The 72089-nt window shown below is 45.2% G+C and overlaps 1 protein-coding gene across 1 annotated transcript; it reads right to left on the bottom strand.

The window, feature by feature from the left end:
- Nucleotides 1–15127: 15127 nt before the first annotated feature.
- On the bottom strand, nucleotides 15128–47939 carry KRCC1 (lysine rich coiled-coil 1). Its single transcript, XM_069744939.1, has 7 exons — nucleotides 47739–47939; nucleotides 24322–24428; nucleotides 21949–22050; nucleotides 19278–19461; nucleotides 18051–18308; nucleotides 17306–17399; nucleotides 15128–16448 (listed from the first exon to the last, which is right to left on the bottom strand). The coding sequence occupies exons 1-7, from the start codon at nucleotides 47866–47868 to the stop codon at nucleotides 15710–15712; spliced, it is 1614 nt and encodes a 537-aa protein (XP_069601040.1). The 5' UTR covers nucleotides 47869–47939; the 3' UTR covers nucleotides 15128–15709.
- Between the last annotated feature and the right edge of the window lie 24150 nt (nucleotides 47940–72089).

The following is a 72089-nucleotide window of genomic DNA, read 5'->3' on the forward strand; positions in this document are numbered from 1 at the left end:
GTTGTGTGGTTGGTGATTTCTCCATGGTCTTCTTGCTTCTTTTGGTCACATGCTTCCACTCATCTGCTTTTGGAGGTTCTCTGACACTTTTTGCACCTTCTGTGACCAGTAGAGATGCTTCTGTTCTGTCTAGAAAGTCTTCATTCTCTTTGATGAGTTTCAAAGTTGCTATTCTTTCTTCCAGACTCCGCACCTTTTCTTCTAAAAGGGCCACTAGTCTACACTTCTGACAGGTGAAATTGGATTCTTCTTCTGGTCGATCTGTGAACATGTAGCACATGCTGCAGCTCACCATGTAGGTTGTCACATCTGCCATGTTGCTCCTAGATCCTGCTGACTTGCTGTGTGTTTTCCTTCTTGTGTAATCTACTCAGCCAAGCTCTCTTGCAATAATGTCCTACAGGCAAAAATAGCTTAGGGAGACTTCGCTTCTCCCAGAAGGCACCTGGAATATGCAAATTAGCCTCCTGAAGCTTGAATCCCTGGTTTGGTGATGCTTTCGAAGCAGCTGGTCCCGGCTGTACCCAACGATCTTCTAGCTTAGGGAGACTTCGCTTCTCCCAGAAGGCACCTGGAATATGCAAATTAGCCTCCTGAAGCTTGAATCCCTGGTTTGGTGATGCTTTCGAAGCAGCTGGTCCCGGCTGTACCCAACGATCTTCTAGCTTAGGGAGACTTCGCTTCTCCCAGAAGGCACCTGGAATATGCAAATTAGCCTCCTGAAGCTTGAATCCCTGGTTTGGTGATGCTTTCGAAGCAGCTGGTCCCGGCTGTACCCAACGATCTTCTAGCTTAGGGAGACTTCGCTTCTCCCAGAAGGCACCTGGAATATGCAAATTAGCCTCCTGAAGCTTGAATCCCTGGTTTGGTGATGCTTTCGAAGCAGCTGGTCCCGGCTGTACCCAACGATCTTCTAGCTTAGGGAGACTTCGCTTCTCCCAGAAGGCACCTGGAATATGCAAATTAGCCTCCTGAAGCTTGAATCCCTGGTTTGGTGATGCTTTCGAAGCAGCTGGTCCCGGCTGTACCCAACGATCTTCTAGCTTAGGGAGACTTCGCTTCTCCCAGAAGGCACCTGGAATATGCAAATTAGCCTCCTGAAGCTTGAATCCCTGGTTTGGTGATGCTTTCGAAGCAGCTGGTCCCGGCTGTACCCAACGATCTTCTAGCTTAGGGAGACTTCGCTTCTCCCAGAAGGCACCTGGAATATGCAAATTAGCCTCCTGAAGCTTGAATCCCTGGTTTGGTGATGCTTTCGAAGCAGCTGGTCCCGGCTGTACCCAACGATCTTCTAGCTTAGGGAGACTTCGCTTCTCCCAGAAGGCACCTGGAATATGCAAATTAGCCTCCTGAAGCTTGAATCCCTGGTTTGGTGATGCTTTCGAAGCAGCTGGTCCCGGCTGTACCCAACGATCTTCTAGCTTAGGGAGACTTCGCTTCTCCCAGAAGGCACCTGGAATATGCAAATTAGCCTCCTGAAGCTTGAATCCCTGGTTTGGTGATGCTTTCGAAGCAGCTGGTCCCGGCTGTACCCAACGATCTTCTAGCTTAGGGAGACTTCGCTTCTCCCAGAAGGCACCTGGAATATGCAAATTAGCCTCCTGAAGCTTGAATCCCTGGTTTGGTGATGCTTTCGAAGCAGCTGGTCCCGGCTGTACCCAACGATCTTCTAGCTTAGGGAGACTTCGCTTCTCCCAGAAGGCACCTGGAATATGCAAATTAGCCTCCTGAAGCTGGAATCCCTGGTTTGGTGATGCTTTCGAAGCAGCTGGTCCCGGCTGTACCCAACGATCTTCTAGCTTAGGGAGACTTCGCTTCTCCCAGAAGGCACCTGGAATATGCAAATTAGCCTCCTGAAGCTTGAATCCCTGGTTTGGTGATGCTTTCGAAGCAGCTGGTCCCGGCTGTACCCAACGATCTTCTAGCTTAGGGAGACTTCGCTTCTCCCAGAAGGCACCTGGAATATGCAAATTAGCCTCCTGAAGCTTGAATCCCTGGTTTGGTGATGCTTTCGAAGCAGCTGGTCCCGGCTGTACCCAACGATCTTCTAGCTTAGGGAGACTTCGCTTCTCCCAGAAGGCACCTGGAATATGCATATTAGCCTCCTGAAGCTTGAATCCCTGGTTTGGTGATGCTTTCGAAGCAGCTGGTCCCGGCTGTACCCAACGATCTTCTAGCTTAGGGAGACTTCGCTTCTCCCAGAAGGCACCTGGAATATGCAAATTAGCCTCCTGAAGCTTGAATCCCTGGTTCTTGAATCAGAACTCTTTAAAGTATGCACACGTTGCAGATTTGCCTGTGGAATTTTCTGCGCAGATTCTGCATCTCTTGGCAGAAAACGCAGGTAAAAATCCAAGCAAATTTGATGCGTATTTGATGCTTTTTTTTGCATTTTTTTAAGCTAAATCAACATTTGTTATTTAAGAAAACAAAAAATTGTGATGCCATTTCTAGCCCAACCTCTTCATTTATATATTTATATTGAAGAATAATGTTTACTCACACAGATAGATAATAGATCTCTAGCTAGATAGATCTATAGATAGATGATCAGATAATAGATCTATAGATAGATAATAGAGAGATCTATAGATAGGTAATAGATAGATATATAGATAGATCTATAGATAATAGATAGATCTAGAGATATTTCTTTTGATAGATCCATCGATCTATTATCTATAGACCTATCTATAGATATATCTATGTACAGATATATCTATCCATCGATATATCTATCTACAGTATGTATAGATAGATACATCGATAGATAGATGGATAGATAGTACCAAGCCCGATGTTTAGCAATAAACATAATAAAATGGTACATAAAGAGTTAAATAAAGACACACAAAATCTGCGTTAGGCTGAGGTCACACTTGTGAGAAACTCGCATGAGTCTCTCTCGCATCAATACCCGGCACTGCCACTGGCACTTGGGACCAGAGCGCTCAGCTGCATAGAAATATATGCAGCCGCACATTCCGGCCCCGAGTGTCGGCAGCAGTGCCGGGTATTGAGGTGCGACACTCGTGCGAGTTTCTCGTGTTACCTAGGCTCTGAATGCAATATTAAAAAAAAAATGGTTCCCACGCAATTTTCTGTGCCAGAGAGGGAAAGCCAGCAACTGGGGGACGATGTTTATAGCCTGGGATGGGGTTAATACCCATGGATCTTCCCAGGCTATGGATATCAGCCCGCAGCTGTATACTTAGCCTTTACCGGCTATTAAAATAGGGCGACCCCCCAAAAAAATGACTTGGGATCCCCATATAATTAATAGCCAGAAAAGGCTATATGCAGACAGCTGCTGATATTCATAGCCTAGGAAGGGACTATGGATACTGCCCTCCCGGCTACAAACACCAGCACACAGCTGCCCAGAAATGGCGCATCTGTAAGATGCGCCAATTCCGGCACTTAGCCTCTCTCTTCCCACTGTCCTGTAGCAGTGGCATATGGGGTAATAGTTGGGGTTGATGCTACCTTTGAATTGTAAGGTGACATCAAGCCGACTTAGTTATGGAGAGGTGTCAATAAGATACCTATCCATTACTAATCCTATAGATGTTAAAGGGTTAAATAAAGACACAGCCAGAATAAAGTATTTTAATGAAATAAAACAACACAGTTTTGCCATCTTTATTGTTTTGCCAATCCATGCGTCGCCCTCGAGCACCTGCAAAAAAAAGAAAAAATAATAAACCAACAGTAAACTCCCTGCTGTCAGCAAGGATTTGGATTTCTCGATCACAGAGTGAATTATCTATCTATACGATAGACTACTTGCTAGAGATGGGTTGCACTTTACCAAGACTGAAAAACACATATTTGGAAGTCGCCTTGCTGCACTCATCAGGGTAGCTTTATACCAGAACATTGTGGGAAGTGAAGCAAAACACAAGGAAAAGCCATACAGCGAATAATTATTATTGAGAACTCTGCTATTAGACGTGGAAAGGAAGAACAGAGACAAAAATATCAGAATAATAAAAATATTGGAGAAAGAGAAACCGATCACAAACCAAGATGTTTCTATACAAATGCACAGGGCAACAAACAAGGAAAATTGGAGCTACTAACGCAGGAAAAAAGATATGATGTTATTGGCATCACCGAAACTTGGTGGGATGATACACATGACTGAACATGAGTCAACAGTGTGATACAGTAGCAAAATAGGCAAACAAAATTCTGTGTTGCAGTAACAGAAGCATAGAGTCTAGATCAAGTGAAGTAATTATGCCCCTCTACTCTTCTTTGGTCAGACCTCATCTGGAATATCTGGAATACTGTGTTCAGTTCAGTTCTGGACACATTTAAAAAAAAAAACTATGAACATATGAACAAACTGGAGCAAGTTCAGAGAAGAGTGACAAGAATGGTGACCAATCTGCTTTAGAAATGTTTAGCTTGCAAAAGAGAAGACTGAGAAGAAACTTAACAACTGTCTACAATCTGAAGGGCTGTCACATTGTAGAGGGATCAGCTTTATTCTCATTTGCACAAAGAAAGACTAGAAGCAATGGGATGAAACTGAATGGGAGGAGAGACTGATTAGATATTAGAAAAAACTTTTGGACCATGAGGGTGATCAACGAGTGGAACAAGATGCCACAAGAGGTGGCGAGTGTTCCTTCAACGGAAGTCTTCAGAGGCTGGACAGACATCTGTCTGGGATGATTTAGAGAATCCTGCATTGAGTAGGGGCTTGGACCAGATGACGCTGGAGGTCTCTTCCAACACCACCATTCTACGATTCTGTGAATGGAAGACAGCTTTCAATACTCAGGACCGTCATTATGAATACCGGAGTTATGGTGTTCGGGCTCAGCAATGCCCCACCTGTCTTCCAAGAATTTGCAAACAATATTTTTTGAGATCTTATCTACACTCTTGTCATGGTCTACCTGGATGATACCTTGATCTTTTCTGCAGACCTGTTCTCTCATAGGCGGAAGTGCTGCAATGACTGAGGAAACCACCTGTATGCTAAATTTGAGAAATGTGTATTTGAATAATCTTCTCTCCCTTTTCTAGGTTATGTCATCTTGGACACAGGCCTGGAGATGGATCAAGAGGGGTCCTTCCATCCTTGAGTGGCGCGTCCTTATGGAGTTAAAAAATATTAAGCGATTCTTGGGATTCGCCAACTACTACCTGCAATTCATTCTGTATTTCTCGTCCCGGACCGCATTGATCTCCGCCATGATCTGTAAGGAAGCCGATCCAAAAGGTATGGACTCTAGAAGCTGAGATCGCTTTTCTCTCCCTAAAGCAGGCCTTCTCCTCCGCTACAGTATAACATTGACCAGACATGAACAGTTCTTTCTAGAGGTAAATGCCTCATATCCCATAGCCTTTTCTTACCCAGAAGTCTTCTACTGGCCATATGGTGACCTGTGGTTTCTTCTCCAATGTCTTCTCTGCCCCAGAGCACAACTACTTGATTGTCGAACGACAATTGTTAGCAATCAAAATGGTGGTACCTTCTTGAGGGAGCAGTCCATCCTGTCATTTATTTATACGGCCCACAAGACCCTGTCCTACCTAAAGTCCGCGCAAAGACTGAACCCACATCAAGCTAAGTGGTCGCTATTTTTTGCCATTTTTTATTTTATTCTGCATTTTCGGACTGCTGACAAAAACACCAAAGCTGATGCACTTTCCAGTTCCTTCCTGCCACCAATCAAGAGGAAGACCCTCAACTCATCATCAAGCCATCCAAGATGGTTATTGTGGTTCTGGTAAACCTGTTCCAAATTCTGCCGAGAAAGATTTTAGTGTAAGAATCAGATAAGAGGCAAGTTATGCAATGCGGGCATTCATCCAAGGTGGCCGGACAAGCTGGGCAAAAAAAGACTTTGCAGCTCATATCTTGGTACTACTGGTGGCCTGTCATGTATAAGGAAATCTTGGAATTTGTTTCTGCTTACCCTTCCTGTGCTCATAAGAAAACTGCTAGGCAACTCCCAGCTGGGCGACTACTACCTCACCCTGTACCCTTAGTAACATAGGAGCATACTGCTAAGGACTTTGTTACAGACCTTCCTATGTATTTGGGCTGTTCTGCCATCTGTAGTGGTGGAACGCTTCTCGAAGATGGCTCATTTCACCCCGTGCCATGCCTGTCTGCTCCAGACCTTGTGGAGAAATTCATTCAGCACATTTTCCGTCTTTATGGATTCCCTTGTTGCATCTTTTCCGACAGTTGTCCATTTCACATCAAGATTCTGTTGGGGTTTATGCAAACTTCTGAACATTGTGCTGGATTTCTCATCTGCATACCATCCTCAATCCAGCTGACAGGTGGAGTCAACCAGATACTGGCCAACTTTCTGAGGCACTTCACTAACGCACATCATGACGATTGAGTCAAACTCTTACAATGAGCAGTTCTTCTATAACAACCACTTGAGTCTTTTGCGAGTTCTCCATTCATTAATGTTTGTGGGCAACTGGCAGGAATTCCTATACCGGTATCAGGTGCATCTGGTGCTCCAGCAATCAATGATCTTACTAGCAATTTCTCAAAGATATGGAAGGGCACTAAGGTCAATGTGGAAAAACTGTCTGTGTGTATGAAGCATGCGGACCAGATGCTTGGATCCTCCTTATCGTCTTGGAGATAAGGTGCAGTTGTCCTCCAAGCACATCTATCTTAAGATCCTGTCCTACAAGTTAGGTCCTAGCTTCATCAGTCCCTTTGAAGTCAAATTAATGCTGTATCTTACAGATTGAACTTGCCAGCCTTCTTATGGATACCCAATTCCTTCCATGTGTCCTTCCTGAGGCCAGTCATCCTAAGTCCCTTCTTCAAGGATCCCGGTGTCACGCCTGCTCTCATCAGCATCGAAGATGTATTTGAAGTGAAGAATATCCTTGCCTCGAAAGTGAGAGGGAGAAAATTTTTCTAATTCAATTGAATAGGAGCCCAAAAACGGTAATTAAACCTACCGATAATTGTATTTCCAGGAATACATCCTGACAGAACACTGGAGGACGTCCTTCTTATTCATCATGGGACAGGAAACATGAGAGGTTAAAATGACCCTCCCCCTACCACCCTTCAGTGCTTTTCAAAGTAACACCTCTAGATGGATGCAAAAATAAGGTTTATTATAACAAATTAACTAGTCATAGAAATGTTACATCACATAAGTATCAAGAACATTCATTAGGGAGGGAACTAATAGTGCTGTCAAGATGGATTCTTGGAAATACAATTACCGGTAGGTCTAATTACCGTTTTCCAGGTCACCACCTGACAGCACACTGGAGACATACCAAAGGAGAATGGTATCTAGCAGAGGTGTCAAACTGCATTCCTCGAGGGATGCAAACAGGTCATGTTTTCTGGATTTCCTTGTGTTGCACAGGTGATAATTTAATCACCTGCACAGAATGACTCCAGCACCTTGTGCAATGCTAAGGAAATCTTGAAAACACGCATGGTTTGAGGCCCTCGAGGAATGCAGTTTGACACCCCTGGTATCTAGGGTGGGACTACTGCTTGAAGTACCCTCCTACCGAAAGCCAACTGAGCAGATACTACATCTAGCTTGTAATGTTTCGAGAAGGTACTAAGGCTGGACCAGGATGCAGCACTGCAGATCTGTTCTGCCGAAGCCCCCCTTTCTCCGCCCACGATGTGGCTATGGCCCTAGATGAATGGGCCCTAAGGTTAACCGGGGAGACTCTCCCCTGTGATTCGTAAGCTAAACTGATTGTAGACCTAATCCACCTCACAATGGTAGCTTTAGATACTTTTTTTCCCCTTATTTGGGCCTCTGAACTGGACAAATAGGTTGTTATCCTGTCTCCAAGGTCTAGATAAATCAAGGTACTTGAGCACTGTTTCCCTAATATCCAAATTATGAAAATATTTTTCCTTCTGATTTTTAGGGAACTGACAAAATGATGGCAAGACGATTTCCTGATTCATATTGGAATTTGAGACAACCTTAGGGGTGAAGGCTGGGTCAAGTCTTAAGACTAGTCTGTCATTGAAAATTTGTAAGTACGAGTTCTGTACTGATAAAGCTTGTAACTCCCCCAACCTTTTTGCTGACGTAATCGGCACTAAGAATGCCGTTTTTAGGGAAAGCTTACTGATATCTATGTCCCCCGCTACATCCCATGGCTGTTTGAATAGAACAGTAAGGACTAGGTTAAGATTCCACGGTGGCACCGATCTCCTAATTAAAGGTTTTAGTCTCTGAACTGCTCTAGAAAAACGACTAATCCAGGGATGAGTAGATAGAAGGAAATCATAGAACACACTTAGGGCTGCTATTTGGACCCTCAACGTACTAGGCCTAAGCCCTTTGTTAAATCCTGACTGCAGAAAATTGAGGATCTTGAGAATATTAGGATGGTCAGTGCCAACTGTCGTCTCCTCACAAAAACTGCAAAATCGTTTCCATATTTTCGTATAGATGGCCGATGTCACCGGTTTTCTACTGGCTTGGAGGGTAGAGATAACGTAATCCGATAGTCCTTTTGTTCTTAGGACCTGCCATTCAGGATCCAGGCTGCCAAACCAAGAGCTTCCGGGTTCTGGTGTAGAACTGGGCCCTTGTGAAGAAGATCCTTTCTTTCCTGTAACAGGAGGGGTTCCTCTTCTGATAACCTCTTTAGTAAAGGGAACCAACTCCTCCTTGGCCAATGAGGTGCAATAAGAATAACTTTGGCCTTGTCTTCGCAGATCTTCCTGAGCGTTTTTGGAATCAGTGCTAACGGAGGGAATGCATACTGTAACCCGTTGCTCCAAGGATGTGAGAAAGCATCGATCCTGCCGGGTTTTCCCACGGGTTCAGAGAGTAGAAAGTTCTGACGTTCGTGTTCCGCTTGGAAGTGAACAGGTCCACCTCCGGCTTCCCCCAGCGATGACAAAGATTGTTGAAGACTTCGTTGTTGAGTTCCCACTCTGTCGGGACCACTGTTCTCCTGCTTAGGAAGTCCGCTAACTGATTTTTGAACCCTTCCAGATATACTGCCGAGATTGACAGTACAGACTTCTCCGCCCATCTGAAGATTTGTTCCGTCAGACCTTGTAATGCCAAATGTCTTGGACCGCCTTGATGGCGAAGGAATGCTACAGTTGTATTGTCCGAAAAGACTTTTACATGTCTGTTCTTTACCTGGGACTGGGCGACCACTAGGACCTTCCAGACTGCATGTAGCTCCCTGTAGTTCGATGATCTCTTGCTGTCTTATTCCCAACATCCCTGGATGTACCTTCCCTGGATGTGGCCTCCCCAGCCTTGCTGGCTTGCGTCTGTTGTAACCAATATACTTGGATTCTGAATCCATGACACCCCAACTTGAAGATTTTTGGGAAGCGTCCACCATTTTAAGGATGTTTTGACCTGAGGAGTCTCAGTTTCTGACTTAGCGAGTTCTGTTTTCTGTTCCAAGACGCAAGGACCTCCTGTTGTAGTTGTCGAGAATGAAATTGGCTCCAACTTACGCAGGGAATGCAGGCTGTCATCAGTCCCAAGACCTTCATTGCGTCTCTGGTAGAATTCCGGCTTCGGGTAAACTGATGGACTTTTGCTATTATGCCCTTTAGCCTGTTCTCTAGAAGGTAAGACATTCTTGCGTCCGAATCCAGTATGACTCCCAAGAATTTTATTTTTGACTTGGGTACCAGATCCGACTTTGTCCAGTTTATGATCCATCCTAGACTTTCCAGTGTAAAGATGAGGGACTGACAGTTGACCCTGAGCTGGACTGTGGAGTCTGCTGCAATTAGAAAATCATCTAAGTAAGGGATTACAATAATGTCCCAACTTCTCAGATAGGCCACGACTTCTATCCTAAGCTTTGTAAAAACTCTGGGAGCAGACGCTAGACCGAAGGGTAGGCAGCGGAATTGTAATGGTGGATTTTCCCCATTTTTACCGCAAACCTTAAGAACTTTTGATGGTCTGGGTGAATTGGCACATGGTAATATGCACTCTTTAGATCCAGAGTACACATTATCACTCCTTTCCCTAGAAGGGGAATAGTTGACCAAATCGACTCCATTTTGAATCTTTTGTATGTTACCCATTTGTTTAAGTGTTTTAAATGTATTATCGTTCTTGACTCTCCCAACGGTTTTAATATTGAGAAGAGATTCGAGTACTGACCTCTGCACTCTTCTTGAGGGGGTACCGGAACAATTGCTGCCTTGTCCAGGAGGTCCTGGATGTCTGACCACATGGGGGATGCTGAATCTAGATGGGAGCTGGAAACCAAGAATCTTTCGGGAGGTAGAGACATAAATTCTATCTTGTACCCCTGTGATACCACCTGTAAGACCCACGGGCTTGTGGTAACTTTCTGCCATCCCACTAGAAATTGTGATAGCTGGCCCCCTACTCTGATGGCGTAATTTTCTCCAGTAGCTAGAACCCAAACCTGCGTAGCTCAAGTCCTTTTTGATAACTCCATCTACCCGGTTTCCCTTTCCCCTGTAATCTGGTTTCTGATTATAACGGGGTCTACGAAATGGCTGAAATCTTTTAGGCTTTTCTTCAGGGAACCCTTTCTTTACATCTGAGGCCTTCTCCAAAATGGTCCGAAGACTGCCCCCTGAAAAGGGTATAGAACAGTTTGTTTTTGTAATGCAAATCTCCTGACCAACTCTTGAGCCAAATAGCTCTCTTGGCTGTATTTGATAGGGATTGACTCCTAGCCGCAAACCTTACTGTTTCTGCAGAAGCATCTGCTAAAAAGGTGGTTGCTAGTTTTAACAGAGGGAGAGATTTTAAGATAGTTTCCCTAGGAGTTTTAGCTGACAATTGATCTTGGAGATCATCAATCCATAGGTGCATGGAGCGAGCGACAGATGTTGGCGCAATATTAGATCTTATGATTGCCGCTGAACTTTCTCAAGCCCTTTTTAAAAGGCCATCTGCCTTCCTATCCATGGGCTCCTTTAAGTTAGAAGAGTCTTCAAAAGGAATTGACGTAGTTTTGGACACTTTAGCCAGCGGATGTCTATTTTAGGAATGTCCATCCATTCCTTGATTTCTTCTGGTTCTAAAGGTAAGCGGAGTCTAAAGTCCTTGGGAATGGTTAGCCTTTTTTCCGCCTCTTCCCATTCCTCTAAAATCATAGAGCGAATATGTGAGTTTACTGGAAAGACCTTAGAAGTCTGGGAACGTCTCAACTTGTACCGAACACATTAGTTGAGGGTCTTCAATTTGCATAGTACGCCTTACTGCTTCTAAAAGTTCCCCTGCGTCGGCAGCAAAAAACAAGTATCTTCTTCCTCTTTCTGGAAACTCTCTACTTTCCTCCTCCGGATCCGAGTCAGAAAAGGACGAGTCCACTGAGGAAACTTCTTCTCTAGGCCTCTTCCTGGATCTTTCAGAAGGTGACGGTTGAGGGGGAACCAAGCCTGACACAGAAGCTTGAATTTTCTCTTATAATGGCTATGAGAGCTATGGCTATATGAGATTAGACGTAAGAGAAGCCTGCTCTTCTCCTACGATCTTGCAGGTGCATGTCTCACATAGGGGTTTCTGCAAAGCTTCCTTCAGCTTGGCCGCACAAATAGGACATTTCCTATTCTTGCTGGGTTTCTTTATAGACTTTTCTGGTGAGGAGACCTAAAAAAAAATATAATTGCCGCTACTAACGTAGAATTTATGCTGCTATATAATTCAAGAGCTATCGCCCTATCACTCACGTGTCCCAGGACCTCCTGCCCTGCATCAGACTTAGATGCGCCCTCCATAGTAGAATGAGGATCGCATGTACCACCGCCCCTCATACCTTTGTTTCCTGATGTGTTGCTCCCGCGCGATCCTGACCGCACCGGAAGTGTTTCTCTATGGAGAAAAGGCACCGCACGCCCCCCTCAGCCGCGAACCGGAAGTGACGCACGGCCGGACTTGAGAGCGGTGCATCGCCAAGAGTTCCCCCGGAAAGGCCGCATGGAGATCCAAGGTCAGCAGAGGCGTTCCGGGCATCGAATACACAGGGGGCGTGACGGAAGGATCGAGAGCCCCCGGGCAGGGGGAAGCGACCCCCGAACCAGGAGCAGCGCTGCACTGGTAGGCAGAGGGACCCTCGGGCGGGTGTCAGCCTGCGGGTGCCTCATGGGGAGAAGCCGAGCCCCCCGATCCACACCTCCCGCACAGAATGGTCAGTCTTCCTCTCGTCCGTTCCTATCCATCATGGGACAGGAAAAACACTGAAGGGTGGTAGGGGGAGGGTCCTTTTAATCTCTCGTTTCCTGTCCCATGACGGATAAGAAGGACGTTCTCCAGTGTGCTGTCAGGTGGTGACCTGGAAAAGAATATTTTTGCTCCACTTCTCCCTCCTCCCTGCAGGGACACCAGAATGTGTACTTACCCGTCTGCGCTACCTGGTGTGTCTGCTTCCAGGACCTATGGGCGGCACGCAGGTCTCTTGGGAGTTGGCTTAGGGCGCACAAGTTCCCCGACTCCTACAGGCTAAGCATGCGCTGCTAAATACGTCCCTAATAGCTGGGATGTGTCTTAGAAACTCAGTCTATGTGTTTCCTGCTAGTTATGAGGTCCTCATGCTTCTGATACGATCCGCTCTGTCCATACTTGTGCCTGTCCACCACGCTGTATCCATACCTGAATCCGCGCAGCCTATGTCTAGTCCGGATACTGATCCATCTGACCTGCACCACTTACCTGCCTAGTCTGAACTTGCACCTGGAACCTGAATCTGTGATCCTGTACTGTGGCAGTCCCATGTTCCTGTCCTGCTTGTGCCATACCATCCCGCTAACCAGTTACTGGCCAGTCCTGATTCCCTGCTTTCCACTGGGAGTCAGCTGTCATGGCTCTGTGGGTCTGTCCTGGAGTAGAACATGGAGCCATGTCTATCCCAAACACCAGGGGCTCTAAGGAAGAGTCAGGTGCTCGATTAGTTACGCCCCTCCTGGCTCTCCTCGGACCATGGCACAGTAGTTGAACAACCACGTGAGTAACAGGCTTACCCATGAACAAAGTACATTGTTATTAATAGATCTTAGCATATTGGAATAACAATGTTATGCAATAACAGTAATATGCATACTGCCCAATTTAAAAAAGTATTAAAAGATAAAAAACCTTGCATAATGCAGATAACGTATGATTAGTGATGAGCAAATATACTCGTTACTCGAGATTTCCCGAGCACGCTCGGGTGACCTCCGAGTATTTTTTAGTGCTCGGAGATTTAGTTTTCATCGCCGCAGCTGAATGATTTACATCTGTTAGCCAACATAAGTTCATGTGGGGGTTGCCTGGTTGCTAGGGAATCCCCACAAGTAATCAAGCTGGCTAAGAGATGTAAATCATTCAGCTGAGATGAGGAAAACAAAATCTCCGAGCACTAAAAAATACTCGGAGGACACCCGAGCGTGCTCGGGAAATCTCGAGTAACGAGTATATTCGCTCATCACTACGTATGATGTCAACAAAATTACCCCTAAACACAGTATTATACCCCCACAGTACCCTTCACATACATGGAATGATGACCCTACTGTACTCCCCAGCAAAGTATGGTGACCCCATCAGAGTACGATTCCCCAACTGTAATTCCCTTAAATTCCTCCATACAGTATAATGAGCACCACATAGTCCTCTATACAGTGTACTGGATCCTGCATTGCCTTCCATATAGTATAATAGTTCCACATAGTGCTCTATACAGTATAATGGCCCCACATAGTTCTCCATACCGTATAATAGCCCTATATAGTCCTCCATACAGTATAATGGCTTCACATAGTCCTCCATAGAGTATAATGACCCCACAAACTTCCTCCATACAGAATAATGGCCCTGCTTGGCACCGCGGGCCAAATATATCCACCTTGCGGGACATTCAAGACTATATACTGTCCATATTTTTAATTTTAAAAACATGCCAGACTGCTTAGTCTATAAGGGATCGTTAACACAAACCAACTGGTGACACTAAATGACCACTGATCTGTAAAAATCTAGTTTTATAGCTGGTTTACACTGGCTGCCCTTGCTACTTAATCGTAATAGATTGCTCAATGTGCATAGGCTGCCATTGTTTTCGGCAGCACATTTCCTGTTTGCACAGGATAATGTGCTGTAGAGAACAATGATTTTTTTTATCAAGATTAAAAAATAATTTCAACAGATGAATAAGCGTTTTGCTCTTTTGTTGGGTGATAAACAGCCTGTTTACATGGCAAGATTATCGTGAAACTAGCGGTTCTTAGGAATGCTTATAACATGATAATCTTTCAGTGTAAATTCCCTTTAAGAATGACACCATATTGTTATAACACAATGAATAAGCCCATTTGTGTGGTAACTCAGCTTTATAGTTTTTATGCTATTTTAGTGCTCCAGTGTAAACTGTGCACATCGGCCAAAGACTGGTGGTCGGTCACCTTGGCAAAAAAAGCAGCAAATAATAAAACCCAAAAGATAAGACAGCAGGAGAATAGGGGCAGGTAGAAAAGGCAAATAAATTGCAGACGGATCCTCAGCGATTAGGTGTAATATCTGATGGGACACAATTTTCTACGGCGCCACCAAAGTGGAAAAATGAAGAATTACATCGATTCCATGAAAATGAATGGGTTATTTGTGTAATGTTGGGTGTTCCAGAGAAACTGGCACTGAATAAAAGACTGTGAGCACATGGAAACGTCAAGTATTACGAGATTAAGTCGCTTCAGGAAAAAGTGGGCGATCTTATCCCGGAAGCGGTAGCTTTGTTACCATCTTTGCTATAATGTCTTTGCTCGATACTTTTAACTTGGCTTCTAAATGAAGAAGACTGAAGAATGAGCATGTTACTTCAAAGTTTCCGAACCCTGAAGCCGATAAAAACGACAAAAAACGGAATATGTGCACAACAAGATCTTTTTGACATTGCTGTGCACTATGTTTGTTTTTTTGTGGCGCTTTTTTTCCAGGCGAAATTTGGCAGAAAAAGACGCCGAGTGCACGTAGCCCAACAGGACATTTAAAAAGGGTTTTGCAAACCAGACAGCTCCTTTCAAAAGTAAGAGGTGGAAGAGATTGGTTGCAATTTTACTGAGTGACCAATCTGAGAAGCCTACACAAAGAGAACAAAGGAGTGCAGATCATTGAGGAATAAAAATAAAAGGAATGCCAAGTAAGGAAATAAAACAACCACTTTATATAGTTTAGGAAAACTCCCTACTTTTTTGTTTCCAGTAATTATTTCACAGGTATCGATTATCCATAACTCACCTGAATTATAAAAGCCATTTAAACAAAAACGACGTTAACTTGCAAAACATAACAAAATCCAATTCAATAAAGTGACAAGGTGAAACTGCAGACGGCTCTAGGTTTACTCATAGAAAACAGTCACTCGTCATCACAAATGTATAAATCTCCTTTTTTTTTGTAGTAGCAGCAGCAGCAGAAGACAGGGTTAGCCTAAACAAAGTGTATCGGAAATATATATATATATTTCGGAAAGAAAAAAAAAAAAAAAAAAAAGAACCGAGCCCTTAAATCTGGACTATATTAGATAAATGAAAAAAAAAAATTAAAAATAAATTAGAATGGTATCTCTATGTGAGAAATCCTCTCTAGATGCCAGGACTCTGGCTACGTCTCCTCGGTGGCCTCCCCCAATGGGGCGTTACGCCTTCATCTCGCCCCATCTTCCTGGACCCATGATTAACCATAGACTCTTAATCCAGTAACTTCTTTTATTCTCTGTGCTGTCAGAACCCCAGTATGGACTCGTCCCACAACATCTCCTCTTCCGTTCTTTGGTCCGCAATCTTTTTAGTCTTTTTGTGTTTCTTGCCCTCTTTGTCAGCGATCTGCTCCTCTTTCTTCTTCTTGTCTTTCCGGTGTTTAGACTTATCCGCTGGACACTCTTCCTCTTTCTTCTCCCGCTCGCGATCTTCTTTTCCGGAGTCGGAATCTTCTATTTTTCGTCTTTTCTTATCGCTGCTGCCGTTTTGTCTTCTGGCTTTGTTGTGGTGAGGTTTCCTGTCTTTGCTTCTGTGTTCTTTTTTGTGTCTTTTCTCCTTTTTGTGGGAATCGTTGCTTTCGTCTGAGGAAGAGTCGTCGTCGCTGGAGTCTGGGCTGGAACGAGGGTGTTTTTTGTGCGGGACGGTTGTTTTGTTGGGGAATTTTGGCATTGGCTTTCCGTGCCAGTAAGGCTTTTCCCAGCTGGGCAAACGAGAGTCAGGTGGATGATGGGGTTTGTATGCAGGGTATGGCTTGGGGTGAGGAAGAGGGGGATATTTGTAAGGGGCAGGGGCACTAGCTTTCGGATGAATCGGTGCAGGTAAGGGCTCTTCTTCCTCACCACTATCAGACAAATCTTGCCTGAACTGAGTTTTTGGTTCCAGTCCTCTCGCTTTCTGTACTTTTATATAATCTGCTAATTCGTCTTGAAAAGACTCATACGTCTTCTTAGTAGTCTTCATTACATTGGCCACGAAAGTCTCTCTGAGGGAACAAAATGACAAATCATTGTACGATGCTGTATGTATATATTTAGGAATAAATATCGCATGCATCCATGGTACGACCATCAGCCCCCTTCCTTAGGCACTGAGTAATAAGCCGTGATCGGCGTCATCACTAATCTCGGCCATTAACTCCACGATGTGCTGATCACAATTGATCATCTGTCGAGAAGCCTGACATTAAGTGTCCAATTTCCCTGCAGCACCACCGCAGGTAAAAGGGAGTATTACACAGTGCCTATATTAATAGGTAGTGTGTGTATTACGGGACAGGAAGCTTTTTTGTGGCCACTCTCCCTCTGGCCATGAGTTGAGGATCCTGAACAGAATCCCCCTCTATTTATTCCGACTGACCTTATATAGTGAACGGTAATGGCTTTTAGAGGGTGGTCCGATGACTTGTGGTTTTCTGTACTGCGGTCAGAAATTGACAATTGCGCTTGTGCCTCTCCATCCTATGTCTATGGGACTAAGAGATACAGCCGCAGCACATTGTTGAATGGAATAGATCAGTAGTGGGACCATCGCTCCTTTCTAATGGAGCACAAGGGACCCCCCTGTCTGTTCATACATTTATTACCTACTCTATCACCTAGATAGCAGAATACATTAGGAGATGTGCGGTATTGGTCACATAGACTGGAGCGGACTCGTTGACTTTTATGAGGAATGTTCCAGGCATGCTCTGTCACCTGCGCAGGGGTGACTGCGCAGGGGGAGGAGAAGGTGAGCTGAATACTATAGATAGGTATGTGGATAAAGGAAAAAAAATACCAAAAATAAACCCCATCCATACAGTCCATTATCAGGAGATGACTCCTGATGAATATTACATACTTGATTTGGTGCTTGTTTCCTTGCATGTGGGACTGTAACATCTCTATGGAGGTGAGGGTAATGCTGCAGATCGGACACACAAATATTCCTTCGCCTGTTGGTGGGAAAGACCATGGGAAACACATTGACACTGAGTAACTCGAAAACAAACTGCAGGAGTTAATTTTTCCAGTTATCCGCAATTCACTGAAAAGGACGTCAAACCTCCCCCCCCCCCAAAAAAAAAAAAAAATCAGGCCGTACTTCCCAATAACCGGTCACAGTACCAATGCAGTGCAGGATGCTGCCGTCCATGATGGGGGGATTCAGCACCCACATGTCTCTGCCTCCTGTAGTATATTGGTCTTGTGACCAGGTAATGGTAATTATGGATTTTTTTTCTGGGATTTCTAGTTATTAACTTAAGCTGGAGGCATATACGACCGATTCAAGCGAACACTGCAGATACAAGGTAAGACCCCGTGCAGAATCCAAGGGGTCCCGCACTAGATATAGAGTTATATCGGCTCTCTTGGAGGGTCTAGTATCCTATAGATCGCCCATCTTACTGCATACAATACTTTATTTCCCCTACAGAAACTGATTGCTTAACAAGAACCCCCCTATGTCTCCTTCTCAACAGGCACAGGGTACGGACACTTTTGTAAGTCGCACTGCTCAATGTTTGTATGGCGCGTGAAGACGCACTCGACATATACAAACTCCTTCCAGACGGTGGAACTACCTGTGCACCATTTGTCCTTACCCCCAGTGTCTATAGGAACCCCAGTCTCCCCCATCTCTTCCATCATTTTTCTGCGGGCCTCGTTGCGGGCGTGCTTTTTCCCGTTGTAGTGCTGCTGGGCCACCAGCGGCTTGTTGAAGGAAGCGCAGCAGAGCTTGCAGTACTTGTTCGGGTCGCTCAGGTCAATGGCGTTATCTCCGCAGGGAGGTTCTGCGCTCACGTCCTGCTGGTTGGATTTCTCTGCCAGAGGAGACAATGTGGCATCGGACTCGGCAACAGCTGCAAACGGGAAAAGCGACAGCTGAGACAACAAATGGCAGCACAGCTGTACAGACAAGACGGGCTGTGTTCCCCCAAAACCAGGACTGCACCAGATGACATCCTTTATTAACGGATGATGCCCACTGCTTTATCAATAAAAAACATACCCGTCAAAGTAATATCATTACCGCCTGCTATTTTCCCCCCTTATGATTATGAAGAAACCAAATGCGTACATGTATTTTCTGCTTTCTTACTTTTGTGCCATAAAATCCATATTTATAAAAACCGTCATAGTTTGTGTCATATTGCGAGAGCTAGAATTTTTATTTATTTTTCTCTATCAAAAGAGTTTACTGCGGGCTGATGTTTTTATTGGATTGGCAAATACCTTCATTGTACACAAATTCTTTCTCCTAGAGGCGAGTGGAGGCAACACCCCGGTCCGGCGGCCACGTTGGTAACCCCAGCGAACAACCTCCAACTTGATGGCATCCTTGGCGCCTCTTCTGACTAGTAGGTTGCCACCATGGTCTAATCAGAAGAGGAGCCGCGAATGATGGCATGGCTCTAGACCGGAGTCGGGTGCGGGCGAACAACGCGGCCACGGGATCGGGATCTTGTGAATAATACCTGTGCAAATTTTTTTCCTGATCTGATAAGTTTGGTACGTAAATCAGTGCATGAAAAATGAAGATCTGGCTGTTTTGCCAGCTCAGACTGGATGCTGTTGTAGCAAACGCTCAGCTGCGAGAAGTCTGTGCTGCTTCAGTGCGTTAACAAGAATATTTTCATTCCCTGACAACAAGCACAGATCTAGACAATGGTAATGAATTTGTTAGGATTCTTCCCTGTAAGCCAAAAATCATCCGATCCTTGATCCTTCAGAGGTTGGACACCACTGGCTGGCCGGTGGAGCGGTACATCTTCACATCAGAGTTACACGTGTCCCTCTGGCAGATATCCGTGCTGCACCCGTGTCCTCACCTGTTTCTGTCTGGGCATTCAGCTCAGAACCCGTCACCAACTCATAGTTTTCTCCGTTCATCTGCCGCAGCTTCTTGGTGTGAATCTTCCCTATGTAATGTGACTGGGCGACGACTGGCGAGCTGAACACCATGTTGCAGAGACTGCAGAACCTGTTCTTGTCCTGAGATGAGTCTTTCTCCACCTAAATGGATCATAATGGGATCATAATGGGGCTGTTACAGTGCACGTGTCACCAAATCTTCTAGTACAAGCTCTATACAGTATTAAACTGATGAGGCCGGTGTACTAACTCTGCCATAATGGCTTCAAGATCCATTTTGAAAGTCTTCCTCCCTGACAATTCATAAGAGCATTTAATAATTGCAATCTGACCTGCATTGTCAATGCAAGTACACCAGCCTCATCAAGTCAAAGAGTTTGTATTGTGAAATTTGGTGACAGATTTGCTTTAAAAATATATATATACAAAAGGAGACAACATGAACAAGGTACCATTGTAATGGTAGAAATAAACACGGCCGTTGTGCCCTGGATATAAAACTTCACCAGAGTCACACATTCATCACTGATCCTGTCTAACTGCAGGGACTCCCATCGTTTGCAAGCACGACATGAAAATATCCATCTCAGTGAATCAACAAAAGTGTCTAATTAGGTGCAGGGGTGATTAAAGCACAACTGATCATCTTGCCTAGTCTTTTTAAAGGACACATAATCTCTGTTATTGGGAAGCAAGTGATAACATGAAGAAAAGTTCCTGAGTCCTCTCCTGGGTCAATAATCAGGGAAGAAATGACAGTAACAGGCTGTGATACATATGATGGGTGAAAACCAAAAGAAAAGTTCCTGAGTCCACTCCTGGGTCAATAATCAGGGAAGAAATGACAGTAACAGGCTGTGATACATACGATGGGTGAAAACAAAGAAAAGTTCCTGAGTGATCTCCTGGGTCAATAATCAGGGAAGAAATGACAGTAACAGGCTGTGATACATACGATGGGTGAAAACATAAAGAAAAGTTCCTGAGTCCTCTCCTGGGTCAATAATCAGGGAAGAAATGACAGTAACAGGCAGTGATACATACGATGGGTGAAAACAATGAAAAGTTCCTGAGTGATCTCCTGGGTCAATAATCAGGGAAGAAATGACAGTAACAGGCTGTGATACATACGATGGGTGAAAACATAAAGAAAAGTTCCTGAGTCCTCTCCTGGGTCAATAATCAGGGAAGAAATGACAGTAACAGGCTGTGATACATACGATGGGTGAAAACATAAAGAAAAGTTCCTGAGTCCTCTCTGGGGTCACTATTCAGGAAACAAATTACAGTAACAAGGTCTGGATACATAAGAAGGGTGATAAAGAAAAGTTCCGTAATCCTCTCCAGGGTCACTTATTCAGGGAGGAAATGAGAGTAACAGGCTATGACATGTAAGAAGGGTGAGAACCAAGAATAGTTCCTTAATTATTAAGGGAAAAAATGACCGTAACAAGCTAAGAAGGGTGCTCACATAAAGAAAAGTTCCTGAGTCATTTGTTAGGGAAGAAATTACAGTAACAAGCTATGACACGTAAGAAGGGTGATAACATATAGAAAGGTTCCTTAATCTTCTCCGGGGTCACTATTAAATGAAGAAATGACCGTACGAAGCTATGATACATAAGAAGGGTGATCACATAAAGAAAAGTTCCTGAGTCACTAGTCAGGGAAGAAATTACAGTAACAAACTATGGGTGATAAAGAAAAGTTCCTTAATCGTCTCAGGGGTCACTCGTAAGAGAAGAAATGACCATAACAAGCTATGATACATAAGAATAGTGATAACATAAATAAAAGTTCCTGAGTCGTCTCCTGGGTCATTGTTCAGGGAAGAAATGAGAGTAACAGGCTGCGAAGCATAAGGAGGGCGATAACGCGAAGAAAAGTTCCTGTACATTCTCCCTGAAGTCTGTCCAGGGGAGATGTGACAGTAACAAGCTGTTTTAGGTAAAAGGAGTGATGACAAAGAAAAGTTCCCGAGTCCTCTCTGAGGTTACTGGAGGCTAGAAGGGAGCGATAACAAGAAGGGTGATAGCATAATGAAAAGCTCATGTTTTCATTTCCCTCCTCAATGGTAACTGGAGTTGTACAGAAGAGAGGTGACTGTACTAGGCTATTATAAACAAAAGAGGTGATAACATGAAGAAGAGCTTCTGCATGGCTCTGCAGCTCATGAATACTCAGGACTCGGCAGCACATTCATTACATTGAGAGCACTCCAGCCTCAGCTCTCACTGCAGCACATGATCAGTGCTTTTATAAAAAAAAAAAACACCACTGCACCCTACAAAAGTGACCAGGCGCTGAAATTGGGGTCTCTGATACTAATTTACCCTTGTCTCCAGGCTGCAGTTTATTTAAAAAAAACAAACCCGAACTTTTCTCACCCATCCCAGGTCCACCGCAGCTCCCGGTGTCTGTTATTGTCTGCAGCGCTGACTTCACGTCGACAGACCTGAAGTATCTGAGCCCGTCGTCACTCCGATTGGCGGCAGCGCTGTCGACGTGACATCAGCACTGCATCCCTTTAACATCTTGCAGTTCTTTCATGTCCATAGTTTATAGGTCAATTCTCTTATAATAATAATTTTAAGAAAAGTTTAGCAAAGCCCGAAGACGAAAACTTACATGAAACTCCACATGATCCACTTTATGCTTCTTCTTGTAAGTCAATTCCTCCAGCTCTTCTTTCAGGAAATAGAGACGGACCTTTTGAGCGTGCCTCTTACCCTGCGGCAGAGAAAACATTCCACGGGGAATTAGTGAGGTTTTTGTCCCATCTTAAAGGGGTGTAAGGCATTCCACGGGGAATTAGTGAGGTTTTTGTCCCATCTTAAAGGGGTGTAAGGCATTCCAAGGGGAATTACTGAGGTTTTTGTCCCATCTTAAAGGGGTGTAAGGCATTCGAAGGGGAATTAGTGAGGTTTTTGTCCCATCTTAAAGGGGTGTAAGGCATTCCAAGGGGAATTAGTGAGGTTTCTGTCCCATCTTAAAGGGGGTGTAAGGCATTCCAAGGGGAATTAGTGAGGTTTCTGTCCCATCTTAAAGGGGTGTAAGGCATTCGAAGGGGAATTAGTGAGGTTTTTGTCCCATCTTAAAGGGGGTATAAGGCATTCCAAGGGGAATTAGTGAGGTTTTTGTCCCATGTTAAAAGGGGTGTAAGGCATTCCAAGGGGAATTAGTGAGGTTTTTGTCCCATCTTAAAGGGGTGTAAGGCATTCAAAGAGGAATTAGTGAGGTTTTTGTCCCATCTTAAAGGGGGTGTAAGGCATTCGAAGGGGAATTAGTGAGGTTTTTGTCCCATCTTAAAAGGGGTGTAAGGCATTCGAAGGGGAATTAGTGAGGTTTTTGTCCCATCTTAAAGGGGGTGTAAGGCATTCGAAGGGGTATTAGTGAGGTTTTTGCCTCATCTTAAAAGGGGTGTAAGGCATTCGAAGGGGAATTAGTGAGGTTTTTGTCCCATCTTAAAGGGGTGTAAGGCATTCGAAGGGGAATTAGTGAGGTTTTTGTCCCATCTTAAAGGGGTGTAAGGCATTCGAAGGGGAATGAATGAGGTTTTTGTTTCATCTTAAAGGGGGTGTAAGGCATTCGAAGGGGTATTAGTGAGGTTTTTGTCCCATCTTAAAAGGGGTGTAAGGCATTCGAAGGGGAATTAGTGAGGTTTTTGTCCCATCTTAAAGGGGTGTAAGGCATTCGAAGGGGTATTAGTGAGGTTTTTGTCCCATCTTAAAGGGGTGTTCCAGACTTACTCTATATCAATATCAGATAGTTGGGGGTCCATCCAACACCCGCTACCCCCTGAACAGTCAGCTGTTTACAGCGCCAGGTGAAGCGCCGTTCCTACTGAAGTGAATAGGGGACGGGCTGCGCGGGGAACGGTACTAAGTGTTGGACCCTCACCGACCACACATTTTAAACATGCCTCTGGTTTGGGTGAATTCAGTGTTTTTTTAATTTTTTTCTTTTCACCTGTGCTTTTCCGTTCCTACAATATGGCCCCCTCTTCCTTTTTGTGCCCTTCATGTAAATATACTATTGATAGCCAAGGGGGCGTGACCCGCAAGAAGACATGGAAAATCACACTGCTGTGATAAAAAAAAAATATATATTTTTATAAAAGGTACAAAAATGAAAAAGTGAGAAGACGGATACAAAAAGTTAGATTCAGGGGCATCAGAAGTATTTACACGTAGTTATGGCAAGTGCCAGGTCCTCTTTAAAGGGGTGTTCCCATCTGGAAAAATGATGGCATAAAGCTGGGATATGCCGTCAGTGATTAGCTGGGGGGCATCTTCTGAAGCCCCCCACAGATCCTGAGAATGTGGGGGACGCAGAGCTGTTTTGCTGATGCAACCCTTTTACAGATCATCCCGGGACAATGCCAGGGAGCTGCAGCACAGCCTGTATGCGCAGCACCGCGGCCCCCTCATTCTCAGGATCGGGGGCGGAGGTCACTACCAGGAAACTGGAAAGGGAGGCCAAATGTGCCAACTGGATTAGTGAGGTGGAGTTTGGGGTGTGCAATATTTACTATTTGATTGGAGAAGGACACGCTGTTGCAACTACCGGACGAAGCGCTAATCTGACTACTAGGGTGAGAAGGGGGGATAAAACCTACAGTGGCCTGTAAGGCCAAACTCAAAGCTGATTGGAAAGCATTTTCTGGGAGAAAATAAAATCTGTAATTTTTTTTTTTTTTTTGAATGATCAATTATTATTCTACAATTGTGTTCATTAGAGTGTGGGGCTGGACTATAAGATACACTAAATTATTAAATCTCCCTTGTAAGGGCAGAGACACTATATCAAAGCCCATAAAACATTACCGCAAAATCTGCTTTGTATTTATATTTTTTTTTTCATGTATTTTATTAGACCCTTGATTTTTGGGTGCCAAATTTAAGGAATTTTGCCACATTTACAGCATGCATTATAATCCAAAGCCAATAATAACATGGCAGACTCGAAAGCCCAGAAAACGTTCGATTGTATAGACCGTACCTCGTAATGGGCGTTTCTGTGGGCTTCAAATTGTAAGACCGCCCCGCACACCCGACAGAAGGTGTCTGTAAAAAGTTCCCTTTTAGTTTTTTCATCCAGTTCTATTTCTGTGAAAAGAGAATTAAAAAAAAAAACATTCGGCAAATTAGATAGATCAAAGGTAACATGTCCTCCCTACTCTTCATTATATATCACTTCTTTGCAGGTCTGGTTGCCATGTGAAATGGACAACGGCTTCTTCCCCCCCCCCCCCCCCCGTCAGACATGTCACCTATGTGCTGTCATTCGGGTTCCCATCAATGAAGAATTAAAGAAAAAAACAGATCTTATCACATGAGTCTACTTCTTTCTCCACTTATGAGCCACCTTTCTTCCCCCCTGAAGTCATCAGCCAATCTAAAACACAGCTAAAAATCCTTAAGAGACCGGGTGGACCTTCCCATACTGAGGGATCAGATTACACACTGACCATATAAGACTATGGAGGGAGGATGGGGGTCGCAGCTGAGACACAAGACAGTGCTGCAGCTTTCTAGTCAGGGTAACATCTCAGACTCACTGCTCGGTGCTGCTGTATAATGTCCTCTGTTTCGGACCAGGAGCTACATAAAGACAGGAGAGCAGGAATCCCTATAAAGACAGGAGAGCAGGAATCCCTATAAAGACAGGAGAGCAGGAATCCCTATAAAGACAGGAGAGCAGGAATCCCTATAAAGACAGGAGAGCAGGAATCCCTATAAAGACAGGAGAGCTGGAATCCCTATAAAGACAGGAGAGCAGGAATCCCTATAGAGACAGGAGAGCTGGAATCCCTATAAAGACAGGAGAGCAGGAATCCCTATAAAGACAGGAGAGCAGGAATCCCTATAGAGACAGGAGAGCAGGAATCCCTATAAAGACAGGAGAGCAGGAATCCCTATAAAGACAGGAGAGAAGGAATCCCTATAAAGACAGGAGAGCAGGAATCCCTATAAAGACAGGGGAGCAGGAATCCCTATAAAGACAGGAGAGCAGGAATCCCTATAAAGACAGGGGAGCAGGAATCCCTATAGAGACAGGAGAGCAGGAATCCCTATAAAGACAGGGGAGCAGGAATCCCTATAAAGACAGGAGAGCAGGAATCCCTATAAAGACAGGGGAGCAGGAATCCCTATAGAGACAGGAGAGCAGGAATCCCTATAAAGACAGGAGAGCAGGAATACCTATAAAGACAGGAGAGCAGGAATCCCTATAAAGACAGGAGTGCATGAATCCCTATAAAGACAGGAGAGCAGGAATCCCTATAAAGACAGGGGAGCAGGAATCCCTATAAAGTCAGGAGAGCAGGAATCCCTATAAAGACAGGGGAGCAGGAATCCCTATAAAGACAGGGGAGCAGGAATCCCTATAAAGTCAGGAGAGCAGGAATCCCTATGTAGACAGGAGAGCAGGAATCCCAATAAAGACAGAAGAGCAGGAATCCCTATAAAGACAGGAGAGCAGGAATCCCTGGCATTCTGTGTGCTGATCATGGGAGACACCAGCAGCTGTCCAATACCTACCAGCTGAGACACAACTGAAAATAGGCGGTAAAGTCTACGAGGGGAAACCCGGTGATAAATGCAGGATACAAGTTATATAACGGCCCGAAATAGTGTTGTTCCTCATGTACACACACATATTATTCTGAAGAGTCACCTAAAACTATGGGTAGATGTGCAGTACCAAGCACCGGCCACAACAAGTAGACGGCCAGCTCTGCAAGTGAGCACCTCCGACTGGTGGGGGCAGCCGATAACAGCTGATCGGCGGGGGTGCTGGGTGTCAGACCTCAACCGATCAATGATGACCTATCCCAAGGATAGGCCACTATTGGAAAATTAGTGGACAACCTCTTTAAAAAATTGTAATGGGGAGCTAAAGGGTTGGTCCCCTTGCACCAATCTCATTTTGCCAGCTCACGTCTAGAAAACAAACAAACTGAGCTTTACTTGACCAATGCTGCCTGCTGTCTGGCTGCAGTGGTGAGGTCAAGTTGACAACGCTGCAGCTAATCACTGAGCTCAATGGCACGTACCATATACGTCAGCAGAGACGAGATAAGCGATTGGTTGCAGCTAAACCACAGAGATGGGCAGGAACACAACCCTGGACCTGGGGAGGGTCAGTTTGTTGAAAGGGCACAATTGCCTCTCTAGGTAGTAAGTATATTTGCTGTAACTTATTTCCTATCTTTTTCCATCATCGAAAATGGAACTCTGACCTCATTCACATGTCCGTGAAACATGGTCTGAGCACGGACCGTGATAATTGGATCTTACGTGGATCTCCTGACCTGAACTAATATTCTCTGGTGCCTATACTCTGCACAATATGAGGCAGGCAGTGGGTTGTCTGAAGTCTTTGGTGCCTATAGCTCTACACGATGTATGAGGCAGGCAAATTGTTGTCAGAGGTCCCTAATGCCTAAAGCTCTGCAAGACATAAGAGGCAGGCAGTGGGTTGTCAGAAGTCTCCGATGCCTATAGCTCTGCACAACGTAAGAGGCAGGCAGTGGGTTGTCAAAGTCTCCGATGCCTATAGCTCTGCACAACGTACGAGGCAGGCAGTGGGTTGTCAGAAGTCTTTGGTGCCTATAGCTCTGCACGATGTATGAGGCAAGCAGTGTTGTCAGAGCTCCCTGATGCTTATAGCTCTGCAAGATACAAGAGGCAGGCAGAGGCTTATCGAAGTCTCCAGTGCCTATAACTCTGCAATACATAAGAGGCAGGCAAAGGGTTGTCAGAAGTCTCCCGATGCTTATAGCTCTGCACAACGTACGAGGCAGGAAGAGTGTTGTCAGAAGTCTCTGGTGCCTGTAACTCTGCAATACATAAGAGGCAGGCAGAGGATTGTCAGTAGTCTCTGATGCCTATAGCTCTGCACAATGCACTAGGCATGCAGAGGGTTCTCCGAAGTCTCCAGTGCCTACAAGGCTTCTTTCACACTTGCGTCGGTACGGGTCCATTGCTAAGCGTCGGCGCAACATACCGACGCACGTTGTGAAAATTTGGCACGACGTGGGCAGCGGATGCAGTTTTTCAATGCATCTGCTGCCCATTCTAAAGTCTGGGGAGGAGGGGGCGGAGTCCCGGCCGCGCATGCACGGTAGGAAATAGCGGACGCGACGTACGAAAAAACATTCTCTTGAACGTTTTTTCGTGCCGACGGTCCGCCAAAACACGACGCATCCAGTGCACGATGGACGCGTCGTATGGCCATACATCGCGATCCGTCGGCAATACAAGTCTATGGGCAAAAAACGCATCCTGCGGGCACATTTGCAGGATCCGTTTTTTCCCCAAAATGACGCATTGCGACGGACGTCACACGATGCAAGTGTGAAAGAACCCTAACTCTGCAATACATAAGAGGCAGGCAAAGGGTTGTCAGAAGTCTCCGAGGCCTATAGCTCTGCACAACGTACGAGGCAGGAAGTGTTGTCAGAAGTCTCTGGTGCCTGTAACTCTGCATGACATACAAGGCAGCAGAGGGTGGTCAGTAGTCTCCGATGCCTATAACTCTGCAATACATAAGAGGCAGGCAGAGGATTGTCAGTAGTCTCCGATGCCTATAGCTCTGCACAATGTACTAGGCAGGCAGAGGGTTCTCCGAAGTCTCCGGTGCCTAAAGCTCTGCAAGACAAATGATGCAGGCAGAAGATTGTCAGAAGACTATGCTGCCATCCATACTCAGCTGTTGTAGCCTTTTTACGTTTGCAGTCTACTCCCATGAGAGATTCTTGGTTCCCCAGGTACAGCAGACTCTAGAAAAACTGCAGGTTAGATTGTAACTCATAGCAGCATGAGTCTGGAGACAACTACTTTCACATAATGCTGCATAGTCATATGAGACCTGTGTGCCATGGTGCCATGCACGGTGGCTTGTCACATGCGCAGGCGATCGTGGGGCTATGACCTTGGTCTAGAGTCAAGTCAGTGTTCAGAGTCCTGCAAACCGAATGCTACCTGCCAACATTCGTGGCTCTTTACATCAGTCGGACTGGTTTCAGCATGACGCGGCGATATCACACCAAACCGACCAATCGAAAGAGTTGCCACGAATGTTGGCAGGTAGGAGGCGTCTGGTGACCACCAAATACGGACCGGGATAATGCAAATTTAATTATGCATCTCTATTAATTAGCCAAACCACAGCACATATTGTTGAGTAAACCCCCAAAATTACAAAGAAAAATTACATGGACTTGTATAAAAATGCTTTGAATGCTGTAATGAATTTGTTGCAAAAACAAAAATGTCTAAAAACCAAACTTTTACTCCAAAAAAACACCAAAAACTGGGAGGTACACAAATCATTAAACAATGTATTTAACTCAATTGTCTAGATTATCCAAAAATCTCACATGTAGATATTTTTTATGCATGAAAAATGCTTGATTTGGTCAGAAGGCAGGAGCAGAAATCACGCTGTATGTTTTTTTTTCAACCATTTTTTTTTCTTTTTGTGCCAACCCATTTTGGTGATATAAAATCTCGGAAAGAATTAACATGTTAGGTTGTTTAAAAAAAAACAAAAAAAAACTCATTCACACAAAACGCACCACCGGTGTGAGATTTTAGAAAATTTCACACATCTATGTTGTGGGGTCGCCATCGGCCAAACTTAACTCAACAACGTGGCAGGGACTACCCCTTCAATGCTCCTTAACTAGAACTTTCCATCCTACAAGACACACGAGAGGGACAGGGCCAAACTTCTAGGACACCCACAATGTCATACAAAGAAGGGAAAAAACCATATGAACAGTGAAAAAAAAACAAGTAGAAAATAGACTTTAAAGTACCGTAAGAATCAACGAAGCACTTGGCACAAAAGAGAAAACAGCCATACCCAGAAATCAGACAAAAAAATGTGAAAAAATGCAATAATTAATCGGGCCCTATAATTTTCGGCGACTGCCCTGTAGTTCCTATAGAGGGGACCCGGACTGTATAAAAATGACCAAGCAAAACATAGTACAAGAGGTTTTCAGAATAACTTAAATGCAGTCACTGGATTTAGAATTCGAAGTCCATTTGGGTCCTCGCTAGTAGCCATAAGTGAGCCACGCTGCCGGACTTGGAGTGGCTGTATTAAACAGTCGCCTTTTCATTTAGCTGGATACTGACTAATCCACTAAAGGGTGGATCACATTATAGATCCATGAGTGGTGTAAAGTCGTAATATGGAGGGAGTGTTCTCACCACTCATGTTTTTCCTAAAAAGTTTCACCAAGTCAAGGGTAAGGCCGATGGATGCTCCATCTCTAGAGATCTTATTAAAGGTAGACAAACTTGACGATTTTGTCCATCTAAATCGTAAGAAATACTTGGCTTGTGTGGTAGATGTTGCGGTGAAATAGAGAATGATGAATTACAGCATGTCCTATCATAGATTGTTAAGGGACAAACTGACATTGGCGGTGCCTTACAGCTACTTAAGGTGCATTTATACTCTGGCCAATAAACCTGTCAGATTCTAAAGGTTTATTGGTCAGACTCGAAAAATATGATCATGTTTCGCCGATATTCAACATCCGGAACACATGCTGGAATTGCCTAATAGGCTATCCCTGTAAGTGTTGCAACTATCGAACAGCCAAGAGATATGCGGGCGTGGGGACTTCTTCAAGCAAGCCGAAGGCTCTTTGTTAGCACCCGAGCACGCTCGAATAACACCGTATCCAGGCACGTTCACTCATCACTTGTAACGACCCAACATTCACGGTAAATGTGTAATCTGAATGGGATGAGCCACAGTAAAATGTGTACAAAACGCTTGTTTATCGTGCATGAAATTGTTTAGGCGAGCGGAAAAAATTCCTGTCCAGTCTTTGAAAACCGTGGAGCTTGTTCGCTCATTCAGTAATTAGACCGGCAAGAAGGTGGAATGGACTGGTCACTACTCAACCATTTACGTCACGATTCTCGTCCTGTATAAACACTTGTCTGACTTTGTTTGCTCGTCGCGAGTTTAAGATCACATCGCCCATCTGATTGTGTAAGTGACCCCTTACTCCCTACTAAGAGCGCATGAATGCTCACCAAATGCCACCTAAAGCGTACGACCACCTTAAATGCCCCCAAAAAGCATCAGAGAAAAGTTGTCTGTAATAGACTATTTGGACCATAACGAACAATTTTTCCTTGCACCCGAAAATCAACTGATGAAAATCCCTTTCGTTCAAAAGACCGATCGCAACAATGCAGTCTGAAATGGTATTGGTCATTGACAAACGACCAACTGTTGGTCGGCCCATATCTAACTCGTGTATGGAGGCCTTGATTGTGAATCGTGTAGGAGAATTCACTATTTTTCCAATTGGTTTTTAAGGTGGCAGCCGGAACATTTACCCCCGACACGAGAAAGACCACAAAATCTTCTGTAGGCACCTCATTTTTGGTGTGTTTTCTACTGATATACAGTGGGGCAAAAAAGTATTTAGTCAGTCAGCAATAGTGCAAGTTCCACCACTTAAAAAGATGAGAGGCGTCTTTAATTTACATCATAGGTAGACCTCAACTATGGGAGACAAACTGAGAAAAAAAAATCCAGAAAATCACATTGTCTGTTTTTTTATCATTTTTTTTGCATATTATGGTGGAAAATAAGTATTTGGTCAGAAACAAACAATCTAGATTTCTGGCTCTCACAGACCTGTAACTTCTTCTTTAAGAGTCTCCTCTTTCCTCCACTCATTACCTGTAGTAATGGCACCTGTTTAAACTTGTTATCAGTATAAATAGACACCTGTGCACACCCTCAAACAGTCTGACTCCAAACTCCACTATGGTGAAGACCAAAGAGCTGTCAAAGGACACCAGAAACAAAATTGTAGCCCTGCACCAGGCTGGGAAGACTGAATTTGCAATAGCCAACCAGCTTGGAGTGAAGAAATCAACAGTGGGAGCAATAATTAGAAAATGGAAGACATACAAGACCACTGATAATCTCCCTCGATCTGGGGCTCCACGCAAAATCCCACCCCGTGGGGTCAGAATGATCACAAGAACGGTGAGCAAAAATCCCAGAACCACGCGGGGGGACCTAGTGAATGAACTGCAGAGAGCTGGGACCAATGTAACAAGGCCTACCATAAGTAACACACTACGCCACCATGGACTCAGATCCTGCAGTGCCAGACGTGTCCCACTGCTTAAGCCAGTACATGTCCGGGCCCGTCTGAAGTTTGCTAGAGAGCATTTGGATGATCCAGAGGAGTTTTGGGAGAATGTCCTATGGTCTGATGAAACCAAACTGGAACTGTTTGGTAGAAACACAACTTGTCGTGTTTGGAGGAAAAAGAATACTGAGTTGCATCCATCAAACACCATACCTACTGTAAAGCATGGTGGTGGAAACATCATGCTTTGGGGCTGTTTCTCTGCAAAGGGGCCAGGACGACTGATCCGAGTACATGAAAGAATGAATGGGGCCATGTATCGTGAGATTTTGAGTGCAAACCTCCTTCCATCAGCAAGGGCATTGAACATGAAACGTGGCTGGGTCTTTCAACATGACAATGATCCAAAGCACACCGCCAGGGCAACGAAGGAGTGGCTTCGTAAGAAGCATTTCAAGGTCCTGGAGTAGCCTAGCCAGTCTCCAGATCTCAACCCTATAGAAAACCTTTGGAGGGAGTTGAAAGTCCGTGTTGCCAAGCGAAAAGCCAAAAACATCACTGCTCTAGAGGAGATCTGCATGGAGGAATGGGCCAACATACCAACAACAGTGTGTGGCAACCTTGTGAAGACTTACAGAAAACGTTTGACCTCTGTCATTGCCAACAAAGGATATATTACAAAGTATTGAGATGAAATTTTGTTTCTGACCAAATACTTATTTTCCACCATAATATGCAAATAAAATGTTAAAAAAACAGACAATGTGATTTTCTGGATTTTTTTTTCTCAGTTTGTCTCCCATAGTTGAGGTCTACCTATGATGTAAATTACAGATGCCTCTCATCTTTTTAAGTGGTGGAACTTGCACTATTGCTGACTGACTAAATACTTTTTTGCCCCACTGTATGCCATGCTTATTCCCAGATGAGTACAAAAGAAAAAAAATCAAGTTGGCTACTATCGTGTTCTAACTGGCTATTCAAGTCTGCAATATTTCACCCATGCCTGGACTTACCGGAGGGAAAGGGAAGTCCACGTTAGTACACCACAGCCCTTATAGGAGTATAAATTAGTAACCGGAAGGACTCATTTAGAAGGTCAATAATTGGCAATGAACGTTCCTAAGAAAGCTTGTTTTCCATCTATCTTCCTGACCAGACTGGCTATTAATCAGTTGACTGATGAGCTAGACGCTCATTTATCAGTTGAATTGATTCATAAACTGGCTTAATAATTGATCTGCTCAGCACTGTGCTGATGATAAAATGATGTTCTATGAGCATAGAATGATCATTTTATTGAAGGACAGTTGGTCTAGCATTGCTTCACGGAAGAACTTCACAATATGGTGACGCCCAACAGTGGAACATATCACTGTGCCATGTGGACTCAACACTTGTTGCAGCTCACATTATCAGTGTAGCACAACCAGCCTGTATAAACGATTCTTGACTTTAAGATCTGTTTGTGGTCATTCATAGGTTCCTTCTAGTGGGTAATAAAACATCAGACTGATGGCCTGACCCTACCACCGATCAGCTCTTACCAGATTCCACAGCCTCAGAAAGTGCAGAGAGTATAGATGCGGAAAAGCACAGCAACGTACATTGCTGCAGAAGGCGTTAACTAAGGATCTGTCACTGAGATCCTTCTGACAGGCCAGTAACTTTAAGGTTCACATTGCGTAAGGGCAATCAGTTAAGCGCATAGCGCTAGCGGATTGCGCTAACGCAATGTATCTATAGGGATCGCGTTTGCCGATCCCGCTAGCGCAGATCCCCGATCTACTCTAGCGAGGAACGGACCTCGGACGCTGCAAGCAGCGTCCGAGGTCCGTCCGAAAATAACAGCACATCGCTAGCGCGTGCCGAAAATGGCATGCGCTAGAGTTCAGATTCACATTGCCATCAATGGGTGCGCTAACGGACCCGTTGCATGGCGCTAATTGCGACAATTTCGCCATGCAACGCAGTCCGTTAGTGTTAACCCATTAACGCAATGTGAACCTCTGTGTTCCTCCTAGCTCGTTTAGGAGCATAGACCACATCATAGTTGAATGTGAAGGCAAGAAACCCAACTGCAAAAATTGTGTTTCTCGTGCCTCTTAGATTTCAATTGCTCAATCCTTTTGTTCTTGGCAAGATAAACCACTGTCAGGTCTTTTGGCATTTTACTCCCCTCTGACTACTTGAAGCACAGTATGTATGTGTGGGCATTTCAAAGAGACAGTAGTCTACCTATGGAAAGTTGGGCAAGCCTAAAGGTCCCCTTATGAGGGCAAATGTTCTGCTTGACCTGAGAAACTATCAGTGATATTGCATGTCGGACAAAGCTCATTTGGCTGCATTTACATGGAGCAATCATCAGCACCATGCACCACAGAAAACAATTTTAGTATTTTGACAAAAAAACAAAATCAAACCACAAATGTTTCCTCACTTAGTTGACGTTCATGTTTTCAAGGGCCAATGCTTTGCCGATCATTGAGCAAAGAAAGAAGACCTCATCAAGAAAGAATTCACCCCTAGCTATAGGATTTCATCCTTCAAAAATGATGTATGATGAGTTGGTTTGGGTTCCGGTTCTCAATATCTGATGGGTAAGTGCACGTTGTGCCCTGTAACCACAGGTTGTAGGTTGTGACCACAGAAGAGGGACAGGGAAATATTCCCAAACTTTCCTCTTGTAAAGCTGTTTTTCTACTAGCGCACAATGTCTATTTTTAAAAAGCCTTTGCCATATCAATACACCTTGTGTAATCCACTGTTAGATTTCTTATCAGCGGGATGCCTTCAGAAGGCAGTGTGATGTGATCTACTACTGACTAGACATGAGCGAATATCTTCGTCTCCCTCCTTGATCGGCAAACTATAGTGCTTACCGAAGAAGCTGAAGCGGGAACCCGGATCGCTCCAGATAAGAAGGTGTTGCAGCCGATTATCATGAGCGCTCCAGATATCCGGGTTCCCGCTGCAGCTTCTTTGGTAAGGCTAGGTTCACATTGCGTTAAAGCAGCTCGTTCAACACATGCGTTAAATGGGTTGCATTAACGCAAGTGCCGAAATGCCATCGCGCTAGCAGAGATAGAGCTAGCAGATGCTCTATCTGCGCTAGCGGTGACGGACCCGGAAACGCTGCAGCCCGCATTCTAGGGTCCCTCACTCAATGACGGCACATCGCTAGCACATGAAATAGGGCTTAATGGCAGTGTTAATGGACTGCGTTATGCCGCGGTGTAACGCAGTCCATCTAACGGACTGCTTAACGTAATATGAACCCAGCCTAAGTGCTATAGCTTGCCGATCAAGAAGGGAGATGAAGATATTCGCTCATCTCTACTCCTGACCAGTCACACTTCCTTCTTTAAAACACTGCTCTGAGCAGAATGTCAAAGGCAGGGGTACTGTATATGAAGGTCACTCAGCCTCACGGCGCTGTCTGGATGGACCACAGAGTATGGAGGGGCTTTCATCAAACACAATAAAGGCGTCCGAACCATGGATTTTGGTGGGACTAGACAACTAACGTATGAGTAAGAGAACTTCCCAACACAGGATGTTGGGGGAAACAGGAATCAGGCACTCATTTCTTTAGTTTTCAGGGGAGATAAGCTGCCATATTAGGAGAAATAGCTATCGGCTGAATGAGCTTTTGGCCAACATATATCTAAAGGCACCCATACATATTTGAGAAACGTTGGCCAAATCCCCATGAGATGCAAAAAGATTACAACAGACGTTTCGCAATAGTTAATGCTTCTTCTAGTCTCCGACACTTGAGGAAGTGTTATATAATGCGAAACAGCCATTGCCATCTTTCTGAACCTTCTCTTCTGGAACTCATTTTTATGTGTCTTGAAAAAGTAAATTGGCGAGTACCACTTTTTCTTTTGGATTAGCATGAACTTATCTGAAACTATATTTCTTGAAGTGTGAGCAACATGGACATCAGTGTTGGCCACCTGTTTATACAGTATTAGGAAGAAAAAAATGGCGTTGTAGCTGACTTTTTTTTTGCTTTCGGACTGCTTCAACATCCAACCATTTTGCTCCCATAGGAGATATGCTGGCAGTGACTTATTTTCCATTCTACTGGAAACACATGCATGCTCACCAGAGCGTGTATTGCTTGGATCATGAGGGATAGCTCCTGAATATATATTGATTGACACCTTTACTGGGTTTAGAAGTGTACGGGTATGTTCACACTGGGCGTTTTTTTATGCTAATTTTCAGCTGCTTTTTACAGCACCAGCAAAGCCTATGAGATTTCAGAAATCTCACGCACACACATTGTTTTTTGTCATCAGGATTCTGTACTTTGTGTTTTTTTGTCATAGAGCATGTCACTTCTTTCAGCGTTTTTGCAGCATTTTTCACCCATTGACTTGAACGGATGGTGAAAAAAAGCTGCAAATACGCAGGTTGACTTTTTTTGCAGCGTATTTGCTGCAGAAAAGTAAAAGACAGCCGGACATGACCTCGCACTCTGCTCTGTTGCCTCTAGATGACAGGCTGCATGATGCGTCCATACAGCCTGTCATCCAGCAGAGGGGACCCGAACCCCATTCACTTGAATGAGGGGCCCGACAATACAGTGTTTGACACGCTGTCATGCAGCAAACGCCGCTTATGATCGGTGATGAAATCATCCCCGCCGGTCAGAGAGCCACGGTTCCCACGCTGTCAAAAGACAACGGGAGCGCTCAGCTCTAATCTGAGGTATACAGTTTACCTCCGGTCACTGGTGTCAGCTGATGGGACTACAGCTCCCATCATCCGACACCTGCTGCCGCTAATAACAATGAAAGCAGGAGCGATTGAAGGGAGTATTCATCAGCCGCTCCTACGCTGTAAATAAATAATTTAAAAAAAACTGAGTGGGTTCCCCCCATATTTTTGATAACAAGCCAGGCAAAATTCACAGCTGTCAGCTTCAGCAAGGCTGGTTATCTAGAGGGGTCCCCACGCCCTCCATTTTTGACAAACAGCCATGCTAAAGCAGACAGCTGGGGGCTGGTATTCTCAGGCTGGTAAGGTGCCATGGATATTGGCCCCCCAGCCTAAAAATAGCAGCCCGCAGCTGCCCAGAAAAGGCGCATCTATTAGATGCGCCAATTCTGGTGCTTTGCCTGGCTTTTCCCACTTGTCCTGTAGCAAGTGGGGTGATAGTTGGGGGGTTGATGTCACCGGATAATACAAAGGTTACATCAACCCCCGGGGTTAATAATGGAGAGGCGTAAATGAGATACCCCAATTACTAACCTCATAGTGACATTGTCAGAAAACACAGACACCCAGAAAAAATTCCTTTAATTGAAAAAATGACTGCTTAAATAATCTCAATTAAACCATACTTACGACCATGGCTAATTCCACCAAAGCCTTCGTTCTCCTGTAATAAACCAAAAATAAAAACAATATCCCTCACCTCTCCATCATTCTGTCCCATGCCGTGATCCACGTCTGGGGGATAATTAGCTTTCAACCTGGGTGGTGCCAAGATGCGACCATCCAGGCTGAGAACCACTGGTGAATGAGATGCTGTGAGCACATTCTCAGTGACTTCACTGAGGCTCCATTCCCAGCTGGGATGAACTGCGGTGACCTTGGTGAGTTCCCTGCTAGCACCGTGAGAAAGTTGCACGGTGCAGAAGCGAGTTCACGACAGTGACATTCTCCCAGTGAACTCACCTCTGCACTGTGCGACTTTCTGACGGCGCTAGCGGGGATCTCACTGACATCACCGCAGTTCATCCTGGCTGGGAACAGAGCCTCAGTTATGTCAGCTCGCAGCATCTCATTCACCAGTGTTTCTTAGCCGGATGGTCGCATCTTGGCACCGTCCAGGTTGAAAACTATTTCTGGCTCAGACATGGATTACGGTGTGAGACAGAAAGACGGAGAGGTGAGGGATACTGTTTTTTATTTTTGGTTTATTACTGGAGAACGAGGGCTTCAGTGGAATTAGGCGAGGTTGTAAGTATGGTTTGAGATTATTAAAGGAGTCTGTGTCCTTTTTCAATTAAAGGACTTTTTACTGGGTCTGTGTTTTATTACAATGTGACTATGGGATTAGTAATGGGGGCGTCTTATTGATGCCTCTCCATTACTAACCTCGGGGCTTGATGTCACCTGACAATACAAAGGTGACATCAACATCCCCAACTATCACCCACTTGCCCTGTAGCGGTGGCAAGTGGGGTGATAGTTGGGGAGGCCAAGTGCCAGAATTGGCACATCTTAGAGTTGCACCTTTTATGGGGCAGCTGAGAGCCCGATGTTTTTAACCTGGGTGGGCAGTATCCATGGCCCCTTCCAAGGCTATTAATATCAGCACACAGCTGTCTGCTTAGCCTTTGCTGGTTATTAATTACAGGAAGACCATACTTTTTTTTAGGGTCCCTCATTTTAATAGCCAGTAAAGGCTAATTATACAGCTGTGAGCTGATATTAATAGCCTGGGAAGCTCCATGGGTATAACTCCCTTCCCAGGCTATAAACATCAGCTCCCAGCTGTATCCTTCCCCTCTGCTGGTTACAAAAACTGTGCAGGAGCCCACAGAATTTGTTTTCCTAAAAATAATATTTTATTAATTAAATACGTGTACAGTAATTTTCACACACACTGTACTAATTGTATTTGTCACAGACATCTGTACATCTACCTATTCTATTTGTATTTACTGTATGTAATCCATCTCTTCTATCCTGTCGGCTCCTGCAGTCATTTTACACTACACGGCAGATGAATTGTCGGCTTTTCTTCTATGTGATATATATATATATATATATGTATGTGTGTGTGTGTGTGTCACTGACCTCTACATAGCTATCTATTCTATGTGTATATATCTATTCTAACCTGTCAGTGTGATTTTACTGTAGCGGCACGTGAATTACTGGCTCTTCAAAGGATCTAGAGGTATGGTTCTACCGGAAGTAGTTTATTTTTCCTCTAGGGGCACTCAACTTTATTGGCATGCACAAAGACACAAGTTAGCCCCCAAAACGCACCAAAACACTCCTTTTTGCAGCAGCTTCTTTCCTGCCAAGAAATCAGGTTTTGCTGTCAGAAAAATAACCCAGTGTGGACATACACCACTAGGGCAAGGTGTATTGAGCTGATCTCAAACTAGTGCATATTTGCTGGAGTAAAGGTGCCTTCACACATAACGATATTGTTAACGATATTGTTGCTTTTTGTGACGTAGCAACGATATCGTTAATAAAATCGTTATGTGTGACAGCGACCAACGATCAGGCCCCTGCTGGGAGATCGTTGGTTGCTGAATAAAGTCCAGAACTTTATTTCGCCGCTGGATCTCCCGTGGACATCGCTGGATCGGCGTGTGTGACACCGATCCAGCGATGTCTTCACTGGTAACCAGGGTAAACATCGGGTAACTAAGCGCAGGGCCGCGCTTAGTAACCCGATGTTTACCCTGGTTACCATCCTAAAAGTAAAAAAAAAAAAAAACACTACATACTTACCTACAGCCGTCTGTCCTCCAGCGCTGTGCTCTGCACTCCTCCTGTACTGGCTGTGAGCGTCGGTCAGCCGGAAAGCAGAGCGGTGACGTCACCGCTCTGCTTTCCGTCCGCTGTGCTCACACAATCAGTACAGGAGGAGTGCAGAGCACAGCGCTGGAGGACAGACGGCTGTAGGTAAGTATGTACTGTTTGTTTTTTTTTACTTTTAGGATGGTAACCAGGGTAAACATCGGGTTACTAAGCGCGGCCCTGCGCTTAGTTACCCGATGTTTACCCTGGTTACCGGCATCGTTGGTCGCTGGAGAGCGGTCTGACAGCTCTCCAGCGACCAAACAGTGACGCTGCAGCGATCCGGATCGTTGTCGGTATCGCTGCAGCGTCGCTTAATGTGAAGGGGCCTTAAGGGTTATTAGTGAACTCTTGCAAGGCAGTGTGCATGCAATGTGCTGGCACAAGGAATGGGGCACTGCACAAGTAGGTATTCTCTGGCCAGTTACTGTCCATGGGAACCATCTTTTGCAGGAGTTCTCCACTAGATATTGATGAGCTATGCTTAGGATAGGTCATCAATATCAGCTCAGTATACATCGTACACATAAAGCAGCCAATCAGTAGTGTGTGCGGGGTTATACAGAGCTCAGCATTCAAGCTCTGCTAGATCTGCAGCAGAGAAAAATGATTCTATCACAGCTGCTGCACTCAGTAAACTAAAGTGACACATCGCTGGAATCAGGGTCTGTGCCCTTACAATATGCTGCTGTCAGATTACATAGCAAAATTCTGCTGACATATTCCCTTTAAAAGAGTTATCTGGTGCTATGAGCGGTGCCTATGATGACGTTATGATGCGGTTCATCCATTTTCAGTTCTGAAACAGGACTTGTCAGGCTATGTGCATAAGCAATCTTCTGGCAGAGTTTTCAGAAACTCCAAGTTTTTCAAGATTTGGAGAAATTCCGCTCAGTTTCTGCTCCAAAAACCTCCCATAAAACTGTGTGCACATACCATCACATGGAAGGCAAAACTAAAATCCTGGCCTACTGATGTGATTCCGAGCTTTGTTCAGTGACCAAGAATGCCCTTGAGGGAGAACATCACGTGTGCTCAAGATATTTGTTTTTGTTGGGGATAACGTGGACTTTTTTTTCTTGGAGGTGGGATTCCACATCTCATATGATGTGATACGTAGACCCCCACCACTTATGCTTCCAACAGGTCTTGTTACACAACATGACTGGCTCATGAGTCTTGGATCACAAAAGAAAAGATAAAAGGCAAAAATATCAAGATATCTAAAAAAAACACCAAATCTCTATCTTTTTATTAGAAGTCAGGCAAAGACCACTTCCAGTTGGAGTTAAGGTGTCTTCTGTGGGGTACAGGGTTATATGTAACACGTCCTATGATTGACATCAACGTAAAGCAAGCACCACAAACAGCAGAAAATAAAACGATGTCATAGCCCACAGTCAAAGAGGAGAGATGGTTTTATTACACCATATATAGATGTGACGGAGGGGGCTCCCCAGACCCAAATTACACAAAACCACTAAAAATTGGATCCGAAGGGCTCCCAAATCACATCATATATGAAAAGAGTAAGCCTATACCATCATTTAACATTAGCGGACTTTGAGGTTGGAGAAAACGTGGGCTGAAGACTCTCCAAGGTCAATGGACGAGATCTCCAAGGAGCTAGGTGTTTAGGCTGGAGCTAGATGACCACTTTTTGATGTCACGTACCAAAGGCCATTCCCATGACTTCAACTTGGACAGAATGTTACGTCTGGCACAACTTGACTCTACAAGTAACCCAAAATGCCAGGACAAGTCTCTGACTCCAGCCGTAAAAACCCAGTACTGACCTCTGATCTCATTTTGGGTACGTGGTGCTGTGAGGGCATCTCCCACCATCTTATAAACAGCTTTACCTTTAGACAAAGGAGACCAGGAAACATCTCGTTTACTTCTATGTCCAGTGATGGCATCTCTATATTATAAACCTACTTACGTGTAGTAGATCTCCCAGAGGAATACTGCACACCAGAGGGGTTTGGAACGGGTAGTGTACAGACACGAGGACCTGGAGGACATGCTACACCCATTGTGTACCTGCCTGATAAATCACCCACCTAGAACATTTATTAATCGGTATATGGGAATTCCCATGATGTTGCTGAACGTGAACGTAGATGAGGAGACCCAGCCCTGATACAACCTACATTACTAGGGAACCCTCGCACTTTCACTCCTACTTTGGCACAGTCGACCATTTCGGTTCCAATCTCCTATGATTCCAAGGTCTAGGATTTCACGTTTCCACTTCAGACCAGCAAGAAACGTCATGGGAGAAGATCGCTGAAGTTGTTCTCCCCGGTCGTATCCTGGTGAATCGACACTGATAATAGGGAATTGCTAATTGCCTTGGCTAATGGGCCAACAGGGAAGCCAAAGGAGACCTGAAATCTCAGTGGTTGCCCTTATCGGAAATTCATAGGGGTTTACACGCGCTGTTATCCATTGCTCATTTGTCTACATTAGATGTATATTGCAAGAACCAGAACGTGGTCACTGACCATCTGCGTGTGGGGCTTCCGGACTCTCTGCTGTCAAATATTGGGGAAAAAAAGGATCAGGCAACTGGATTTTCAAAAGAAGTTGACACTGGACTTTTTTTTTTTTTTTTTTAACTTAACAGCTCAGCTCCTCTAATTGACCACACTCTTGACCACACACTCTTGACCACACACTCTTGACCACACACTCTTGACCACACACTCTTGACCACACACTCTTGACCACACACTCTTGACCACACACTCTTGACCACACACTCTTGACCACACACTCTTGACCACACACTCTTGACCACACACTCTTGACCACACACTCTTGACCGAGATCAAATACTTGTATTTTCCCCCCAAGTCTCAGGGGAATAAAAGCAAAAGCCTGTGATATGTCCAGACAGTTACCGTATATGGAAAATTTGCACCTTTATTACCAGAGACATACCGTAACTTTGGAACTGAGGAGCAAAGAAAAAAATGAAAATCTGTTCCAGAATCATTGGCATCAATTGGAGATGCTCAGCTTAAATTAAAAAAAAATCCAGTGAAAGGTCCACTTTAGTCCCCTATTGTTTTGGAGGAAATAAGCCACCTGCAAGTCTGGTAGTGGCTGACTCTCCTCGGCCCACTGAGTGCTTGGCGTTCATGTAGAGGAGATGGTTTTGGCCGATATCCATCTAATGTGCGTAGCCAGCCTTAGGGCTCATTCACATGTCCATTTTTCACAAATGAGCAGCAAGTTTTTAAATACTCAGAATTTTTTTTTTCTAATTTGCCTGCGGAATTAACTGTGGATTCTTCTCCCTTAAGATTTTTTTCGCTACTACAATATAGTCGTAATGCCTTTTTTTTTTATTTTTTTTTTTTAAGGGAATCTGTCAGCAGGATTTTACACCTCAAACTCTTTAAATGCACACATAGCTCTTTCACAGAGGAGTCCAGCAACACCTTTACATGGTCAGCCCGTTCCTCCGTTACTGAGAAATCAGCATTAGAAGAGATATGCAAATGAGGCTAAAGAACTATGGTAGATCTGAAGCCTCTGTCACTTCAGCTCTATTCCCTGACCAGAGATGCCTCCTCCTGCTTGAAGTCACACAGCATAGAGGCTGTCAGTCAAGCAGGAGGCGGTGGAATAGAGCTGGAGTGACAAAGGCTTCGGATCCACCATAGTTCTTCAGCCTCATTTGCATATCACTTAAAACGCTGATTTCTCAGTAATGGAGGAATGGACTGGCCATGTAAAAATAGCGCTGGACTTGTCTTTGAAAAAGCCACATACGCATATATTTTGGTGGGTGAAATCCTGCCGACAGATTCCCTTTAATCCCTGTGATAGCCGGCAGCCATGTTGGCTCCTACAGAGGATGTCACTCATCTATCCAGACACGTTAATAATTTGCACAGCTCTTTATCGCCAAGTCCGAAAATAAGTGACGACCTCTAGTAGCTGAGATTGCCAGTCAAATATGAAAAAAAAAAACAGTAACAAAATAAGAAACAACTAAATAGAAATTGTGAAAATCTTTGGTAAGTAAACAAGTCAAGGGTTAATATTTCCTGGTGAAGAAATAGATCGAAATGCGCCTAATGTCTGCCCTAAGGGTTGTTGGAAAGCCCAAAGTGAACCGATACTTGGATTCTAATCACACCCTTGTGCACCTACTAGCTGCACTTTCCAACAACGCGCACAATGTGATGTACTGCCCTATAGGAGCGAAATGCTGCAATAAACCAGATATAATGGCAGCCTGTACCCCCCACTGACGGACCCTGAGAAGTCTAACTCGCTGCGATCACCCAACACATGTCTTATTACTGGGGCGATACATTCCTTTAAAGTGGGTTAGAGCGTTGCCGTGCACGCAATCCCCACTAATATACAAAGACTAGCCCCCCTATCCTGTAACTAGCCCAGGTCTGGCTTTGCACCCACATCCTCAGTGTCTGGGGCTAATAATGCAGCACAGTATAAATCTACAGGAGTCACGGCATAACCTTGGGTCACAAAAAAGGAGACGTATCATAACTGGGGCAAAGGAAAGGCATCTGATGGCTGGCAATGGGCAACTAAGGCACGTTTCATTTGCACCAGTTCTGACAGCCCTCCAGTGAGTTTTCTGCATCTCTCCGTTTCGCTTCAATATTTCGCAAAAATCCGTGGCTGGTGTGAGTTCTATTACAGGGTTCATGACACCGGGAGCGGAGACAAACTACGGTACTAGACACAGGTATGGTGCATTGCAGGAAGGCCGCAGTCACTCCACCTTCCACGGATACCGTCTGGCCGCTAGGAGTCTCTCCACCCCGATTGTACAAAACACTTAAAGGGACATCTAATTTTGGCTTCTCAGGAGGAAATTGCTCCCCAGCTACCTGGGTAGTGGCAGTTCGCTCCTGAAGATTTCCAGTACAAACCAATGGCATAGAAAAGCGGATGACACTTGCTGCATCCAGAGATCAGATCTTGCAAGTTCATGCTCCTGGAATAGGAACCTGGCCATTGCGATAGGTGGTGGGTAACCTAGGCAATCAGCAGTAAACACAAATTAGAAAGCCCTCCGTTTTTGAGAACAGAATGGATTTTTAATGAGTGACTGTGGATTTACCATAGATCTCCCAGATATAAATAACCTTTTACATTACAGAGGTTGTCCACTACTTTACCACTGATAGCCAATCCTTAGGAAAGGTCATCAATGTCTGATCAGTCGGGGTCTGACACCCCCGCCGATCAGCTGGACTCCGTCAACAGCTGGAGATGCTCAACTGAGGCGCTGATCCGTCTTCTGATAGTGGCTGTGACCGGGGGAGACTGCACATCCGCCTATTGATCTGAATAGGAGGCGGATGTGCAGCCACGGCCACTATCTGAAGCAGCTCCATATTTGAGGGGTTCTGGCCGCCAGCACTGAGAACAGCTGATCGGGGGGGGGGGGGAGGGGGGGTGCCAGACCCCGACCGATCAGACATTGATGACCCTATCGTAAGGATAGATCATCAATGATAAAGTAATGGACCACCTCATTAAATAGTCTTACATTCCCTGCAGGGTTCTGCTCTATCCGCGACATCCAGACCTCCGATATTTGACCCCAACTGAACTGAGTGGAGTTTTCTAGTTTCGGACAACCCCTGTCCCCCAAAAAAAACAAACAAACAGGAAAACCACCTTTAAAGGAACTCTAGTCAGCCCAGAATGAAGGTTCAATCTAAGTCCAGGGGCTCGGTGCTACTTCCCATTTGCTTGTTTTACCTTTTATCACTATCCTCTACTTTGATTGACAGCTCTGGCTTCATAGAGGCAAGAGATAGAAAATAAGCAGGTGGGAATTGTAGCTATAGGACAGGCCACGTAATGATGCCACGAGCACCTGCATTAATCAGTCTTCTATGCTGACAGAGGCCCTTTAAATGCTACGTTCCCACGATGAGGTTTTGACGCTGTGTATGGTCAAAGAAAAAAAAAAAAACGCAAGTAACCTATTTTTCTTAATGGGGACAGAAAACCTGCATCATCAAACGCTAATCGTGGGAACGGAGCTTAAGGCTATGTGCACACGTAAGAAAAGAGGTGCAGAATTTTCTGCATAAAATCCGCATCTCCTGGCAGAATCCGCAGCCGCGGATTTTGTGCGGTTTTTAACGCATAATTGAAGCGGATTTTGTGCGGTTTTTGCCTCTGCGGATTTTTAACATGGAAGGGTGCAGAAACGCTGCAGATCCGCACAAAAGTGACATGCACTCCTTTGAAATCCGCAGCAATTCCGCACTGATTTTTCTGCACAGCTTTTTTTTTTCCCCATAGAATAACATTATACTGTACATCACAGTGCGGATCTGCAGCGTTTCTGCGCGGAAAAATCCGCATTGTGTGCACATAGCCTAACAAAGCCTGAGTGCATCCCATGCACGTAAACGGGTTTCTGCAAAGCTGCAGCCTCAGATTTCCGTCAGATCGGATACTAACCTATACGGGGAACCTGCAGTATTGGGTGCAGATTTGGGTCGAGATCTGGGGCAGAAATAACCTGCCATCTACATTTCCATGGGTAATGCTAAAGACTTAGGAGAGGGGTTCAAAGTCACCCCAGAAGTTGAGCACAGCAAAAACAGAAAGAGGTTATCCAGGACCAAGGCATTTTTTTTTAATGGGTTATTCCCAAAAATAAAAAGATATCCCCCTATTCAGAGGATAAAAGACACCTTGCTGATCACTGGCGGTCTGAATGCGGAGACCCTCAATAATGCGGCAGTCAGCGCTCTACAGCCTGAGGGACACATACTCAGCCCCCACTCCGCACATTGTCTATGGTATGGGAGGTTGTGAATAAGCAGAGCCTTTACCTCGTGAACACCGAGGGTCCCAGCCGTCATAACCCCAGTGATCAGTACGTTTTCTGTAATACCCCAAGGATAGGGGAGAACTTGTTAATCCTTCCTAACATTAGGATTAGCCAGATTTAATACAAAAACAAAAAAAAAACAAAGCAAAAATCACGGATCTGCCTTTCCCCTTCTTAATGTGAACCCGCCGGCTATCACCCTGCAAAAGTGAAACATGCCTGTCCATCAAGTGATTTAATATATAAGCCAGCAAATAAAATAAATAAAAACCGCCTGGTGGAAAAATGGGACGGGCGGCCGATAACATGTACTGTGTACGGGAGGGGGCAGAACGACGATGATGTATCTAGTCCGTGATTACCGGCCCAAAACCGTCCAGTGTAAACGGGCCATTACACGTCGCTCCACCTCCTCTACTGCCGACATGTCTGATCATGTGGCACACAACGTAGGATTCCCTCTATACCCCAATACCTGTCACAAGGACCCTGGAGAAAACTTTGGTCTAAGGCTATGTGCCCACGTTGCGGATTAGCCTCAGGAATTTTTTGTGCGGATTCTGCATCTCTTGGCAGAAAACACAGGTGCGGATTTGTTGCGTTTTTTTGTGCGGATTTCTATAATGGAATGGGTACAAAAACGCTGCAGATAAGCAAAAAAGAAGCGACATGCTCCTTTTAATCCGCAGCGTTTCCGCACGGAATTTTCCGCACCATTAGCACAGTGGGTTTTTTTTTCTCATTGATTTACATTGTACTGTAAATCACTTGCGGATCTGCAGGAACCGCTGCGGATCCGCAACGTGTGCACGTAGCCTTAAAGTGACCAAAAATATAAAAATTAAATCTTGGTCCCAGACAGCCCCTGTAGAGGAGCGCTCCGACAGCCACATTGCCTCCGTTTTTGGCCATGAATTACCGTAAGGCTGCTTTTACACTTGCCGTGTTTTTGCGGCCCCAATAGATTTCAATGGGGCCGCCAAAAATCGTAGGAGCGCCGTACACCGTATTTACGGCCGTGAAAAAATATCGAGCTTCCTCGATATATTTCACGGCTTACGGACACGGCCCCCATTGTAAATCAATGGAGCCGCAAAAACAATGGAAGGTTGTTTTTGCGGTGCACCTCGACTCCCGGTTTTGCGGACCACCGTTTTTTTTTCTTCCCCCCCCCCCCCGATACTTTTGCTATAGTATTGGGAACCTGAAAAAATGGCGACCCGCAAGTTTTTTGAGGCTCGATATTGCGGCAGACCTTGAAAATTGTGGCGATACGACCCGCAAAAAAGTGTAAAACAAGCCTAATACTAATAATCAGAGGCATACTCGCTTCCCGGCGCCCCTATAAGTGGCATCTGCCCCTTCATAAGTCCGAGCACCGCTGCTGCCTGTAATCGTCTGCAGCGGTCAGGTGACTATTAGAGCGTTTCGCTACGGACGGATCCCGCTGCTGGATCCGTGGGGGCTCCGGAAGGCGAGAACACCTTGCTAACGTCATAAACACGACTGTACTGGCGGCCCGCCCCTTTAAGGCCCAGGTGACCCACAGCCAGGACTCGCCCATGCGTATCACCCGTTAGAGCCACCATAGTGACGTCACGTGACCGCGGAGCATACAAGGATATTACGGTTACCGGTGACCTCCTTACACACAGGCCTGACTTGGCGCGTTCTTTGGCTTCCTGGTCACATTCCCTTTAATCAGCTCCTGGCCCCCCCCAGCAGAGGTGAGCACTACAGGTCCCAGGATGCCTCAGCCCTGCCTGGCACCGAGGAGCCGCAGTCAGGGCAGAGGCCTGTGTGTCCCCACCCTCCTCCTCCGTGGTGTTCGGGGCCTGTCCCTGCGGGGTCACTCACACTCACCTGTGTGGCAGGGGATGGTGGTGTGGGCACTACTACTAATGTCCCCCCCCGCCATGGGCTCGCTACAGGGGCTGCTGCTCTGTGTTATACTCTCCACTAGCTGCGGGATGCTCGCACCCTCCGACGCCATGTTACAGGCACTCTGAGCTCTGCCACTTCCCCCACCCTCCTCCTCGGGACTGACCGCACCGGGGTGTGGACACCTACGTCACGCGTGACGCACACGGCGGTTCTCTGGGGACTTCCCAGCAACCCTTTCGTTTCGAGCCGTGACCGGAAGTGAGTGCACCACGTGACGCTGACGTCACTTCATGTCGGCGGCCATGTTGCTTACTGGCAAAGCACAGTCTAATAATTCACATTTCTCCTCAAAATCCCCCGGAGTGTCCTGTCAGGACCGTCTTTTCCTCTAGGGTCGATTTTTTTCCCCGTATTTTTTCAACATTTTGTGAACTTTTCTATCTCTATTGTTTTATGAAGGTTTTTCGTTGTTGTAGTTTTGAATGTCACAGTATAACTAGAATAATACAAAAAAAAAACCCACAATTCCGGTGTTGTTATGTTGTATTTGCTTTTACACCTCTTTTTGTGACCCAGAAGCCCGATTCCCCAGATTGGGGCGAGTACGACAATACCGGACGTGTGTGTGTGTATATATACTACATGGTGGCCCGATCCTAACGCATCGGGTATTCTAGAATATGCACGTCCACGTAGTATATTGCCCAGCCACGTAATATATTGCCCAGTCACGTAGTATATTGCCCAGCCACGTAGTATATTGCCCAGCCACGTAGTATATTGCCCAGCCACGTAGTATATTGCCCAGCCACGTAGTATATTGCCCAGTCACGTAGTATATTGCCCAGCCACGTAGTATATTGCCCAGCCACGTAGTATATTGCCCAGCCACGTAGTATATTGCCCAGTCACGTAGTATATTGCCCAGTCACGTAGTATATTGCCCAGCCACGTAGTATATTGCCCAGCCACGTAGTATATTGCCCAGCCACGTAGTATATTGCCCAGCCACGTAGTATATTGCCCAGCCACGTAGTATATTGCCCAGTCACGTAGTATATTGCCCAGTCACATAGTATATTGCCCAGCCACGTAGTATATTGCCCAGTCACGTAGTATATTGCCCAGCGATGTAGTATATTGGCCAGTCACGTAGTATATTGCCCAGCCACGTAGTATATTGCCCAGCGATGTAGTATATTGGCCAGTCACGTAGTATAGTGCCCAGCCACGTAGTATATTGCCCAGCCACGTAGTATATTGCCCAGTCACGTAGTATATTGCCCAGCCACGTAGTATATTGCCCAGCCACGTAGTATATTGCCCAGCCACGTAGTATATTGCCCAGCCACGTAGTATATTGGCCAGTCACGTAGTATATTGCCCAGCCACGTAGTATATTGCCCAGCCACGTAGTATATTGCCCAGCCACGTAGTATATTGGCCAGCCACGTAGTATATTGCCCAGTTACGTAGTATATTGCCCAGCCACGTAGTATATTGCCCAGCCACGTAGTATATTGCCCAGCCACGTAGTATATTGCCCAGCCACGTAGTATATTGCCCAGCCACGTAGTATATTGCCCAGCCACGTAGTATATTGCCCAGCCACGTAGTATATTGCCTAGCCACGTAGTATATTGCCCAGCCACGTAGTATATTGCCCAGCCACGTAGTATATTGGCCAGTCACGTAGTATATTGCCCAGCCACGTAGTATATTGCCCAGCCATGTAGTATATTGCCCAGCCACGTAGTATATTGCCCAGTCACGTAGTATATTGCTCAGCCACGTAGTATATTGCCCAGTCACGTAGTATATTGCCCAGCCACATAGTATATTGCCCAGTCACGTAGTATATTGCCCAGCCACGTAGTATATTGCCCAGCCACGTAGTATATTGCCCAGCGATGTAGTATATTGGCCAGTCACGTAGTATATTGCCCAGCCACGTAGTATATTGCCCAGCGATGTAGTATATTGGCCAGTCACGTAGTATATTGCCCAGCCACGTAGTATATTGCCCAGCCACGTAGTATATTGCCCAGTCACGTAGTATATTGCCCAGCCACGTAGTATATTGTCCATCCACGTAGTATATTGCCCAGCCACATAATATATTGCCCAGCGATGTAGTATATTGGCCAGTCACGTAGTATATTGCCCAGCCACGTAGTATATTGCCCAGCCACGTAGTATATTGCCCAGTCACGTAGTATATTGCCCAGTCAAGTAGTATATTGCCCAGCCACGTAGTATATTGTCCATCCACGTAGTATATTGCCCAGTCACGTAGTATATTGCCCAGCCACGTAGTATATTGTCCATCCACGTAGTATATTGCCCAGACACGTAGTATATTGTCCATCCACGTAGTATGTTGCCCAGCCACGTAGTATATTGCCCAGCGATGTAGTATATTGGCCAGTCACGTAGTATATTGCCCAGCCACGTAGTATATTGCCCAGTCACGTAGTATATTGCCCAGCCACATAGTATATTGTCCATCCACATAGTATATTGCCCAGACACGTAGTATATTGTCCATCCACGTAGTATATTGCCCAGCCATGTAGTATATTGCCCAGCCACGTAGTATATTGCCCAGCCACGTAGTATATTGCCCAGTCACGTAGTATATTGCCCAGTCACGTAGTATATTGCCCAGCCACGTAGTATATTGTCCATCCACGTAGTATATTGCCCAGACACGTAGTATATTGTCCATCCACGTAGTATATTGCCCAGTCACGTAGTATATTGTCCATCCACGTAGTATATTGTCCATCCACGTAGTATATTGCCCAGCCACGTAGTATATTGTCCATCCACGTAGTATATTGCCCAGTCACGTAGTATATTGCCCAGCCACGTAGTATATTGTCCATCCACGTAGTATATTGCCCAGCCACGTAGTATATTGCCCAGCCACCTAGTATATTGCCCAGCCACGTAGTATATTGCCCAGTCACGTAGTATATTGCCCAGCCACGTAGTATATTGCCCAGCCACGTAGTATATTGCCCAGTCACGTAGTATATTGCCCAGCCACGTAGTATATTGCCCAGCCACGTAGTATATTGCCCAGTCACGTAGTATATTGCCCAGCCACGTAGTATATTGCCCAGTCACGTAGTATATTGTCCATCCACGTAGTATATTGCCCAGACACGTAGTATATTGCCCAGTGACGTAGTATATTGCCCAGTGACGTAGTATACAGCACAGAACCACGTAGTATATTGCCCAGTGACGTAGTATACAGCACAGAGCCACGTAGTATATTGGCCAGTCACGTAGTATATTTCCCAGCTACGTAGTATATTGCCCAGCCAGGTTTGTCACAGGTTAAAAAATAAAAAAATAAACATATACTCACCTTTCGGAGGGAGCCCTTGTAGTCCACGGCAGCTTCCGGTCCCAGGGTTGGTATCAGCGCAGGACCTGTGATGACGTCGCGATCACATAACCGTGACGTCATGGCAGGTCCTTCTGCCACCGGAACCTGCAACGGAAGATGGCGGGCGGCGTGAGCGGCTACGGAGGGTGAGTATAGCAGGTTTTTTTTTAAATTATTATTATTTTTAACATTACATTTTTTAATATTGATGCCGCATAGGCAGGGTCAATAGTAAAAAGTTGGGGACACACAGGGTTAATAGCGGCGGTAACGGAGTGCGTTACCCGCGGTCCGTTACCGCCGGCATTAACACTGTGTTAGCGGTGACCGGAGGGGAGTATGCGGGCGACAGGCACTGACTGCGGGGAGTAAGGAGCGGCCATTTTCTTCCGGACTGTGCCCGTCGCTGATTGGTCGCGGCAGCCATGACAGGCAGCTGCCGAGACCAATCAGTGAATGAATAACCGTGACAGAAGGACAGACAGACAGAAGTGACCCTTAGGCAATTATATATATATATATATATATATATTTTTTTTTTTTTTTCTTTTTTAAAGTATTTTAGTTTAAAAAAAAAGTCTTTTGTCTCCATTTTCCCATGATCTCTTTTTTTTTTTTTACACATGGAGCTGTTTTTACTGATCGTGATCTGAGGAATAAACGTCATTCTGATCTTTTTATTGCACATTTTGGGGGGAGGCGCGCAGACTGGAAAATGGCGATTCCAGCTCTGACTTTTTAGCTTTTTTTGCATTTACTGCATAAATATTCCTATATTTTATTAGTTTGTGCAATTTTGCCAATTTATATATATTTTTATACTTTGCTGTTTACGTTTTGAGGTTGATTTAAACTTTTACATTTTTGACTTTTTTTGTGTGTTTTTTTACACTTTTAGTACATTTTTATTACCTGCCCTTTGGGGACTAGAAGCTGCAGTGGCTTGCTTGCATATACCAGACCTGTGTACATTTACAATCTGGCCCTTTGTCTGTCCCTCGCCTCTCCGCGCACAGGGACAACCTAATGGATGGCATCAAATGCTGAAGCCTTGCAGGGCGCACTGTGCTACTGAGCCGTGTAGTCACGTAGAGAAACCAAAAAACACCAAGCGCACAACTAATAAATTGTATAAAATAGGTGTCAGCCGGGGTGCAAAAAGTGGCCAATGTACAACCAGAAAAAAGGAGCCACTATATATATGCACACCACGGACATATGAAACAACAATAACTCATATAAAGTAACAAGAATTTTATTGGTAAACCACACAAAAAAATTAAAACATAATTAAAAACAACGCATATAAACAACTTGGTCCATCCGTTATTATAAACATAAAGTGTTATAATACACAATCATGATGATTGTGTATGATTGTGTATTATAACACTATATGTTTATAATAACGGATGGACCAAGTTGTTTATATGCGTTGTTTTTAATTATGTTTTAATTTTTTTGTGTGGTTTGCCAATAAAATTCTTGTTACTTTATATGAGTTATTGTTGTTTCATATGTCCGTGGTGTGCATATATATAGTGGCTCCTTTTTTCTCTTTTTTCGTGTAGTCACGTCGTAGAGACAGCATTGGACATGGCCGCATGCCTGGCTCCAGCTGCTCCTTTCTCCACCAGTCTGCCAGTGTCTCAACAATATGTGCATCTGATAGCTGCTCCATGTTGTGTCCCCCGAGCAGTGCACCAGGAGACTACATGCCGGCGCTGCCTAGTCCCTGCAACCTGTGAATAAAGCCCAGTCCTTGGTAAACAACCATGTGAACATGTCAATTCCTTATTGAATGGCCCAAATATCTTCTCAAAGTGTGCATTGTTCTGTCCAAGAAATGTACTTTGGACAGGAGAAAACACATTTGGGACTTACAGTATGTAAAGATGGTGGGCTGTGCTCCAGTGTTCCTTCCCCTGAAGGTACCAATGTGTGTTGTAGTGTGAGTGTCTTGCATCTTTTGCATATATTGTGTAATGTGATACGGTTATGTATAGTGTAAAGCATAGTGTTATAGGACAGGTCATAAAGGGGTGTAGATACTTGACTGTACCATAGGTCAGGGGTGTCAAACTGCATTCCTCAAGGGCTGCAAACAGGTCATGTTTTCAGAATTTCCTTGCATTGCACAGGTGACAATTTAATCACCTGCAGAGAATGATTCCAGCATCTTGTGCAATGCTAAGGAAATCCTGAAAACACGCATGGTTTGAGGCCCTTGAGGAATGCAGTTTGACACCCCTGCCATAGGTAGTGATGATAGGGTTAAGGTACCGTCACATTAAGCGACGCTGCAGCGATCCAGACAACGATCCCGATCGCTGCAGCGTCGCTGTTTGGTCGCTGGAGAGCTGTCACACAGACAGCTCTCCAGCGACCAACGATGCTGATCCCCTGGTAACCAGGGTAAACATCGGGTTACTAAGTGCAGGGCTGCGCTTAGTAACCCGATGTTTACCCTGGTTACCAGCGTAAACGTAAAAAAACCAAACACTACATACTTACCTTTCGCTGTCTGTCCCCGGCGCTGTGCTTCTCTGCACTGACTGTGAGCACCAGCCAGAAAGCAGAGCGGTGACGTCACCGCTGTGCTCTGCTTTCCGGCTGGCCGGCGCTCACAGTGCAGAGAAGCACAGCGCCGGAGGACAGACAGCGGAAGGTAAGTATGTAGTGTTTGGTTTTTTTTATGTTTACGCTGGTAACCAGGGTAAACATCGGGTTACTAAGCGCGGCCCTGCGCTTAGTAACCCGATGTTTACCCTGGTTACCAGTGAAGACATCGCTGAATCGGAGTCACACACGCTGATTCAGCGATGTCTGCAGGAGTCCAGCGACGATATAAAGTGCTGGACTTTCTGCAGCGACCAACGACATCACAGCAGGATCCTGATCGCTGCTGTGTGTCACACTGAACGATATCGCTAGCCAGGACGCTGCAACGTCACAGATCGCTAGCGATATCGTTCAGTGTGACGGTACCTTAAGGCGACGGATAGTGTGATCTTGAAGAAAAGCAGCTGATGAGACAGAGTGGACTTCAGGAGAAGGGTTCTTGGATTAAGCGCCGAATCAGGAACCTGAGAGCTTGTAACGCAAAAGGTGACGGACCTTTGCAGGACTGAGTACGACGGACTAGTGGGGGTCCTGAGTGCGAAGCTTCCAGGGCAGCAGTAGTGGAAGAAATGGGACCCAGAAGTGAAGGCAAGGAGACCTGCTGATCAGCACTGTAGCGTTAAAGCTGGGTTGTGTGGGAGTAGAGAGAAATAGTATGCCTCACCGGCCCTGGAGTAAACTATGGAGGAAGGATACTGAACAACATGGAACATGCTTTATTCTGTAAATGAAAAATCCATAAGCTTGTGTACCCGCCATTCCTTCAGTATAACCTTTACCAAGTTACCGTTCAGTAAAGAGTTTGTTTTGGATCGGAAGTCTCCCTCATTAAACTGTAAAACACATGGTCCTGACCAGCTCACACCACCGGCTATATTCGGCCTCCACGGGCATACGGGGTGACGCATGCGTAAACATATGCGAAAAGTGCGATGAAGGGTAAAAGGAGACGAGTGCCTCTCCTGCGGATGACGCCCGTGTTGCACTACACTTATGCACATATGAGATAAGAAACTTATATAAGACTTCTATTCATTCCACAGATCCACTTGCCAAAAATCCCAAATATTTTTTATTATAAATTGAAAAATGCACATTTGTTACACACGGTAATCAAAATGTGTAAACCCTCCCTTAAAGGGGTGGTAAATTACTGTCCAGCTGCTTCACTGATGCCTCTACCCTGTGCCAGTCATTGTACTGGTTACCCATCCTCTATATAATATACTTATATCTCTCACCCACAAAGCGCTCCACAGTTCTGCACCACCCTACATCTTCTCCCTCATCTCTGCCCCTGACCTCCATTCTGCAACTGATCTAAGACTAACATCACAATCTGAACCGTCTACTTCCCTCTCCCGGACTTCTCTTAGGCCGGCGTCACACTAGCGAGTTTTACGGACGTATGAGTGCATAAAATACGTCCGTAAAACACGCCTAACAAACATCCCAATTATTCTCTATGCCCCTGCTCCTATCTGACGTATTTTACTGACCAGTATTATACGGCTTTCTACGGCCGTAGAAAATCGCAGCATGCTGCGTTTGTCACCGTATTGCGCAAAAAAAACGCCAATGAAAGTCTATGGAAGCCAGAAAAATACGGATTACACACGGACCAGCAGTGTGACTTGCGAGAAATACGCAGCGGTGTTAGAGAGAAAAGCCGTCAATTCATTGCGGTGTACAGTAAAATCACACTGACAGCTTCCAGTAGAATAGGTAGAATAAATGTGTACACATAGAATAGGTATATATATATATATATATATATATATATATATATATATATATATATATATATATATATATATATATCTCAATGAGACACATATATGTATATATATTATTATTTCATACAGCACTAGATAGCTTTAAAGCCGGTAATTCAATTGCCGGCTTTTGCTCTCTCCTTCCTAAACCCGACATGATATGAGACATGGTTTACATACAGTAAACCATCTCATATCCACATTTTTTTGCATATTCCACGCTACTAATGTTAGTAGTGTGTATATGCAAAATTTGGCCGTTCTAGCTATTAAATTAAAGGGTTAAATGGCGGAAAAAATTGGCGTGGGCTCCCGCGCAATTTTCTCCACCAGAGTAGTAAAGCCAGTGACTGAGGGCAGATATTAATAGCCTGGAGAGGGTCCATGGTTATTGCTCCCCCCCCCCCCGGCTAAAAACATCTGCCCCCAGCCACCCCAGAAAAGGCACATCTGGAAGATGCGCCTATTCTGGCACTTGGCCACTCTCTTCCCATTCCCGTGTAGCGGTGGGATATGGGGTAATGAAGGGTTAATGCCACCTTACTATTGTAAGGTGACATTAAGCCAAATTAATAATGGAGAGGCGTCAATTATGACACCTATCCATTATTAATCCAATACTAGTAAAGGGTTAAAAAAAACACAAACACATTATTAAAAATTATTTTAATGAAATAAAAACAAAGGTTGTTGTAATAATTTATTCTATGCTCAATCCATCTGAAGACCCTCGCTCTGTAACAAAGAAAAAATAATAAACCAACAATATACATACCTTCCGAAGATCTGTAAGGTCCCACGATGTAAATCCATCTGAAGGGGTTAAAATATTTTGCAGCCAGGAGCTCTGTTAATGCAGTGCTGCTCCTGGCTGCAAAACCCCGGGGAATGAAGGTAAAGTAGGTCAATGACCTATATTTACCTTCATTTGCGGTGAGGCGCCGTCTGCAGGTTGTTCCTGGAGCGTGGGAACTTTCCTAGAAAGCTCCCAGGCTCGAGTTCATTTGAGGACAACCAGCAGAGGGTGCCTCACTGCTGTCCTCATATGAACTCGAGCCTGGGAGCTTTCTAGGAAAGTTCCCACGCTCCAGGAACAACCTGCAGAGGGCGCCTCACCGCAAATGAAGGTAAATATAGGTCATTGACCTACTTTACCTTCCTTCCCCGGGGTTTTGCAGCCAGGAGCAGCGCTGCATTAACAGAGCTCCTGGCTGCAAAATACTTTAACCCCTTCAGATGGATTTACATCGTGGGACCTTACAGATCTTCAGAAGGTAAGGATATTGTTGGTTTATTATTTTTTATTTGTTACAGAACGAGGGTCTTCAGTGACTGGATTGAGCGTAGAATAAATTATTACAACAACCTTTGTTTTTATTTCATTAAAATAATTTTTAATAATGTGTTTGTGTTTTTTTTTAACCCTTTACTAGTATTGGATTAATAATGGATAGGTGTCATAATTGACGCCTCTCCATTATTAATTTGGCTTAATGTCACCTTACAATAGCAAGGTGGCATTAACCCTTCATTACCCCATATCCCACCGCTACACGGGAATGGGAAGAGAGTGGCCAAGTGCCAGAATAGGCGCATCTTCCCGATGTGTCTTTTCTGGGGTGGCTGGGGGCAGATGTTTTTAGCCGGGGGGGTGGGGGGGGGGCAATAACCATGGACCCTCTCCAGGCTATTAATATCTGCCCTCAGTCACTGGCTTTACTACTCTGGCGGAGAAAATTGCGCCGGAGCCCACGCCAATTTTTTCCGCCATTTAACCCTTTAATTTAATAGCTAGAACGGCCAAATTTTGCATATACGCACTACTAACATTAGTAGTGAGGAATATGCAAAAAAAATGGTGATATGAGATGGTTTACTGTGTGTAAACCAGGCCTCATATCATGTTGGGTTTAGGAAGGAGAGAGCAAAAGCCGGCAATTGAATTACCGGCTTTTAAGCTATCTAGCGCTGTATGAAATAATAATATATATACATATATGTGTCTCACTGACACATATATATATAGACAGTATATATATATATATATATATATATTTTTTTTTTTTAACACATGGATCCCTTGTATAGCCGTATGTCGGTTTTGCAAACCTGCGAGAAAAACACGCAGTACGGATGCCATACGGATTACATGCGGAGGATGCCATGCGCAAAAAACGCTGAAACACCCTGCCTACGGAGGAGCTACAGACCACTATTTTGAGGACTTTTCAGCGTATTACGGCCGTAATATACGGACCGTATTGTCTTACGCTGAGTGTGACGCCGGCCTTATGCTGCGCCACTTTACTAGTTATTGCTTTTTTGCCTTCCTGAGTCCAAGCGCTGCATCTCCACCCCTGCTCCGGTCTCTCTGGAAGCACAAGCGACTGAGCTAGTGATTGGCAGCAGCGGTGATGCGCGCTACAGTTGGGATGTCACTACTGTAGCAAGTAAAGACAGGAGTAGCAGAGGCCATATTGTGATGGGGCACTTCTGGCGGCAGTCGCCCAGAGGTGAAAGGGATTTTTTACTTTATTTTTTGGATGCTCTGGTAATAAGCAGAGCTCTGATTGGTTGCTGTTGTAATAAGGTGAGCTCTGATCGGTTGCTTTGGTAATAAGCAGAACTCTGGTTACTCTGGTAATAAGGTGAGCTCTGATTGGTTGCTCTGGTAATAAGGTGAGCTCTGATTGGTTGCTCTGGTAATAAGGTGTGCTCTGATTGGTTGCTCTGGTAATAAGGTGTGCTCTGATTGGCTGTTCTGGTAACATGAAAGCTGAGTTCTGATTTAGTTACTCTTGAAAAGAAGAAAGCTGAGCTCTGATTGGATGCTCTGATAAACATCTGCGCTCTGGTTGGTTGATCTGGTAATATGAAAGCTGAGATCTGATTGGTTGCTTTGGTAAAATGAAAGGTGATCTCTGATTTGATGCTCTGATAAAAAGCTTAGCTATGATTGGTTGATCTATTGAAATCTGACCTCTGGTTGGCCTTGTAACATGAAAACTGAGTTCTGATTCTGCTTGTTCCTGTACAAATAACAAAAGAAAAACGGGCTGGATGGGGTGGTCCATGCTGTGTTATTCAGAGCAGAGAGCATACAAGTCTGTCTGCCTCATGGAGACATGAAATTCATTTTCCATATAGACCCAGCCTTAACCACTTAACGACCAGAGGTATTTTTGTTTTTGCATTTTCATTTTTTGCTCCCCTTCTTCCCATAACTAATTCATTTTTTGGTCAAGATGGCCATGTGAGGGCTTATTTTTTTGCGGGACGAGTTGTACTTTTGAACGACATCATTGGTTTTAACGTATCATTTACTGGAAAACTGGAAAAAAAATCCAAGTGCGGTGAAATTGCAAAAAAAAAATGCAATCCCACAGTTTTTTTTAATGATGTTCACTAAATGCTGAAACTGACCTGATATTATGATTCTCCAGGTCATTACGAGTTCATAGACACCAAACATGTCTAGGTTCTTTTTATCTTAGTGTTAAAAATAAAATTCCAAACTTTGCTAAAAAAAATAAAAAAAACAATTGCGCCATTTTTCAATACCAGTAGCGTTTTCATTTTTGGTGATCTCAGGTTGGGCAAGGGCTTATTTTTTGCATGCCGAGCTGTAGTTTTAAATGATATCATTTGATATTTTGATCGCCTGTTACTGCATTTTAATGCAATATTGCGACGACCAAACAAACGTAATTCTGGCATTTTCACTTTTATTCTTCTTAGGCTACGTTCACATTAGCGTTGCGCCGCTGTTGCGTCGGCGACGCAACGGCGACGCGCCCCTATGTTTAACATAGGGGACGCGTGCGTTTTTTGGGTGGCGTTTTTCGCCACGTGCGTCGTTTCCGACGCTAGCGTCGGACGCAAGAAAATGCAACAAGTTGCATTTTCTGTGCGTCCGATTTTCGTCAAAAACTACGCACGCGTCGCAAAACGCGCGCGTTTTTGCGCGCGTTTGCGCGCGTTTTAACATGCGTCGCGCGTTGCGTCGCCGACGCAGGGCGGCGCAACGCTAATGTGAACGTAGCCTTATGTCATTTAACGATCGGTTTAATTCTCTTTTTTTTATTGATAGATCGGGCGATTCTGGATGTGGCGGTACCAAATATGTGTATGATGTTTGATTTTTTTTTATTGTTTTATTTTGAATGGAGTGAAAGGGGGTGATTTTTGTTATTTTTTAAATATTTTTGAAAACATTTTTTTTTTACTTTTTGCATGGATCAATAGTCACCATGGGAGACTAGAAGCTGCAGTTGTCTGATCGGCTCTGCTTGCTACCTACAGGCGATGATCAAATGCTCATTTGCTATGAGCACCAACCACCGGGCGGCGCTCATAGCAATGCAGCTATTACAACCATAGAGGTCTGCTGGAGACCTCTGGTTGTCATGGCAATGCGTCGGTGACCCGCGATCACGTGACGGGGTCATCGATGGGCGGGATGTCCGGGGTTCTTGCCGGAATTGTGAGTTAAATGCCCCTGTCAGAGATTTGTGAGATGTGTGTCAGCTTACCAGGGAGGTATAATTGAAGATAAATGTAATTGTACTCTCTCTTGAATAATCTTTATACTTATTGTCAATAGATTTGTTTCTTTATAGTTAATGTTGTTAACTGGCCACATGATGTCGCTGTTGTTTGAACATGGTTAAGAGACTGTAATATGTCTGTAAGATGTGAAAGGGAGGGTTTTATAAAAGTAAAAGACAAGAAGAGGAAGCTCGGCCATCTTCGGCAGAGTCTGCAGGAATGAGGAGTGTATGAGGCTGTGCTGGAGAGGGATATGATGATATCCCTTCGTGACAGTACCCGACTGAGTAAAGAGCGGCGGCAGATTGAAGCTGAACTGAACCGGTATCCCAACCTGTACAGATGCAAGGGAATTCCTTCTGTAAAAGCTGTTAGAGAACAGAAGGGGTCCTAGACCTGTGAAGTGAAAGGTGCCACATCCTGTGTTATAGCAAAAGCCTACTCAGAATTGCTTACCAGGTGGAAGAACTCTGCATCCACCTGCATGTCCTGATTGTGTCATTCGGAGCAGACCTGGCGGTAAGAAACACTAAAAACCCACTGCGATGCCACAGTAGGTAAACGTGCACGCATCACTATATATTTTGGCGCCAAGAGACACAAGGCCAGAACAAAGACTTTAGTTAGTTAGGTATATTATTGACTCTATGGACCACATTTTCCTACCAGAATCAATGATCAGAAACCCTAGATTTGTCACTACGTTTTCGTGCTGTTGGGTAACTTGGGATTCTATGCTACGTTTAGGTGCTGACACAGTGAACTCCAGGAAGGACTCGTGTTTTCCTCTCTGTTCTGCTGGAAAAGGCATCTCTCTGTAGGACAATATACGGTCGAGCAGTGATTCAGCTCCAACAGATTTTGTCCACGTCACCTTCTCTGATGTGTATACATATATTTGGTTAATTTTGTAATATTCTCCATATTCGTAGCTGTCCAGCACAGTGGATATAGCCTTCTGGCAAAATGTTTGATGTGATTTTTTTGTGTGTTTATCAAAACTGAGTAGGAATATCATCGTTTCTCGTCGGTGACTCCGCTGTATTTTGAACAACACCCTCGTTGCACAATTTACAACTTGGTGCAGTCGGCAGGATATAGCGATCGTTATGGACAAGAAAATGGCAGAAAACAGGTCCTCAGAATCGGCTCAGAGCTCCGTTCCAGGTTCCTCAGCCCAGCAAAGTCAGCTCAACCCAGCACAGTTTAGCCAATCAGCCCCTGTGCCACCAGTACGACCTGATCCCGCGATGTCAGCCCAGGTAGGGTACTTTCCAGAAGGAACTCTGCTTCACCACATGGCCAAGTTCTATGGTAACGACATGGGCCTTCAGGTTTGGATAGAGAGGGTTCGAAGTGCAGTCAAGATGTGTAACCTGACCCCTGAGTTACAAGCAGAAATAGCTCTAAATGCGTTAGAGAGTGATGCCAGGCGGACATTGTTGGTGCACTCTGAATCTGAAAGGGACACTACAGAGAAGATATTTGCTCTGCTGGAAAGGATCCATTGGACCCATGTGCAGGTGGCACAGCTGAGGAGCGAATTCTTTAATCAGCAGCATGAGGGGGAAACACTGATGCGTACGCGAATGCCCTTCAGGTAGTAATATAGGAGATCCAGAGACGCGACCCAACAGGCATGAGTGCTTTTCAAGAGCTGGATCGGCTCCTGCGAGACCAGTTCATTGCTGGGATGGCTAATATGTTCTTACAGGACAAACTCTGAGAGATGACTCGAGGTAACGTCGCTCTGACGTTTGATGATATTTACCTAGCTGCCCTAGAGCGGGAAGAGGAGCCAAATCCTGTGATTAAAAAATCTGTGAGCAGTGCTCTAGTCACAGAAGGTTGGAACAGGTCAGAGGAGGCAGAGGCCCTGAGAGAGGCGTTCCAGACTCTGACGACAGCAATGCAAGAACAAATATGGGAGCTCCGCTTAGAGGTAGCTCAGATAAGGATTTGGTCAAATAACAAGACCAATCGGGATGCAAAATCCTGCGGGCCATGGCACATCTTGGGCACGATCCCTCCGGGGGCCCCAATGCTGGCACTGTCGATGATACAGACATATCCCTAGGGACTGCTCAGTACAAAGGGAGATTAAGCCGGCGTTAAGCTTCTGCCTGCCGCAGTAGTCAGGCGCCCTGTGGTGGTCCACCGAAAGCCAAGTCCCATGCGAAATGAACATGACTTATATGCAAGCAGTCCTGTTATGCAAGGCGAGTTAGAAGGTCTAAAGGTACTCTGTGTAGTTGACACAGGGTCGGAGTGCACTATCATGCTCCTGGATTTCTTCAAAAGGCATTTTTGGCACATGATGGAGCCTGAAGATGGAAGCTTTAGTGAAGTGATAGCAGTGGTCATATGCAGTGGGCTGCTAGGGCCAACATAAGCCTGTTACTTGGGTCAGTGGATTGCTATTGAACCCTTCCAAACTAATCCGTCTGTTGGCCTGAGGACCTCGCGAGATCGATGTTGTGGCCTTTGGGTGCAGTAAGCCTAAGCTGCAGAGAAAGATGGATTCAGATTCTCAGAGGAGGAAGGTAAAAGAATCCGGGTGCACTGCCTTTTGGGGAGAAGAATTCCTAGTGCTAGAGGAATTAGCAAGAGGGATGCTGTATCCAGACCGAGAACTAAAGCTGAAGTTATGTCCAGTACCTGTGGGAAAGACTGTAGCCTGTTGTGCCCTATCGTACTTGGTTCAATGTAATGTTCGTAAACTGCTCAGTAAAGGTTTGACTGTTATAAAGTATACAGTGTCCCCTGGATTGTGTGCTGCAAAGATTCTGGAAGATGAAAGCCTGGAGCCAGTGGAGGCCTATGTGCCAAAAGTAAGGGTGATGCATCCTACACACAGCAGCTCACTTGGACTTGGACACAATTTTCCTGTAGGATGCCGGAGCCTGGAGAAGCAGTAGCTCGTCCATGACTACCTCGCTCAGGCACCTTACACACTGAACACCTTGTACTTCTCTGTCTTGCTCAGTGGTGGTCGGGCTCAGCCTCCTCACCTCCGCCATGTGTCTGAGCACTGAACACCTTGTACTTCTGTGTCTTGCTCAGTGGTGGTCAGGCTCAGCCTCCTCACCTCTGCCGTGTCTCTGAGCCCTGAACACCTTGTACTACTCTATCTTGCTCAGTGGTGGTCGGGCTCATCCTCCTTACCTCCGCCATGTGTCTGAGCACTGAACACCTTGTACTTCTGTGTCTTGCTCAGTGGTGGTCAGGCTCAGCCTCCTCACCTCTGCCGTGTCTCTGAGCCCTGAACACCTTGTACTACTCTATCTTGCTCAGTGGTGGTCGGGCTCAGCCTCCTTACCTCCGCCATGTGTCTGAGCACTGAACACCTTGTACTTCTGTGTCTTGCTCAGTGATGATCGGGCTCAGCCTCCTTACCTCTGCCGTGTCTCTGAGCCCTGAACACCTTGTACTTCTGTGTCTTGTTCAGTAGTGGTCAGGCTCGGCCTCCTCACCTCGGCCGTGTCTCTGAGCACTGAACACCTTGTACTTTTGTGTCTTACCCAGTGCTGGTCGGGCTCAGCCTCCTCACCTGAACAACTTGTACTTCTGGCCTCCAGGGACGTTATATGTCACGGTCAGCTGCAGCTGCTAATGCGGCCAAGCCCATAGATGCCCCCACGCCGACCGACCACGATGGCGTGGGGCGCGCATCCCCTGGGGACGCAATACGGATCTTTTACACTGCAGAGGGGGACCCAGGCCTACCCGAACTAGGGGAGGGCAGAGACCGGGGTTCTGTGGCAGCTGAGCATGTGGACAAGGAAAGAGACACGTAGGACTTGATTACGCCACACAACTTCAGGTATAGAAAAAGTAAAGTTTACTAAAGTAAAGTCACACAGTACATAAACCAAACATGACTATGCCAGGCTCCTGATTCCACACCTCCCAGAAGGGTACCACCCAGTGGACCCCAAGGCACCAACGGATCACCGAGGCACACATAGACTCAACATCAGGACACAGGCAGGACATCAGGGTACACGAGGTCATCAGGATGCAGGCAAGACATCAGGACGCAGACAGGACTTCAGGACATCAGGGTATATGAGGTCATCAGGACATCAGGGTACATGAGGTCATCAGGACATCAGGGTACATGAGGTCATCAGGATGCAGGCAGGACATCAGGGTTCAGACAGGACATCAGAACATCTGGACCCAGGGTCACCGGCAGACATCAGACAGGAGTCGATCGGTTCCGGACATCTGACATGACCTACCGGCACCACCACAGTCATCAGGCTCCAAACTCCAGGCAACTGTCATCAGGTTCCAGACTGCGGTCGTCAGGCTCCGGGCATCGGACCTAGGAGGGAACTCAAGTGGGATGGTGCTAGAACCGCAGGATTGCTGGGCCTGCCAGGAGCTAGCACCACATGATAGCCAGAGCACAGAGTAGCAGATGCTCAGCATAAACACCGCTTACAAGAGACTCAAAGTCACTGGGTGCGAGGCTCCAGACGCAGAGGGATTCCAGGCCCATTTTGCCTCAGGAAACAAAACTAATAATTCTGCATCCCCTGATAAATGGTGTAGGTGGAAAATCTGCATAAAATAATGATACAGTGACAATCCTCACTGCCTGATAATTCTGTACACGGTGTAGTAGAGTGTGCACATCACCTGTTCCTGCTGCACATGTTGTTGGCGTTGGTTTTGTACCCTTCGCGGTACCTCACGATTATAGTGTGCAGCAATGGCTTCTTACCACCTGTCACCAGCGTGGGTTTCTGTGTCGGGATTACAGGGCTGCACACATGCCTATTGTCAGATATTTTTAGGCATTACATTTGTGTTTAGGGGTCTTTACTTGAGTGGAGCTGAGCTGCAGATAAAGTAGGAATTTGGCTTCTGCAATTTCCACTTAGGGCTGCTTCTATTAATAATGTCTCTTTTGTGTCCGGCTCGAGCGATCAGGTGATGCACAGTGTGAGGCTGTATTTCCAGAGAAATAATAACAGTAGTAATAGTATATAGCATGTGGTATAATATTTGATGGCTACACAGTAAATGAAAACTCTTGAAGACATAATATCACAGGCAATTCCACAATTCCAGCACTTCCAAACCATCTTAGCCCTAGCAAATGTCTAATGTTGGCTCTGGGCATTCGCTGCTTATTTATTTATTTTTTTGCATAGTCTTCATCTCTATTGATTACCATGATAGACTCTCGTCTACAGCTATAGTCTTCCCCAAAAATAGATACAGGAGCTATGTGTGTAGGACCATGTTAAAGAAGTCCGCAAGAGGGTTGATGGTCGGAGCAGAACATGTAAGTCTTTTGCATTAGAGGTCAGCTGACACAAGTTAAGGTTTTAACCCCTTCACCCCCGGAGCTTTTTCCGTTTTTTCATTTTCGTTTTTCGCTCCCCTCCTTCCCAGAGCCATAACTTTTTTATTTTTCTGTCAATATGGCCATGTGAGGGCTTATTTTTTGCGGGACGAGATGTACTTTTGAACGACATCATTGGTTTTATCATGCCGTGTAACAGAAAACGGGAAAAAAATTCCAAGTGTGATGAAATTGCAAAAAAAGTGCAATGCCACACTTGTTTTTTGTTTGGCTTTTTTTGCTAGGTTCACAAAATGCTAAAACTGACCTGCCACTATGATTCTCCAGGCCATTACGAGTTCATAGACACCTAACATGTCTAGGTTATTTTTTATCTAAGTGGTGAAAAAAAATTCCAAAGTTTGCTAAAAAAAAAAAATTTGCCCAATTTTCTGATACCAGTAGTGTCTCCAATTTTCGTGATCTGGGGTCAGGTGAGGGCTTATTTTTTGCGTTCCGAGTTGACGTTTTTAATGATACCATTTTAGTGCAGATACGTTCTTTTGATCGCCCGTTATTGCATTTTAATGCAATGTTGTGGCGACCAAAAAAACGTAATTTTGGCGTTTTGATTTTTTTTTCGCTACGTCATTTAGTGATCAGGTTAATTCTTTGTTTTTATTGATCGATCGGGCGATTCTGAACGCGGTGATACCAAATATGTGTATTTTTTTTATTGTTTTATTTTGATTGGGGCGAAAGGGGGGTGATTTGAACTTTTATATATTTTTTATTTTTTTTAATATTTTTAAACACTTTTTTTTTTATTTTGGCATGCTTCAATAGCCTCCATAGGAGACTAGAAGCATGCACTACACGATCGGCTCTGCTACATAGAGGTGAAGTACAGATCACCTCTATGTAGCAGAAAGGCAGGTGTACTTTGAACGCCGACCACAGGGTGGCGATCAAAGCAATCGGCCATCAACAACCATAGAGGTCTCAAGGAGACCTCTGGTTGTTATGGCAATGCACCGCTGACCCCCGATCATGTGACGGGGGTCAGCGGTGCGAGCACCTCCGGCCGCGCGGCCAGGAGCGCTAGTTAAATGCTTCTGTCAGCGCTTGACGGCGGTATTTAACTAGTTAATGGGCGCGAGCGGATCGCGATCCCGCTCGCGCTCATTGCGCGCACATGTCAGCTATACAAGACAACTGACATGTCACGGCTTTGAGGTGGGCTCACCGCCAGAGCCCACCTCAAAGTGGGGGATCTGCCAGCTGATGTACTATTCCGTCAGCTGGCAGAAAGGGGTTAATACTAGAGACAGGTTAGGACCGTCCCGACTGGGTGCACCATGTCATGGTGGCATGGCTTTTATGCTTTGTTGATCAAAATAGTGTTAACACCTCTCTTGTCTCCCTTTTCCCCATAGTTTGTAAGCTTGCGAGCAGGGCCCTCACTCCTCTTGGTATCTGTTTTGAACTGTGATTTCTGTTATGCTGTAATGTCTATTGTCTGTACAAGTCCCCTCTATAATGTAAAGCGCTGCGGAATATGTTTATTATTATAAAATTATTATTATTAAGTACCCTATATTCGTTACTATTACTTTTGACTAATTTACTTAGAGTAGAATATATACCCAATTTGTCTTTTTTCTTGGGTTTCGTCTGTGAAATGGCCACAGTGTGAAAGTGCACTTACCCATTGCACGTATACCAACATATGCTCCATCTCAGTTCTTTGGTTTTGCTGGTTTTAGAACATGGAGGTGAATAGAAGCACTATGGAGTGGCAATTATGGACAAAATCCACCAATATCCACTGGAACACAACATTAGTTGGGTCGTTGATAGGAGCAAAGTAGGATTAAAGTGGTCGTCCAATGAAAACAAGAACAATGAAACTTGTTGATCGATGGGGGTCCGAAGTGCACTGATCAGCATCACAGGGATTTTTATCCTGATGGACGGCAGCGCTCAGTATCCCCATAGGAAATTAATGGAGCGCAGGTTGAGCATGCTTCATTGCTCCATTCTTCTGATCAACGCAGCACCATGGTGGCTCAATGGTTAACACTTAATTTGCAGCTCTGGGGTCTTGGTTTCATATCCCACAAAGGACAACATCTGTCAGGAGCTTGGATGTTCTCCCTATGTCTGCTTATTTTTCCTCCCTCATTCCAAAGACATACTGATAGAGAATATAGATTGTGAGCCCCAAAGGGAACAGTTCTGAAAATGTCTGTAAAGCGCTGTGAAATATGATGGCGCTATATAAGCAAAGCATAATAATAATGGTCAGTGTGGGTCCCGGTGGTTGGACCCCCATACAATTAGTAAGTCATCACCTATTCTATGGATAGGTGATGGTAAATTGTTTTCACTGGACAACGCCTTTGAGCTAGAGGAATAAAGAGAAAAAATAGTTAAACGGGGACCCTAGACTCCATAGGGCTTGAAGAACCAAGCAAATCTTTCTTTCCTTGCAAACATTGCTACCATGTAATCTGTAGCTTTCTTTTTTAGGTCAGATACGGGGAAAGCACAGGCTTGCAAAACTTTTGCATTTTCAAAGGGTTAAATCAGTTGGTCTAGAGGGGAACTCAGCCAGGGGAGCAGTCACTTGGGGAGATCACGTGAATGACACAAACTTGAATTCTATAGACACAGACGCTGTCACCATGCACACAGGCAGGGCATTACAACTGAGGGCATTTTAGAAAGTAGACAACCCCTTAAAATTGATTCTATTATTTTTTGTACAGGATGTCAGGACATATAACGATCATCGCGGCTAAGCTGGCTGTGTCAAAAACACATGAAAGATATTTTTTGCCAAGAAACTATATGGCGTCGCAATTATATCTTGCTTCTGACAACACATGTATAAGGTGAGTGTCATGAGTGTGTCACAACCTCCTGGGAGATCTGGGGTTACACGATCATTGTATATTGTTAATTGCAGGTCTTCCATTTAACCTGTGTTTTGTTCCTTATATTACATGGACTTCGTTTCCTTTGGTGCTGTGTTATGAACAGGTGATTCAGAACCACAATGGACCTAGTGGTTAAGAGCACACAAAGTGACCTGATAGTTACTAACATAGGACGAGCTCTGAGACGTGGGAACTCTGCTGACCGCAATCCCTAATCCTATCATACCACACTAGAGGTAGCCGTGGAGCGCTCCTGACCAAAACCTAGGCGCCTCGGGCACAGCCTGAGAAACTAGCTAGCCCTGAAGATAGAAAAATAAGCCTACCTTGCCTCAGAGAAATTCCCCAAAGGAAAAGGCAGCCCCCCACATATAATGACTGTGAGTAAGATGAAAATACAAACACAGAGATGAAATAGATTTTAGCAAAGTGAGGCCCGACTTACTGAATAGACCGAGGATAGGAAAGATAGCTTTGCGGTCAGCACAAAAACCTACAAACAACCACGCAGAGGGGGCAAAAAGACCCTCCGCACCGACTAACGGTACGGAGGTGCTCCCTCTGCGTCTCAGAGCTTCCAGCAAGCAAGAAAAACCAATATAGCAAGCTGGACAGAAAATATAGCAAACAAAAGTAACACAAGCAAAACTTAGCTTATGCAGGGCAGACAGGCCACAAGAACGATCCAGGAGAGAGCAAGACCAATACTGGAACATTGACTGGAGGCCAGGAACAAAGAACTAGGTGGAGTTAAATAGAGCAGCACCTAACGACTTAACCTCGTCACCTGAGGAAGGAAACTCAGAAGCCGCAGCCCCACTCACATCCACCAGAGGAAGCTCATAGACAGAACCAGCCGAAGTACCACTCATGACCACAGGAGGGAGCTTCACCACAGAATTCACAACAGTACCCCCCCCTTGAGGAGGGGTCACCGAACCCTCACCAGAGCCCCCAGGCCGACCAGGATGAGCCAAATGAAAGGCACGAACCAGATCGGCAGCATGAACATCAGAGGCAAAGACCCAGGAATTATCTTCCTGACCATAACCCTTCCACTTAACCAGGTACTGGAGTTTCCGTCTCGAAATACGAGAATCGAAAATCTTCTCCACTATATACTCCAACTCCCCCTCAACCAAAACCGGGGCAGGAGGATCAACGGATGGAACCACAGGTGCCACGTATCTCCGCAACAATGACCTATGGAATACGATATGGATGGAAAAAGAAGCTGGAAGGGTCAAACGAAAAGACACAGGATTAAGAACCTCAGAAATCCTATACGGACCAATGAAACGAGGCTTAAACTTAGGAGAGGAAACTTTCATAGGAATATAACGAGATGACAACCAAACCAAATCCCCAAAACGAAGTCGGGGACCCACACAGTGCCTGCGGTTAGCGAAACGTTGAGCCTTCTCCTGAGACAATGTCAAATTGTCCACCACATGAGTCCAAATCTGCTGCAACCTATCCACTACAGTATCCACACCAGGACAGTCAGAAGACTCAACCTGCCCTGAAGAGAAACGAGGATGGAAACCAGAATTGCAGAAAAACGGCGAAACCAAAGTAGCCGAGCTGGCCCGATTATTAAGGGCGAACTCAGCCAAAGGCAAAAAGGACACCCAATCATCCTGATCGGCAGAAACAAAACATCTCAGATATGTTTCCAAGGTCTGATTGGTTCGTTCAGTCTGGCCATTTGTCTGAGGATGGAAAGCCGAGGAAAAAGACAAATCAATGCCCATCCTAGCACAAAAGGCTCGCCAAAACCTCGAAACAAACTGGGAACCTCTGTCAGAAACGATGTTCTCCGGAATGCCATGTAAACGAACCACATGCTGGAAGAACAATGGCACCAAATCCGAGGAGGAAGGCAATTTAGACAAGGGTACCAAATTGACCATCTTAGAGAAGCGATCACAAACAACCCAAATGACCGACATTTTTTGAGAGACGGGGAGATCCGAAATAAAATCCATAGAGATATGTGTCCAGGGCCTCTTCGGGACTGGCAAGGGCAAAAGCAACCCACTGGCACGAGAACAGCAGGGCTTAGCCCGAGCACAAATCCCACAGGACTGCACAAACGAACGCACATCCCGCGACAGAGACGGCCACCAAAAGGATCTAGACACCAAATCTCTGGTACCAAAGATTCCAGGATGACCAGCCAACACCGAACAATGAACCTCAGAGATAACTCTACTCGTCCATTTATCAGGGACAAACAGTTTCTCCGCTGGGCAACGGTCAGGTCTATTAGCCTGAAATTTTTGCAGCACCCACCGCAAATCAGGGGAGATAGCAAATAAAATTACCCCCTCTTTGAGAATACCCGCCGGCTCAGACAAACCCGGAGAGTTGGGCACAAAACTCCTAGACAGCGCATCCGCCTTCACATTTTTAGAGCCCGGAAGGTACGAAACCACAAAGTCAAAACGGGAGAAAAACAGCGACCAACGAGCCTGTCTAGGATTCAACCATTTGGCAGACTCGAGATAAGTCAAGTTCTTGTGATCAGTCAAGACCACCACGCGATGCTTAGCTCCTTCAAGCCAATGACGCCACTCCTGGAATGCCCACTTCATGGCCAGCAACTCTCGATTGCCAACATCATAATTACGCTCAGCAGGCGAAAACTTCCTGGAAAAGGCGCATGGTTTCATCACCGAGCCATCAGAACTTCTTTGCGACAAAACAGCCCCTGCTCCAATCTCCGAAGCATCAACCTCGACCTGGAACGGGAGCGAAACATCTGGTTGGCACAACACAGGGGCAGAAGAAAAACGATGCTTCAACTCTTGAAAAGCTTCCACAGCAGCAGAAGACCAACTGACCACATCAGCACCCTTCTTGGTTAAATCAGTCAACGGTTTAGCAATACTAGAAAAATTATTGATGAAGCGACGATAAAAATTAGCAAAGCCCTGGAACTTTTGCAGACTCTTCAGAGACGTCGGCTGAGTCCAATCATAAATGGCCTGAACTTTAACAGGGTCCATCTCGATAGTAGAAGGGGAAAAAATGAAACCCAAAAATGAAACCTTCTGAACACCAAAGAGACACTTTGACCCCTTCACAAACAAAGAATTCGCACGCAGGACCTGGAACACCATTCTGACCTGCTTCACGTGAGACTCCCAATCATCCGAGAAGACCAAAATATCATCCAAGTATACAATCAGGAATTTATCCAGGTACTCTCGGAAGATGTAATGCATAAAGGACTGAAACACTGATGGAGCATTAGAAAGCCCGAATGGCATAACCAGGTACTCGAAATGGCCCTCGGGCGTATTAAATGCTGTTTTCCATTCATCGCCCTGTTTAATACGCACAAGATTATACGCACCACGAAGATCTATCTTGGTGAACCAACTAGCCCCCTTAATCCGAGCAAACAAATCAGACAGCAGTGGCAAGGGGTACTGAAATTTGACCGTGATTTTATTTAGAAGGCGGTAATCAATACAAGGTCTCAGCGAACCATCCTTCTTGGCCACAAAAATGAGCCCTGCTCCCAATGGCGACGACGACGGGCGAATATGACCCTTCTCCAAGGATTCCTTTACGTAATTCCGCATAGCGGCGTGCTCAGGCACAGACAAATTAAACAGTCGACCTTTAGGAAACTTACTACCAGGAATCAAATCGATAGCACAATCACAATCCCTATGTGGAGGTAGGGCACTGGACTTGGGCTCATCAAATACATCCCGGTAATCCGACAAGAAC

The sequence above is a fragment of the Ranitomeya imitator genome, chromosome 1 (assembly GCF_032444005.1).
Source record: "Ranitomeya imitator isolate aRanImi1 chromosome 1, aRanImi1.pri, whole genome shotgun sequence".
Classification (NCBI taxonomy): Eukaryota; Metazoa; Chordata; class Amphibia; order Anura; family Dendrobatidae; genus Ranitomeya; species Ranitomeya imitator.

Coding starts and splice junctions, on each gene's coding strand:
- KRCC1 (XM_069744939.1), bottom strand. CDS start 47,868: ATGGCGTCGGAGGGTGCGAGCATCCCGCAGCTAGTGGAGAGTATAACA. Junction 24,429..47,738: donor CACCATCCCCTGCCACACAG/GTGAGTGTGAGT, acceptor CTCTTTTCACAG/AAATAGAACTGGATGAAAAA. Junction 19,462..21,948: donor TGGATCATGTGGAGTTTCAT/GTAAGTTTTCGT, acceptor TGATCCATTTAG/GTGGAGAAAGACTCATCTCA.